Source organism: Peromyscus eremicus, chromosome 7 (assembly GCF_949786415.1).
Source record: "Peromyscus eremicus chromosome 7, PerEre_H2_v1, whole genome shotgun sequence".
NCBI classification, from domain to species: domain Eukaryota; kingdom Metazoa; phylum Chordata; class Mammalia; order Rodentia; family Cricetidae; genus Peromyscus; species Peromyscus eremicus.
The window spans coordinates 39,593,951-39,665,233 of NC_081422.1; the positions used below are offsets into that span (position 1 = coordinate 39,593,951).

A 71,283-nucleotide genomic window follows, 5' to 3' on the forward strand; every position below is an offset into this window, starting at 1 on the left:
CACACCTCTTAATAGTGCCACTCCCTTTGGGGGCCATTTTCTTTCAAACCACCACAGCCATCTAGAGGGTTCCAGCAGTATATTTGTACCATCATATTTTTTTTGTACACACACACCCCCAACACCACTTCAAGGTATATAAGCTTCAGTGGCTGAAGAGATGCCTTGGTGAAGAGTACACACCAGTTTTGCAGAGGACCTGAGTTTAGTTCTTAGCACCCATGTGGGGCAGCCCACAACCACCTGTGCTTCCGGCCTCCATGGGATCCTGCATGTGTACCTTCAACTAGATATGGGTGAGGACTCACATCTTTAATCCCAGCACTTGGGAGGCAGAGGTAGGCAGATTTCTCTGACTTTGAGGGCAGCCTGGTCTATATAGCAAGTCCCAGGACAGCCTGAGCTACACAGTGAGAATCTATCTCAAGGAAACAAAAAATAGCAATAAAAGTAAACTTTGCATGTGTGTATGTATGTATGTGTGTGTGTGTATGTATGTATGTATGTATATATGTATGTATATATGTATCTATGCTTCAGGTTTCACATAACCTGTATCATCTTTGGCCAAGAGCATGGCCCTTGGTAGCCTGGAGTCCTTACCACCTAATCTCAATCACTTCTTGTGACTGTGGGCATTTTGTTTAATTCTGAGTTCTAGCCTCTTCATCTAGATCATCACAGGGATCATGAAGGACTGGCCCCATAAGCTTGTTATGGAAGTTAAATGAGACGATCCAGGTGATGTATCTGCTCCCTGAAAGAGAACTGGTGAATGGAGCTGTTATCCCTGTTCCTGGGAATACAGCTCCTTCGCTAAGTGCAGGGCTGGGGGAGGAGCATCAGGCCTGAGCGCACCTGCCTTGGTCTGTTGCAGGAGATAGGACACACTCATAAATCGTGCTAAGTTTAATTCCAGATGACCTGAGAACTCCGTGGGGATACAGAGACTCTTTCTCAGCTTCCATTATCCACTCCCTCTCTGCATTTCTCTTTCCATCCTTACCCTCTGCCTTCCTTCCCCACGCCTTTGTTCTGCCCCAGTTTATAGAACTACATCTTATTTGATAATTGTTTCCGCCTGTGCATTTGAGTCTTAATATCAGCTGTCACCCATCCTTCCATCCATCCATACTCAACTATCAGTCCATTTATACTCATTTACCCACCCACCCAAGAGATGTTTCCTATGGTGTTATCAGTGTGGTTAGACATTGTGGTTGGGGAACATAGAAAGGATCTCTCTCAAAGAGCTTAGTCAGCCCTCATCCTATGCTTCCCCCGTTAAAACAGGACCTTCAAACACCCTGTTAGAGCAAGGCTTCCAGGCTCTCTGCTCAAGGCATAACCAAGCTGTGCCCTTGAGAGTTTGGCAGAAACGTAGAATCTTGCACTCCATCCCCCCACCTACTCACCTCCCACCTACTCACCCTCCACCTACTCACCCCCCCACAGACTCACCCCCCCCCACCTATCCACCTCCTATAGATGGAAATTTTTCTGGTCCTGCCTTGCCCAGCAGTCCGGAAGAATCTCTCCCACCTACTGTCCCACAGCTGCTTATAAAATAATTACTCAGAGGCTTATATTAATTATAAACTGTATGGCCTACGGCTTCAGCTTCTTGCTAGCTAGCTCTTTCATCTTAAACCAACCCATTCCTATTAATCTGTATGTTGCCACGTGGCTGTGGTGTTACCAGTCTGCTGGCATCCTGTTGCTCCTTTCGAAGTGGGATGGTGTCTCCTCTCCACCCTCCTTCCCTCTGTATCTCTACTTGGATTTCCCACCTGGCTGTAAGCTTTCTTGCCATAGGTCAAAACAGCTTTCTTTATTATCCAATGGGAACCACACATATTCACAGCACACAGAAAGACATCCCATAGCACCTCCCATCTACTCACCCCCCACCTACTCACCCGAGTCCACCTTTCAAGCCCTCTGGGTGAGGAATTACCTGCCCCTGAGAGCTTGCCGCTGCTGGTCCATTTTCAGGCTCAGGGACAGAAAGCTGCTGTTGGTGGTGGAGTAAACTGAAATCAGAGTTGGAACTTCATCTGCCCTCTGACCCGAAGTCATTTGATATCAGTTCAGTGACAGATCTGTTTGTCTGACCTTATTTGCGAAGTCAGGTGGGGAAATGCAGTGGGTGGGCAGGACCAACAGTTCCCATGGCCCTCATACCCACTCATACCCACAGTGTGTGATGCCTCGAGCAGGGAGTAAGTGCACGTCCATCCTATGGGATAGCAAGACGAACCTACGCCATGGAAAGGGGGTGCAAGTGAGGCTCTCCCTTGACTCCCTGACTTTCTAAGAAATTGTCACTCCAGAACTTGAGGTTCCGGAGACATGGAACCTCAGGCATCTGGCCCAAAGATTCTCTAGTCACCTCTGTTGGTGAGGAGCCGAACTTTCTCTAGTGGCCCTTGCTGATGGAGCAGCCACTCCTGTCCACACATGTCCAATTTGAGGCTGTGGTCAGGAGTAGGGTGAAGACAAGGAGGGGCCTGTCAGAATGACAGGAAGCACAGCTGCCTCAGCTGAGCTACGGAGAGTAAAATATGGTCAATGCATCATATGTGTTCCCGCACGCCATGTCCTTAGGCCTCCTCATGATGTCACATTGATTCACTCAATGACGTGGATGGATGGTACTGCTGTCTCCATCTTACAAAAGAGCAAGCCGAAGCTTAGACTCCAGGTCAGTGTGACCTAGGAGGCCCAGGCTTTTCTACTCCACCATGCACGGTTCGTGAAGAGGTCTACAGTGGCCTCTGCAGCCCCTCAGGAACCTCTGAGAAGCCCCTCAGACCCCGGAGTACCAGAACTCCATGTGAGAATCTCAGGGAAAATGTTTCTGTCATGCCCATGTAACTTGGTACCAGGCTTAGTGAGAGATCTTTCCCCTAGTCGGCCATCTTCCCCTAAACTAGGCAAAGAACAAATTTCAGATTGCTTCTGAGTCCAATCCCTCTCTTTTCATTTGTCTTTTGAGAATACTTTCTGACTTAGGGTTTCTATTGCTGTGGTGAAACACCATGACCAAAAAGCAAGTTGGGGAGGAAAGGGTTTATTTGGCTTACACTTCCATATTGCTGTTTATTATTGAAGGGAGTCAGGACAGGAACTCAAACATGGCAGGAACTTGGAGGCAGGAGCTGATGTAGAGGCCATGGAGGGATGCTGCTTATGGGCTTTCTCAGTTTGCCTTTTTATAGCACCAAGGACCACCAGCCCAGGAATGACATCACCCACCACAGGCTGGACCTTCTTCTATTAATTACCAATTAAGAAAATGTGCTACAGACTTGCCTACAGCCAGACCTTATGGGAGCATTTTTTTTTTTTTTTTTTTTTTGGTTTTCCAAGACAGGATTTTTCTGTGTAACCCTGCCTGTCCTAGAACTTGCTCTGAGGACTAGGCTGGCCTCTAACTCACAGAGATCTGCCTGCTTCTGCTTCCTGAGTCCTGGGATTAAAGGTGTGTGCCACAACCACCCATTCAGAGGAATCATCATCATCTTCTTCTTCTCCTTCTCCTCCTCCTCCTCCTCCTCCTCCTCCTCCTCCTCCTCCTCCTTCTTCTTCTTCTTTTGGTTTTTCAAGACAGGGTTTCTCTGTGTAGCTTTGCGCCTTTCCTGGAACTCGCTTTGGAGACCAGGCTGGCCTCGAACTCACAGAGATCTGCCTGCCTCTGCCTCCTGAGTGCTGGGATTAAAGGCATGCGCCACCACCGCCCAGCCAGAGGAATCTTCTTAATGGAGGTCTCCTCCTCTCAGATGAATTTTTATGTCAAGTTGACATAAAATTATCCAGGATACTCTCTTTCTTTTCTTCGTTTCTTTCTTTCTCATTGAGACAGAGTTTTGCTATATACTTCAGAGTAGTTTCAAACTTACTATATAGCTGAGGCCGACCTTAAACTTGTAATCCTCCTGTCTCAGCCTTCAGAGTGCTGAAATTACAGGCTTGTTCCACCATTCCTGGCTCGTGTTGCTCAATCTTATCTTGGGCAGCCCAGCACATATGAGACATGGTGGACCACCGGATTGGGAGATTTCACTTTCATGTGTGTTAGTGTGCATGTGTGCAGATGTGAGTGCACATATGTGTGCATGCCTGTGAAGGCCAGAGTGCAAAACTGAGTTCTCCCTTAACCATCTTCCCCCTTATTTTTTTGAAATAGGGTCTCTTACTGAACCTGGAGCTTAGTGATTCAGCTAGGCTGGCCGGATAGAGAGCCACTGGGCTCTCCCTGTCTCTGCTGCTCCAGTCCTGGGATTACAGGCGAGCGCTGCCGGGCCTTGCTTTTATGCGGGTTTTGGGGACTGAACTCAGGTCTTCACGCTATTCCTGCAGCTTACCGACTGAACCATCTCCCAAGTCTCAGTTTCTACTTTTTGTTCCACCGTGTTGAGTATTTGAGACTGCAAACAGGAAGGACATTGTGATTTTTTTAAAAATCTGGTTAGAAAGAAAATTATTTTATTCAGCTTATTTCCTCATGACCCACACATGTACAGTACATACATGGAATAACCTTCATGCACAGCTTAAATCTGGGCCATCACAGACGGCTCCATTTGTCTGCCAGCTACTGCACCTTGGGTAAGCTACTTCATCTCTCTGTACCCCTCTTTTTTCCTCTGTAATGTGGGGACAGGAGTAGGTCCTACCTACGGGACTGTTGTGATAAAATGCCGACAGAGACACCTAGAACATATTAAATATAGGCAGCGAGATGAAAATGAGCGTTAAATGGCTCTTTCCCATCAAAATGGACTTTGATTTGACATGTCATTGCAATCTGTTTCTTATGTATCTTTGATTCTTGGTTCCTTCAGTAGTCATGACTTTTACCCAAGTTCCAGCCCCTTGGCCAGTTGTGTGGATAGGGACAGGGTGTGTCTTTTTTTTTTTTTTTTTTTTTTTGGCTTCAGTTACCTGGGTGGTTCAGTAGCTCCACAGCTCAACCTGCTGTGGGATTGTATGATGTAACATCCCCACAGGAAGGCAGACAGGAGGAGAGAGTGACACATGGGGCGCTGTCCACTGAGTAGAAGGATCTGACTTCTTTCTTATTTGTGACAGGGGAGAACTGAGAAGACCCTGGTAAGACTCACTGCCCTAGTCTCTGCGGAGCTGCTTCCGCTGCCGCTGTGGCCTCTCCACGTAGTCAGCTCATCATACGTGTTCCTGGGAGCTATGCCTTTAAACCTGTGTGAGCTCTGTTTGGCTCAGTTGTGTGCTCCTTTTATTTTGCAGAGAGGTCCCACCCTGGCATTTTGCTTTTGCAGGAGGTGGGGGTCAGTTTTCTGTTCCAACTCTGCTGGAGGGAAACTGGGTGCAAGCAGGGGCCTGAACCCAGGGAGTGGATGGTCCAGGTGAAGAGGGACTAACAGGACAACTTACTGGGTTCTTTCTAGCCCTGCCCCTTATGATGTCAGCAAATCCAGAGTCCCCTTTTTCAGAGGGACTTTGGAAATGTGTTCTGAGGACATGTGCTCCCTATCTCACCCAGGTAGCCAACATGCTGCTAGGGGACACAGCCTTGCAGAAGCCATGGGGTTGGAATGAGGGAGGCTAAGGATATTGGCGTTTTATCTGTTGTGTGGAGGGGAGAAATAGCCCACTGGTGAAGAAACACTTAATTGCTTTACAGCCCCAAAGCACTTTCTCAACTTTGACTTTCTAAGCAACCCCAAATCATCAATGAGAGAATAAAGGCTCAGAGAAATTAAGTCACTTGTCCAGGGTTCCACAGCCGGAACTGACCCTTTCACATGGCACTTGCTCTATCTTCTATTGGCAGCTCAGGACATCCTTCTCCAGGGTTGTAGATGCCTGGAGTGGATTGAGTAGTGTCCTGTAAAAATTCATGTCCACGCAGCTCCTCAGAATGTGACCTTGTTTTGAAGTAGTCCGTTTGGACATGGTGACTTGAGATGAGGTCGGGTTGAAGCAGGATGAACTTGCTGTCCAACATGTCTGGTTTCCTGTCAGAAAAGAAAGGACACAGACAGGCATGGGGGGAGGGTATATGAAGACACTCAGGAGCTGAAGAGAGTGACATCATAACAAACCCGGGAGCATCTGTGGCTACCAGAAGCTGGGAGAGTCAAGGGAAGATCCTCCTATGCTTCGAGGTACCCCGAGAGTTCATGTGTTAGAACAGTGTGGAGGTGGGTACCCCCAGAGTTCATGTGTTAGAACAGTGTGGAGGTAAGTACCCCCAGAGTTCATGTGTTAAAACAGTGTGGATGTGGGCCTTTAGGAGATGATCAGCCCAAGAGAGCTTATGAATGAATTAACACTGGTAATGTGGGAATGAGTTGATGGGCTCCTGGCAAGGTAAGTTTGGTTCTGCCCTCTCTGTCTCACCTGCATACTTACTTGCCCTTTGTCTTAGTTAGGGTTTCTGTTGCTTTGAAGAGAGTCCATGACTACGGCAACTCTTATAAAGGAAAACATATAACTGGGTGGCTTACAGTTCAGAGGGTTAGTCCATTATCATCATGGTGGGGCATGGCGGTGTGAAAGCAGACATGGTGCTGGAGAAGTAGCTGAGAGTGGAGAAGAACCTACATCTTGATCCGCAGGCAATAGGAAGTGAACTGAGACACTGGGCATGGCTTGAGCATGTATGAGACCTCAAAGCCTGCCTTCACGGTGACACATTCTTCCAACAAGACCATACCTACTCCAACAAAGCCACACCTCCTAATAGTGCCACTCCCTGTGAGCTTATGGAGCCCAATTACATTCACACTACCACACTCTTCCACTGTGTTCGGATGTAGTTCTGGAGGCCCTTGCCAGATGCTGGCAATGTGCTCCAGGACTTCCTGACATCCAGAGCTGTGACACAAGTGTCTATATAAGGACTACCCAGTGCTATCCGAGCCCGTGACACTGTCAGGAGGAGGTAGAGCCTATAAAGAGGTGGGGCTCAGTTGGAAGTCTTCCTGTCCAAAGGGGAAAACTCTTGAAGAGGATATTAGGATCCTAGTCCCTTCCCTTTTCCTCCTTCTTTACTTTCTGGACACCATGCAGAGACATTCATGCCATTATACTGCTTTGTCACAGGCAACAGGACCCATCCAGCACGCACATAAGCTCCTGAGATCATGAACTGAAACAGGCCTTTCTATTTTGTAGTTTGGGCATGGCAGTTCTTTTGTTACAGTAATGGGAAGTAGACCGGCATGCCTGGTTTCAGCAGCGCAAAATGGACGGAGAGAGATTCTCCGTTAGACAATGTGGGAAGTGCAGCCCTGGACACTGGATGCCACATATCTGGCCTCCAGATTTGTGAGACAGCTCATTCCTGTCAGTTTAAGCCACTCAGCTGTGGTGCTGTGAGCCTGTAGTTCTAGGAAGTGAAAGCAGAATCAATGTGTCTCCTTGTTTCCTTCAGGGTCACTATGTTCTATTTCCGCCATGACTGTACACACAGAGCATCTGAACCCTGGGAGCCTGTGCTCTGTGCAGACCAGGGTTTCCATCTTTGCCCTGACTATATTTATCATAGCAAACTCACCTGTCTGATCCTGTTTAACTCTGGCTTTTATTCAGTGTAACTTCTACTACCTCAGATGCACCAAGAGAGTGCTTTGTTTGTGTGAGCACATGTGTGCACATGTGTGTGAGAGCAAGCCTGGGCACAGGCTTTGGGTTTTCAGGCTCCTCAGAGAATCTCTTGAGTCCATCTGCAGGGGGCTGGTGGTCTCTGGTGGGGGTAAGGGGTAGTCCCAGGTCTTACTCTTGACCTTCAATAGCAGGTTAGAACTTGAGCCCTGAAGTCACCGAGCTTTCATGGGGCAAAGGTATTGGTTTTTCTGCTTTTGTGTGAGGACACCGTTTTGGATGAGGATCTTATCTTGCCCAGTCTGCCACCTATAGGAAAAACCTGGGCAAATAAGCAACCTGCCATCCTTCTAGGTACACACTCCCTCATTACTGTAGTTTCATAGACTATTTTCAAGAATATTAGAAAAGGCTGAAACATCCAGCAACAGCTGTGTGCATGCTGGAGCGCCCCAGAAGCCATGTTGCTCAGTCTAAGAAGCTGAAAGCTTCAGAAAGAGGACCATGATGAAACTCTGGAGAGCTTCTGGAGGCAAGCGTACATTAAAAGGCTGCAGAAGGCTGATGCACACAGATGAGGGCAGCTTCTGTAGACACACGCACTCAGGGAAAGCGAGGCTTGCATATGCTGGCTGGCTCCCTTCTCCATTCCCCACTTCTCCTGTCCAGGTTCCTGCCTCCTGAGTAGTGTCAGCTGCATTCGGAGACAGTCTTTCCTGCCTCGGTTGCTGTGCTAGCTGTTTCTGCAGATCTCACAGACTCACCTAAAGTGGGCTTTACGAATAATCTAAGCGTTTCTCAGTCCAATCAAATTGGCAATCAAGACTGACCAGCACGCCAGTTTATCGTTTGTGCCGTTGGGCCCAGACAGTCTGCACCAGGGTTCCTTGTTGTTTGTCCATGCCCTGAAAGTGGGTGGAGGTGTGCACAGTGCACAGGACAGGTAAGAAGTGGGTGGAGCCGAAAGTGTGAGAGGGAAGAACACGTATTCAGCTCAAGTGCCAGGCTAGTGGTTCTCTTTGTCAGTTTTGTGCTACTGCAACAGAACACCCGAGGCTGGCTCATTTTAGAAAGAACAGAAAGAGATCGGCATCTGGAGGCTGAGAACTCCAATCTCTAGGTATCTGGTGAAAGCCTTTTTTTGCTGTGTCATTCTGTGGTGGAAAGGGTGTGTACATTAGTTACTTTTCTCAACACTGTGACCAAGACACCCAAGAGCACAATTTGAAGGAAGGAAGAATTTTTTTTCTCATCATTCTAGAGAGCTCAGTGCATGGTAGCTTGGCTCTGTGCATCTGGGACCATGGTGGCCAGAGCCTTTGGAGGATGAGTCTGTTCATTTCACAGAGACAGAAGCAGAGAGTGAGGAAGGACCTGGGACCAGGTATAACCTTCCAAGGCATGTCCCCAGTGACACAATTTCTCCAGCCAGGCCACATCTCCTAAAGTCTCCACTACTTCCCCAAAGGGCACCCCAGCTGGGGGCCAGACTTTCAACATGTGAGCTTGTGGGGGCACATTTCTTATTCAAACTATAACAAAGTGGAAGATATGGGGAGGAGAGGGAAGAAGAGGAGGAGAAACTCCTTGTCTGAGAAGAGTCTTGTTTAGGGAACCCATTTCCTCCACAAGAAATCCATTCCATTATCATGACATTAATCCATTTTCTCCACCATCACAGGCTAGTCATTTCTCATCAGGCCTTGCCTCCCAGTGCTGATTAAGGATTATAGTCCCAGGACATATTTCTTTTTTGGGGGGGACACTTGGGAACCATAGCAGTGTGTGGCTAAACCTGTCAAATAATTTCAGGGACCCTCTGCAAGCCTCCCCAGAAGAGACCAGTACCTGGCCCTAAATGGTGCTTCAGCAGTGACTATAAAAATTTGATTTCAAGTGTAGCTCCTGCCATAGAGAAACACAGTTAGTAATACAAGGAACACAGTTGGCAATGAGACAGCGAGACCAGGTACGAGGCGGTTGCATCAGTCCAGGTGGAAGATGGAAAAGGATGAAGATGATGGCAGAGCCAGGCCCCCAGCTTCCCTCTCTGCAGCCTGGTCCTGTTCTACGTGCTCAGTCTGCCTGGTTTCGTCTTAAGGACCTTGCACATGAAGTCTGTACGTTCCCATTTTCTAGACATGGGGACTGAGGGATCTGTCCTAACACCACCAGCCTGTGCTTGGCAGGACAACTCACGACACTGGCTTGGGGCAGTACGCTAGACTGGCGGGAGATTGAGATTTTGCTGATGTCAGCCATGGGGATGACTCAGGCTTCCATCTGGGTGATGGAGTCTGGACCATTAACAGATGAGTTCAGTGGTTGACCCCATTGGAGAGGAGAAGCTTTTAGATGGTCTGCGTCCAGGCCTTGGCCCGTCCTACAGATGATCATTTATTGATAGTGCTGGTGCCTCTGTCTTGACTGAGTGCTTTTGGCCACATAGTGATGCTTGGGGTGGGAGGGTGGTGGCTGCTGGCTTCTGGATGCCCCTTGGCCTCCACAGGGCTGCCAGAAGCACAGACACAGTGGTGCCAGGCAAAGGGGGACTCATTTCTCTGCCCTAGGTCCTCTGAGTAGGCTTCATCTCCAGCCTGAAAGGCCGTCAGTGAACACCACTCTATGAGGTCGATAGGCAGAGCCACTCTGGGTACTTCTCACATCACCTCCCTTCCCCCACCTTTTCCTTCTGTCTTACCTAGCCGGCTGCAGAACAGTAGGCATAGGGCCAGAATGGAAGATCTTGAGCCTGACATCATCCAGATGTCCCTGGCCCTGCACCCTGGCTCTGGGAGAGTTTTCCATTCAGCAAAAGTGTGCTGAGTGCCCAGAGTGTGGTGGCTGCTGAAGACTGAAGACTGAAGGCACTTTCCCCACCTCTGAGGCTCTTCCACAGGAAGGAGAGGGACCTAACAGAGACGTCACAGGGTGATCCGCTGGTAAATGCCAGGCTGAGAACAAACAGAGGCAGACACCCAGGCAGCTGCCCCGGGAGGGAACATTTGAACTGAGCTTATCAGCATGCGTTGTTGGACTTTGTCAGGTGGGAAACTGGACATAGTGGAGAGAAACACCCTCAGCCCAGACAGGGGGCTATGTATGTTTGGAGAATTTATGATTAATTCCAAAAGCACCAATTGAGCAACCTCTCTGGGGAAGCTTGTGCTAAGATTAGATAAATAGGGCCGGGAAACCGCTCAGTAGGTAAGAGCACTGGCTGCTTTTTCTGAGGTCCTGGATTCGATCACAAGCACCCACATGGTAGCCCACAACCATCAGTAACTCCAGTTCCTGGGGGGATTTCGTCTGCAGGGATCTGATACCCTCCTTTGGCCTCCGAGGGCACCAGGCACACAAGTTGTCACGGTGCACCATGTAGTGTGGGGTTGAGGAAAGAAGGCATTCCCAAGATGAAATTTTAAGGCCTAAGTGGCAGCAGGAAGGTCCAGCCTCTTCTGATGGAATGAACCCTGAACAGTCGTACAAAGGTGTATTTATTGAAAGTTACACAAAGTATTTCCTCATACCAACGTCCCTAATCTCAATTTACTGTCTTACTGAAGGAGAGCATCACATGCCTCCATGACTCTAGTCCTTTATTTTGTATCGTGTGCAATACACAATAATACAAGAGCCTCAGGTATGCCTAAGGCATCTTGTGACCAAAGCCACAGGATGGCTGCAAAGTCCCTTCAGCAAAGCAATCACTGTTTTCCACAAGGATTCTTTAAGGTCAAAGTATTTCTAAAAAAAACAGCCGGTTTTTCTAATATCTACCTCACACAGTGATTCTGCTAAATTCCCACAGGATTCCCCCTTTTGTTTAAGCTAATTTAACAATGTTGGAGATTCTGCAGCTGCACAGTGGAGAAGCCTTTTCTCTTTTGTGCTCTTACACACTCTTATTACATAAGTCAGAATATATTTGAGAGCCAATAAAATTATTATAACAAAAACAAGTATACCAATTGCTAGAATAAGAAACTTATCAAAATGATTCACAGGATTAAATGAAGCTATGGTATCTGCAAGGTGTTCCATGACATCCATTCCAGACACTTCAGGTGACTTCACTGAAAAGGTTTCCTAGATTTCTTGTTATAAATCATAAATCATTTGAGAAGCATTAGGGTGACTCAACAAATGCATTTTAACCATTTCCCAATCATACTTGCTTTCATTAAACTTTAAAGGTGTAATTCAATAAGCTGTAACATTCTGATCACATTTTAACTTAATTTGCTCCTTTAAGGTCTCTAACTGACCTCCCAAAAGCAACACAGCTCATGTCAAGTCAGCTATTTCATTAACTGTGTCACCGTCTATCTTATTCTGTGGAGCCCAGAGTCTGCAGAATGCTGCTGTCAGTCTCTAACAAACTCAGCAGTCTGAATTTCTTTATGAAGGCCACTCCGGCTGTTGCAGCAGGAGCCGTCAATGCAATAATTCCCATAACTATAATCGATCCAATCGTCTGACATGTCCTTTTTAATATTCTCCCAGTGAGTTTCTGTGCCGCGGACTGGGTCTCAGCTGGAACACCAGACCGAGGGAGAACGGGGTGAAGGCACTCAGGATAAGTGAGATTCGGCGAATGACAGACAGACACAGACACCAGAGTATGCTGTGAAACTGCTGCAATTTTACTCAGATCAAGCAGTGTTTTTTATACATTCATTTGAGGAAACATGGCAATCGGCCAGTGTTGCGATAGACATAGAATTAACAATGTGGTCACACAATTTTCTCAGAATGACTAACAGATCTCATGCGTACAGGTGTTATTTCCTCTTTTGTGGTCCCTCATCCGGACAGAGAACATTACGACCCTAGCTGAAGTTTTCCTTCTACATAATTATTAAACCTTTGTTTTGTATCAAAGTTAAACCCTTCCCACCATCGTTCTCACCATGGTTTCATTTGTGTGAAAATATTTAACCTTTGCCTGCAGGTGAGAAGGCACCAGGGGGGTCGGGACCTAGCTATTCTTTCCATGAACTGTAACTTATGCCATTCTGTTTTCATACTATTATGATTCACCCATTGGTTCCCATGTTTGTCATAAGCTCCCGTAAAGGGCAATGGCTCCAAATAATTATTATATCTAGGATTAAAGTTAGGGGGTTGCCACCACCGGCCCTTGATGAGAAACTCTATTTGTCCCTGGATAATTCTTGTAGCAATGGCTAATTTCTGTAACTGTTTCCTTGTAGCTGCTGTTGGCTGTGCGTGTGGATTGTTTATGAGTTCCTGGACTTTTACTTTTATTCTCTCTTTGTTAGAATCTTTGTCCCTTTGAGTCATAAGTTCTTTTTGCTCTAAATCATTCATAAATTCCCCCAAACTTCTAGGACCCTCTTTAACTGTTTGCCTAAAAGCTTGAATTATAGGTGGGGGTATTGAGACCACTTTTGAGGAATCATTATTCTCTTTATGAGGCACATCAGGAACATTGAGAGTTAACTTCCTGAAATCGATACACAAGGAAACAGCAATAGTCACAGCTGCAAAGAGAAAAGGGCAGAGTGTCAGCCAGCCTCTGCAAGCAGATTTTGCGTGGTTCCGTGTAGCCTGGCACCATGATTCGGGCAGATTGATAAGGGGTCGCTGGGGGCATAGACCCAAGGGCTGCGAGCCCCCCTTTCCCACGTAACCACCTCATCCAAGGCATTTGTCACGCGGGCGACACCGTCGTGGGCATGGCATTTCTGGACTAGAATCAGCACAGGTGAGGCTTGCCATGGCCTCGACAACTTCACTGGACTCCAGCTTGTTGACCTTGCTCTAAGAATACATAAACTTTCATAAGTGACATCCAATAGCATACTGGCATTAATACAGGCATGGAGAGTACAATGTTCACAAGTGATACTATAGTTATCAGGGTGCCAATTGTATAGGCCCTTTCAATAATATATAAGGTAATGGTACACATGCTACAAAGGTGTGACTTTGATTTAATCTAAAGTACAAAGTATACTTACGATCACAAACATTTAACTTGCCTTTCCAAAGTTTAAGAGGGCATAAGGCACTTGTCAGTTTCCACAAATTAGTCTGAACTGAGTTGACAAATTGTAATGTAGAACCTGACATTCCAACTCCATGCCACTGGATAGGTTCATCAAAAATTATACCACTGCCATCTTAACTCTGAGTGAGAACATTTTCCTTGAGGGAAGCCTTAAGGGCTCCAATCAATGACGTCTCCATTGGAGATATTAACAAGCACTCAAAGTTTCTCACCTTTACATTGTTGCCAATGTACCCAGTTAGATTCCTTGTTGGCAACCCACATCTCACAAAATGGTAGATTTATGGAACTAGTAGAATTGATCTCCTATCCTCTAAAACTAGATGCATGAAACATATAAAATTCATTATGAAAATTCTGGGCAGCACTATGATTAACTAAAGATAGCCCAAATTGAAAAGTTATCTTTAGACAGTGAGTTCCATTACCTATTGTTGTTTGTTTTTGCTCTTTTGAGGGGCCCACTACCCAGTTCCCAAATAAATCATACATGGAGGCTTATTCTTAATTATGAATGCCCGGCCTTAGCTTGGCTTGTTTCTTGCCAGCTCTTCTTAACTTTAAATTTACCTGTCTGTCCTTTGCCTCTCAGCTTTTACCTTTCTATTTTTGTCCACCTTTCTTTCTTACTCTGTTGCTGGTTGTGTAACTGGGTAGCTGGCCCCTGATGTCCTCCTTCTTCTCTTGATCCTGGATCTCTCCTCTCCTGGATTTCTCCTTCTATTAATTCTTTCTGCCTGCCAGCCCTGCCTATCCTTTCTCCTGCTCTGATATTGTCCATTCAGTTCTTTATTAAACTATTAGGTGTTTTACACAGGCACAGTAACACAGCTTCACAGAGTTAAACAAATGCAACATAAACAAAAGTAACACACCTTAAAATAATATTCCCCAACAATTACCCATACAAATAGGAATTCCTTGCACTGCCACAATGTAGTTTGTGATCTCCTTACCCTCTTCCTCAGGTTTAGCGGGTCCTCCGTGGTCATAAGGACCAGGTAGCCAAGAAGATTCATTGACCACAACAGTAATATCCATATCTGCCCAACTTACTCCTTTGTTAATTGGAGGATTGGGAACATAAGCCTAGTAAATATGATCAGTTCCTGTTACCTATACAGTTACCATAGACAGCACAGTAAGGGACAAAGTTGTAGCATTCAAAGGTTTCTTGGCCAGCCAAACTATTATTTCCCCTTCAGTCAATTTCTTAAGCTGTCCTCAGGTAGGAGGATCAGCTGTCTTGCTTCAAAGGCTTTCTGTATCTCTTTCTCTCCAGAGCTGTATTATCCATATCAGCACCAAGGCATCTTGGCTCATGTCTCTTGTTCATGTCTAAGTTTTATTAATTTTGATGGTATCCATTACTTCTTGTCTCCTGCAGAAACATAAGCATAACCTCATGGTACACCTTCCCCATTTTCCATACTGATGTCAAGGCATCCTTGTACTACATAGGCTGATTGATTTAATTCAGCAGTTTTTCCTATGGTCCAATGCCTTTCAGCAGCTGTTGTCCTTGTTTTATTAGCATTTAAAGAATTTAAAGTTAGTAAAACATTATGTAATCTATCTCTGTGAGTCCTCATATTCCCCTTCTGTTTAACAAGCATCTCCTTTAGAGTGAGATCAGATCTTTTAGCAACTGTTTGTCCTGTAGGGTTATATGGTATCCCTGTAATGTGTTTTATGTTGTAACATGCAAAAGTTGTTTTATTTTACTGGAAACATAAGCTGGGGCACTATCAGTTTTAATTTGTATCAGTATGTCCATTATAGCCATTGTCTCTAATAAATATGCAATTACAGAATCAGCCTTTTAAGAACTTAAGGCAGATGCCCATTGAAATCTAGAGTATGTATCAATAGTATGATTAACATATTTTAATTTTCCAAATTCTGCTAAATGAAATACATCCACTTGCCAAATTTTATGTCTTTGAGTGCCCTTAGGATTACTTTCTGCAGGTAAAGGAATTTGATCATATAAAGAACAATTAGGACAATTTTTATAATCTCTTTATCTTGTTGCAGGCTATGGAAAATTTATTCTTTGAGCCTTTGCTATTAACATGATAATTTCAATGAAATTGTGAAACCTCTAATACAGTTCCTATTAAGACTTGATCAATTTCTTCATTTCCTTTTATTAATTGCCTAGGCAATCCAGTAATATAAAGCAGGCAAATTCCTTTCTCGGATTGCTTGTTGTAGTTGTATAAATAATAAAGTTATTTTTGAATTATCAGGAATAAGTTCAGCAGTTTCAATATGTAATACAACTCCTTCTGCATATTGAGAATCAGTAATTATATTAAGATATTCATTAAAGTCTAATAAAACCATCAGAATGGCTCTGATTTTTGAACTGAAGCAGATGGACTTCGAATTACTTTACTTATGTTTCCTGCTTTATAACCAGCCATTCCTAGTTTATTTGTGTCAGTATAGAATATAAGAGCCCCAGAAATAGGTATTCTTTTCATTATACTGGGAAGAATCCATTCAGATTCTTTTTATGATCTGAAGTATTTTACTTTTGGGGTGTTTATTGTTGATTTCTCCTAAATAATTACTACAGGCTTTTTGCCAGCCATCAATTACCCATAATTGCATAATTTCAACATTAGTATAAGGTACTAAAAATCTCAGTTGGATCTATTCTTGACAACTGATGAAGTCTTATTCTTCCTTTTATAATTAATTCAGAAACTTTTTCTATCTAGGTTTTTAACTTTTTACTCTGTTTATGTGCTAAAAATATCCATTTTAAAGTATTATCTTCCCTTTGTATAATAAGTCCAGTAGGGGAATGGGTAGAAGGTAAAATTACCCAAATACACTCAGTTGTGAGATCTAATCGATCTGTATAGGCATTTGGTCTTTTTTGTTTTACTTGGGTCAGCTCTTTTTCAGCCCCAACTGTTACATGTCTTGGACTGTTTATATCTGAGCACTTGTAAAATCTGAAACAAAGCACTTAATTCTTGAGTAGACAATCCAATGGTAGGCTGCAACCAATTAATATCTCCCAATAATTTTTGAAAATCATTAAGTGTGTGCAGTTGATCTCTTCTTATCTGTACCTTTGTGGCTGAATTCTTTGTTTACTCAATTTAAATTCTGGATAATTAAGAGAATTCCCTTTTTGAAATTTTTAGGAACAATTTGCAATCCCCATTGAGGTAAAGTAAGATCTGCTTCACCTCAGCAAACACTCTTTAAGGATGTCCATATTAAGCTATTAAGATATTATCCATATAATGACAAATAACAGACTGAGGAAATTGTTAATGTACCATTTCCAGTGGTTGATTTACAAAATATTGACATAGGGTTGGACTATTTAGCATTCCCTGAGGGAGGATATTTCAATGGTATCATTTCACTGGCTGAACATTATTACAAGTAGGAACCGTAAAAGCAATTTTTTCCTATCCTGTTCTTGTAAAGGAATAGTAAAGAAACAATCTTTTAAATCAACAACTATTGTAGGCCATGCTTTAGGTAATAAAGAACAAAGGAACTCCAGGCTATAAAGAACCCATGGGTTCGATTACTGTGTTTACAGCTCTCAAATCAGTTAACATTTGCCATTTTTTTCAGATTTCTTTCTTTCTTTGTTTTTCCTTTCTTTCTTTTTTTTTTTTACAGATATAGGAGAACTCCAAGGACTTGAAGTTTCCTCAATGTGTTTAGCTCTAACTGTTTCTGTACCAGTTGCTCAAGCACCTGCAATTTTTTTTTTTTTTTTAGTTAAGGGCCACTGCTCTACCCATACAGGTTTTACTAGTCAACCATTTTAAAGGCAGGGCTGTCAGGTCTCCTGCGGCGGCGGCCCTTATTCTAAGTTTGAATAGCCAATTTCTGTCCTATCTTGCTTTTGTGCAACCTGTATAGCCTGTGACTTTCCCTTATAATTCTTCCCGATGCCCCTTTTAGGAGTATATCCTGTTTTAAACACCATTTTATGTGCTGTTTTTGAAATTGTAGGAATAATAATTTGAACTCCCCATTGTTGAAGCAAATCTCTCCCCTATAAATTCATGGCTATATCTGCTACATAAGGCTTTAACATCCCTATCTGTCCTTTAGGTCCTATACGTTTAATGCGTTCCACATTTTTTTTTTCCTCCAGAGCTGAGGACCGAACCCAGGGCCTTGCGCTTGCTAGGCAAGCGCTCTACCACTGAGCTAAATCCCCAACCCCTCCACATTTTGTTTTATATTAGATAATGTTCCAATTCCTGAAAACCGAATAGAAACTGCCTGTAAAGGCCAACTGGGATTCCATGATTTCAGAGAAATTATAGATACATCAGCACCAGAATCCAATAATACTTTAATCTCAATCCCATTCAGTTTTATTTTTAATTTAGGCCTTTCATCATTGATGACTGCTTTTCAGAATACCTTTTTTAGTGCTTTCACAATTTCCTGCCCTACTATTGGAGCTGTTTTGCCTTTAAAATCTGGGATTAGTAACAACTGAGCAACTTTACCACCAGCATTTATTCGCACGGCCCTTTTTACATAAGAAATCTATAAAAATCTATAAAAACCATCTCTGTAGGATTTTAAGAGGTAATTTTAGGCAATACTCTGGAGTATTTTCATAAAATTGTAAAAAGAGGATCCTTTTAATAGATCCCAAGTAACATGTTAATGCAGCTCGTCAATTATTAACAGTGTGGAACAAACAATTTACCTGCATTTTATTTAGTGGAAAAATAATTTTTGTAGGCTCTTTATCAGTAAGAGATTATTTTTATGAACATTTACCTTAGTAAACATATTATTTAATAAGCTAACAAGCCAGGTGGTGGTGGCTCACATCTTTAATCCCAGCACTCGGGAGGCAGAGCCAGGTGGATCTCTGTGAGTTCGAGGCCAGCCTGGTCTACAGAGCGAGATCCAGGACAGGCACCAAAACTACACAGAGAAACCCTGTCTCAAAAGAAAAAAAAGCTACAAACCCTTTCTATTTTAGGTACTACATTTTCATAGAATTTAACCAAGAATTTCCAAAAAGCAACTTAAAGAGCTGAGCCAAATTCTCAGTAATAATAAACAGACAAGAGCATACCCAATAATATAGTTTAGAATCCCAAATTTTGTTTTTAGTTCATTTATTATTAAAATTAAACATTTATTTAAACATTATTTAGACAATCAAGAGAAGTGAACATCCTCCATACAATGAATGACTAATACTTCTGGAAATTTAAACAGCATTGACTTAGTACTTTATGTCTTGGAATTGTTTTTTACTAGAAGTTGGGCTTGTTTTAACTTTTTCTTTCTTCCATGAGGGGACCATTAATAAGTTATTTCCATTATTAGGGAAAACCAAAACACATTTCCCACAAAGGGGCCTTTAATATTGAGTTATTCCCACTGTGAGGGAAAAAAAATTAACCAAAAGAAACTCTCAGCTCTCAGGGTGCGGCAGTGAGGCCCTGCCTGCCATTCTTAGTGATTCGGATGTCACTGCTCTGTGTCGGCGGGCTGATCTCTGAAAGAGCTGACAGCCGGAGTGTAGCCAGAGAGCCGAGTTTCAGAAACCCATAATTTCTTTCTTTCTCTCTTTCTTTCTTTCTTTCTCTCTCTCTCTCTCTCTCTCTCTCTCTCTCTCTCTTTCTTTCTTTCTTTCTTTCTCTCTCTCTCTCTCTCTCTCTCTCTCTCTCTCTCTCTATCAGAAAGAGCCTTTTTAAAAAATTTTTTTTCTTCATAGAGCCTTTTTATTTCTAGGTCTTGATTCATCATTTTCTTTTGTTCTGCTGCGAAAATTCTCTTTTCTTGATTAATCATTTCTCTTTTTTCCATCGAGATTTTTTTTTTTTAAATTTCTTTTCCTTCATCTTTCTCTACTGTGAAGACACCTTTTAAAACTTTCTTTTCCATTTTTCTGCTGGGAAGATTTCTTTTTTTCCTTGATTTAGCCTCTATTCCAGGAGCCATTTTACTTGTTGCCACTCCTGAAATGGAGAATTTAAATTCTCCATGTTCCTGCCCTGTCCTTGAGTCTTGCCTACTACTATGGGTGTACGTTACCTCCAGGCTCGTGCTGTGGAATCCTTTTTTAACACTATAAATATGTATTACTCCCACTGGTTAATAAAAAGCTGATGGGTCAGTAGCTGGGCAGGAAGTTAGGTGGGAAAGCCAAGCTGAGAATGCTGGGAAGAAGGAGGGCGGAGTCAGGAGAGGTGCCAGTGAGCTAACCAGGAAGCAAGATGTGCCCGAGCACCTGCAAAGCCACAGCCACGTGGCAAAACATAGATTAATAAAAATGGGTTAATTTAAATGTGAGAGCTAGTTAGTAATAAGCCTGAGCTATCGACCGAGCACTTACAAATAATAAGTCTCTGTGTGGTAATTTGGAAGCAGTTACTGGGATGGAGAGAGGATAGTCGGGGATAGGAAACATCCATCTACCAGTCTTGGGGTATCTGGACCCTTCTTTCTTGCCCTACATTGGGCACCAAATGGCAGGGTGCATTGTGTAGCATGGGGTTGAAGAAAGAAGGCACTCCCAAGATGAAATTTTAAGGCCTAAGTGGCAGCAGGAAGGTCCAGCCTCTTCTGATGGAATGAACCCTGAACAGCCGTACAAAGGTGTATTTATTGAAAGTTACACAAAGTATTTCCTCATACCAAGGTCCCTAATCTCAATTTACTGTCTTACTGAAGGAGAGCATCACATGCCTTCATGATTCTAGTCCTTTATTATGTATCGTGTGCAATACACAATAATACAAGAGCCTCAGGTGTGCCTGAGGTGTCTTGTGACCAAAGTCATAGGATGGCTGCAAAGCCCCTTCAGCAAAGCAATCATTGTTTTCCACAAGGATTCTTCAAGGTCAAAGTACCTCTACAAAACAGCTGTCCTTTCTCAGATCTACCCTATATAGTGATTCTGCTAAGCCAGACAGGAGGCTATGTATGTTTGGAGAATTTATGATTAATTCCAAAAGCACCAATTGAGCAACCTCTCTGGGGCAGCTTGTGCTAAGATTAGATAAATAGAGCTGGGAAACAGCCCAGCAGTTAAGAGCACTGGCTGCTGTTTCTGAGGTCCTGGGTTCGACCACCAGTACCCACATGGTAGCTCACAACCATCAGTAACTCCAGCTCCTGGAGGATCTGACACCCTCTTTTGGCCTCTGAGGGCACCAGGCACGTAAGTGGTGCACAGGCATATAACAGGCAAGACAGCTGCCCCTCCCCCCAGGACTGGATAAATGGTGCATGGTTCTGTGATGGGAAATGCAGAGAAAGCAGCTTCATTTGCAGGCCTTGCGTACAACTATAGAACATGTACACAGACTTTATACGTGCCAGAAGTCTCTAGATTCGGGTTCTTGAATCTTGAGATTGTGCAAAACAATGCATTGGGGCAGAAGAGAAAACACTGAAATGTTTATGTATATCTCTTCCCTTAAAAAAAACAGAATCCCTTATAAATTATTACTATTATTATTATTATTTTGTGTGTGTGTGTGTGTGTGTGTGTGTGTGTGTGTGTGTGTGTGTGAGAGAGAGAGAGAGAGAGAGAGAGAGAGAGAGAGAGAGAGAAAGAGGTGTTTTCATATGGACACACATGCTACAGAGACAGGTTGAGATGGATAGACAACTTTGGAGTTTACTGTCTTTACCTACTGAACCGTCTTGCCAGCCTCTACTTGTATGTAGTTATTAATTGAAACCAAATAAAGCGTTGAATGATTTTGAATATTTACTATAGGGCTTGACCTATGCTTGTCTTCTTGTCAGGGACTGGTTTTTTTGTCCCTTGTCCCGAGTGTCCCAAGGAAGCAGAGCCTAGAAAGAGCTCTGCAGCGGTGCAGAGGCTTTCTTGTAACTTGGTTCACTTTCAGCGAACCATCCCATCTCTCTGTGCTCGGTGAAGTTGATTTTCTGTCGCCTCGTCTAGTTTTAGGTGACTTAATCCTTCCAGAGTGGACAAAACATTTAGAGAAATTTCTGAAAAGATTCCGGGGTTACAAACAGAGCAGTGATATGGGTGTAAGCAGAGCGCTCCACAGTAAGGGTGTACCCGTCCACTTTCAACCCCCTCTTCGTTGACTTCCCTGTGGAGTCCACAATTAAAATAACCTCATCATAACTGGTAGAAGCTATCCCCCAGTACTCCAACAGATTCAAATCTCCTGATATTAGGTACACTCGTATAGAGCTTTATTATCCCTGGGTATTGGCTAAGGATGATGGTGGGTGTATACACAACTTAGACATAAATAAACATATGTATGTTAGTGATGTATACTACACTGTGTGTGTGTGTGCATGTGTGCGTGCATGCATGTGTGTCTGTGTGTGTGGTTGCAGAGATCAAAGGAGTTTGGAAATCGCAACTGTAGGCGATGAGCAGCTGGCAGGAACTGTGTCAGCAAAAGGGTGACGTGGTTGTTTTTGTTTTGTTTTGAAAGAGCACTTGACTCTGTGAGGAGTGACTGAGGTGGAGGGTGGCAGGGTCCAGGACAGAATCCCAGTGAGGTTCTCCAGCCCAGGCTGGCAGCTCCCCAACTCTGGAGAATATGGGTAGCAGGGAGAAAGAAGGCTCAGTGGCAAAAGGTAGATGCCTTCAAGCCTGATGACCCGAGTTTAATCCCCGGAACCCAAATGGTGCAAGAGAACACTGACTTGCCCTGGTGACTAACTGGATTTGGAAAACAAGTGCGGTGGTAGGGGCTCCAGGCTGCCAGGGGGAGACTTCTGTGCTACTGGGAAATTTGGGGCACCATTTTATTTCCCAAGATGGTAAACAGAGGCCAAGGGTAGGTTTGGGGAGGAAGATGAGCAGGTTGGGTCATGCTGGGAGAACCTTGGGTAAAGTCATTCACTCCATCAGGCTTCTGGATGTCCTGTAGTTGGCTTGGAGCCGGGCCCTGGCAAGTGGTGGTGACGGAAGCTCTTGAGGAATGACAGAAACTAGGGGACAAAGATGGTGTCTGTCTAGCCCTCCAGACCCCAGCCAGAGCACTGGGATCAGTCCCTGGCCACTCCCCATATTCCACCAAGTGTAGGTACCCCACATCATTCTTCTCCTCCAAGTCATCAAGCCATTTTGGATATGATTCAAGCTACTTATCTTTGGGGCTCCAGGTCAATGTCATTGGGAAATCCTAATTGGGCTGGGAGTGTCTGTGCTGTCATTGTCAAAACTCAGATAGGCAAAGCGAACGGCAGAGGAGGAGATGGGTGGGGAAGGGTGCTGGTCTGCCCCACTGCCAAGGCTGGGCAGGGGAAGGCATTTGACCAAGGAGAAACACCCCATCTGGTTTTGGAGCAAACATTTCAGTTCTGGTGATTTCATTTTGGTTTTCTGAATGGGGCTCTCTGGATTGCAGTGTTCACTTGGGGCTTGGCCTAGAGAAGACCAACATTTAATATTGGTACTGAGGGACCAGTGAGATGGCTCAGTGGCAATGCCTTCAAGCCTGATGACCTGAGTTCCATCTCTGGAACTCACATGAAGTAAGGAGAAAAACCAATGCCTGAAAGTTGACCTCTGACCTCTGTACACACACCATGGCACACACTCACCATACACATGCAAAACAGGCAAATACAATAATAATAATTTAAAAGAATATGTTAGTCATGACTTCAAGGGTGGTACCCAGAGACACCCACTTGAACCTCTGTCCAGATGTGTGTGGGGTGGAAGGTATGTGAAATCAATGAAGGTTGGTGGTTATCTTGTTTCTCATTTAAAATTTTTTGTTGGGAAGGAAATGCAGAGTGATATCGATATGCAGAAAGGTTCAAATTAAGAAGGTAAAGGTTTAGAAATAAAGATAGGTAAGTAGGAGGGGAAGCAGTGGCTCACATCTTTAATCCCAGCACTAACTTTCTGGGAGTCTGAGGCCACTCTTGTCTACATAGCAAGTTCTAGGCAAACCAGGGCTATATAGTGAAGCCTGGGGTAGGGGTGGGGGAAGAGAAATCAACTAAAATAAACATAAAGAAGAATGGAATGAAGGCAGACAGAATGTGAAAGACAGAAAAACACAACAAAACAAACAAGCAAACAGATCCAGACTCAATCAATTTGGAACCACAAACTCAGCCACTCGGAGAAAAGCTTAGGAATTATGTGGAGAGAGAGAGAGAGAGAGAGAGAGAGAGAGAGAGAGAGAGAGAGAGAGAGAGAGAGAGAGAGAGAGAGAGAGAGAGCGCTTGGATGGATAAAGCCCTTGTCCTTCCTTTGCCCATTAGCCTGGTTCCCAGTTGCAAATCTAAGGAGCTAAGGCTTGAGTGAACTGCCTGCTGTCCTTGCGGGGACTGTGGGAGTTCCCGGCAGCAGCAGTGAGATCTGGCTGCTTAGAGTGACAGGCGTCTTTGAGGGGCAGGCCTATGACCTCACTGTTGCAACATGGCCTGAAGCCTGAGAGAACCAAGCAAACCCCAGCTCACGCCTTCCCAGGCCAATACGTCCTGCTTGGCGTTTTCATTAGAGAGTGGCTTTAACTAGCACCGGGCGTTGATTGCGAGACGGGGAGATGAGAGAGGGTCTCCACTCTCAGCATGGAAGCAAGGCTGGGACTCTCAGCGTGGAGAAGGCCTCAGCTCCCTTCACCATTCCTGTTCACCATGGAAGTTGGTACACAGGGAGTTGTTTGGGTTCCTACCGGTACCCCAGCGTTCCACGGGCACCCGGACTGAGGCAGGACTCAGGGAACCCAGTCTGGCTTCTCTAGGTGAAGTAGCAAAGTAGTAGAGATGGAGCCACACTGGAAGTCTTACTAAGACGGAAGGATCCCAGAAGGCCACCACACTGGGAGACCATATTCTGTGGCTTGTGTTTTTAACAGAAGATGGTGGCCCTGTAGCTGTGTAGCGTGTTGCTATGGAGACATCATTTCACGTAGTTTCTTACCGGGTTGAGTCTCATTCTCTCTACCCTGGTCCTGTTGTCTTTCCCATCCTGTTTGTGACTTGCCTTTTTTGCCCCCTTGTGGTCCTCACCCCTGCTTCCTTCCTAAGCGCTTTGTGTGGACGTTGGTCTCCCCTTCTACTTTGTTAGTTTCAGGGATCAAACGCAGGTCCTCAGGCTTGGTGGCAAGCACACTTACACGCTGAACCCTCCCCCAGTTTCTTCCTGGCCCCTACAGGCTACCCTGATTGCAGGACATACTTAGTGCTCCAGTTCTGGAGCTACAGGTGGGTCCAGGTACCCTGCCAAGCATGTGGGCGCTTGCCTTATCCGCTCGGCCCTTACTCTAGGAGAGAAAGATGCTCCTACCCCACGCTTCCTCATACTCTAGTTCTCAGATGTTCATAAAGTGTGTTTCTGACCAGGTAGACTGTATAAGCCCAGCCCTTGGCACAGGCCTCTCCCCTAGCTGGGCTCCTCCTATCTGGAATTCCAGCATTTCTCCATGTGTCCCCGCTGTGGCTGTCTGACCATCCAGATCTGCATACTCCCACTCCACCCAGGGCCCATCCCAACACAGGACTCTCCCATACACCTGGTCCTGGGTGAATACCAAGGCTGATATTGCTATAGAGAAACCTCAATGCAAGGTGGGGCAGACCCGGCACAAGGGGGCATGGGACAGTGGATCACCCGGGGACTACAAGAAGTGCCCAGAGCTGAGTAGCAGTCAAAAATGTACCAAAGAAAGTGACTCCCTGCTTCAGTAGAATAACCCCATGATAGAGTAACTGCTGCCATGTGCTTGAGATTATTTATTTACTTATTTACTGTTCTGGGTATTGAACCCAAGGCCTCTTCGATAGTCTTCTTACCACCGAGCTACAAACAGACTCAACCCATATATATTTTCTAGACAGGGTCTTATCAAGATGCCCAAGGCAGCCCATGCACTTGTAATTCTCCTGCCTCAGCTTCCCAAGTAGCTTGGATTACAGGCCTAGAAATTCTTTTTAATGATTGTAACCACGTTCTGCTTGGGTAGAACAGCTAATTAGCTATCCTAAGTAGTTGGCCTTCTGCCAGCCAGTCACAGGGTCAACAGAGTTTGGCGTCGTACCTGTGGTCAGCCTGATTCCAGAGCCCATTATTAAATTAGACATGCAGCTGAACTGAGGGTGAGCGGAATTATTTATTTTTATGATGTTTGTGTTTAATTTCACAGAACGGCCCTATGGCCTCACAAAACTCAGTGCTCAGTGGTCCATTGTCCAGTTCTACTTTTTTGGTCTCTCCTTTGTTACAACCATTTTTCCTCCTCTGAAGGAATTGAGTGTCCTGACTTCTCGGGTCTCTTTAACTTCAGCCCCTTCCTGGTTTTGCTTTCAGGCCCCTGGAGAAACTCCATCATTTCCTTGCAAAGTGTCTGTCCCAGCTGAGCAACAGAACTCTGACCCTGGAGCAGCCACAGCAGCCCCTGCATCTGGATGCCGAACTGTCACCCAGTTATGTAGATGTGCCGTAGCAATAACGTTACCTCTGTCCCCAGGGAGCCCTTTTGGTGGTACCCCAAAATCTGGGTTCCTTGCAGAGTTCTCAGAACCTCTCCCCCCAACTTATGCCTTGTAGCATCGTGTCACACTTCTCTGGAAAGGACACTCCCTTCATTGGTCCCCTCCACCAGAGACCTGTCTGTAGTGACTCTTGGACCCACCCTCATTCTCTAGTGTGGCAAAACAACAGTGTGTAGCAATTGAATAACTACACAACCAAGGAAGACTTACCAGAAGAGGCAACTATAGAGGCTGTACACACACAGTTTAGGCTTCCAAGTAAGAGCCCTTCCCTTCTTGGGGTAGGAACCAATTCTGTCACTAGGGGACGCACAGATCACAGGAATGTCTCAGATGTGAAATGCAGTGAAAGGATGTGGATGGCTTATTTACAGTGAGGGTCTGACTCGGGTTCCTTCAAGAGCTGGAGGAGGGGTGCAAAGGGAAATGACTAGGTGTGTGTTATTGGTGGAGGGGGGCAAGAGGAACTCTTAGAAGGTCAGGCCTGCAGAAAAACATCGCCTTCAAGTAGGAATGTGGAATTGTCCAGATCGAATTAAGCACAATGTCTTTCTCTAACCAGAGACAGCATGGCTGGAATGGTCGTAGTGTATGGCAGAGTAAGGCTGCTGGTGTAGTCTCCTTGGTAAGCCAGGATCAGGGAACAACTAGCACCCAGGGAACCAGCTGTGGTGATCCCCTGCAGCACTGGATCTGTAAGCGCATCCTAGCTCTAGCACATGTCCAGGGGCTTAAAGGCACGGGGACCAAAGGCTGCCACACTGGCCTTGGAAGCCACAGGCAGGAATGTCAAACCCAGGAATCATGGATGGCTTTCCCTTTTCTTCTCTGAGAGCCCATAGGCAGGTATGGAGACCACTCTGTCTGGGGAACAAGACCCAGGATAGAGGTCTCAGGGGCCCCGGGTAAGATACGTTTTCATCGTTTCATGGGATTTTAGAAGCTGTACAACTTAGGCTTCTGAGCATGTAAGACGTTCTGTTTTCCTCATTTCTGTTGCTGTGATAAAACACTCTGATGGAAAGTGTCTTCTTAGGACTTAGGAGAAGGAATGGTTTATTTTATCTTACATGTCACAGTCCATCACTGAGAGAAGTCAGGGCAGGAATTCAAGCAGCAGGAACTTGGAGCAGAAACCACAGGAGACTGTTGCTTGCTGGTTCACTCACTGACTAATGCTTGGTTCTTTATATAGCCTAGGCCCACCTGCCCAGGGAATGGCGCTGCCCACGGTGGTCTGGGCCTTCCTACATCATTTAGCCAATGCCCTACAGATATGCCCAAAGGCCGATCTGATGTGGACAATCATTCAATTGAGACTCTCTTCTCAGGTAACTCTAGACTGCCAAGCTGAGAATTAACGCTAACTAGGACAAAACCCCAAAGATGGGGCTTTGCCTGTTGGCTTCCATTTCTTGGAGGAAGGAATCATTTCAGCCTCTAGGGGGCGCACGGATCACAGGAATGGTTTTGTAGGGAGCCTGGCCACAGTATGACAGCCACTCTGGTGTGATCCTAGGACCGCACTCTGGCCTTTTCAGTCGTGGTCTCCAGAACTAGCCCTGTTCACGGACTTATGCATTCAAGAAACATTCACCCTTCGCCTGGGAGGGTCCTTGAGCTGGGGATACAGATTCTGGGCGCACAGACATGGGTAAATCCATCTGGACCCTGCAGCAACCAGAGAAGGCAGTGACGGAGGGACATCCTGAATGTGGCAGTGTCGACTCTTTCTGGGGCTTGAATGGTGGCTTCCTGCTGAAGGCAGGGTGCGCTGTGGCCTTGAAAGGTGAGTCGGATTAAACGAAAGGCAGACAGGACAAGACCCTAAGCCAAGGCCTTGAAGCAGGAACTTATTGGGCCCATCCGCTCTGGGTTTGACAGGACAATGGCAGGCAGGAGTCATGGGATGAGGCTGCAAGGTGGAGGGTGCTGGTTATGGGGTTAGGAGTATATTAGTTTTCTGGTTGTTGGGACAACTGATGCAAAAGCAATTTAAGGAAGAAAGCCTTTATTCCAGCTCATAGTCTGAGAATGTCGTCCATCGTAGTGGAGAAGTCACCGTGGCAGGAGGATGAGGTGGCTGGTCACGTTACATCTACAGTCGAGAGACAGAGAGAGGTGAATGCTGGTGCTAAGCTTGTTTTCTCCTTAAAAAACAAAACGTGTGTGTGTGTGTGTGTGTGTGTGTGTGTGTGTGTGTACCAGTACACACAGGCTGGTGCCAGAGGTCAACATCTGGCATCTCCCTCTGTTGTTCTCTTCCTTACTTTACTGGGGTGCTGGGAATCTGAACCCGTCCTCAGGTGTGCACAGCAAACATTTTACCCACTCAGCCGTCTCCTGGCCCTGTTTTCTCCTCTTTATTCAATCTAGGCTCCAAGTCCATGAGATGTGTTGGCCACATTCAGAGTCTTCCGATATCAATTAACCTAATTTACAGACACTTGTCTCATCGGTAGTTCTAGATCATGTCAGATCAGCCATCGATATTAACCATCACAGGGAAAGATGGTTTTCTTTCTCAGTGGAGAGGGGAGGCTACTTAAGAGTTGAGATAGACCCAGCTTTTCTGAGGCGTGAGGTTTCTGTGATTTTGGAGGCTGTTTCACTTTTAAAAATTTTAAGATTTGTTTATATTTTATGTATGTATTTGTGCTGCCTCCATGTTTGTGTACCACACGTGTGTGGTGCCCAAGGAGTCAGAACTAGAGTTATGGGTGGTTGTAAAGCCACTATGTGGGTGCTGGGGACTGAACCCAGGTTTTCTTCAAGAGCAACAAGTGCTCTCAACAGCTTAACTGTCTCTCTAGCCCTAGCCTTTCAATTTTGGAGCTAGACGTTTGTTCTGTAGTCCAGGCTGGCCTGGGAGCTCACTACAAGCCCGGGCTGGTCTCAAACTCAAGATCTTCCTGTTTTCTGCCTCTGGAATGCTGAGATGACAGGCGTTCATCATCACCATGTTGACCCAGTCATCTTTTAGAGGCTTTCTTAGAACAAGAATAAATATTTAATTAGGTAGAGGAGCTTAAACGTTCACACAAGTGAGGGGCCTGCAGCCTAGCTTGGCTCACGGTGAGCATTGCTCCGTGTCGGAGTCACGACTTCCACACTCTCCCTACTGTCCCCAAGGGCTCTGGCCTGACTTTAGCATCTCCTCTGCTTGCCACAAGCTTGACTCCTTTGTGGCTCCCATTTGCTTCCCTTCCTGAGTTTCCTGGAACCTGGAGCAGCTGTCGAAGGCAAGTGTCATGAAGTTGGTGTCTGGGATTCTGTCCGGATGAAGAGGGACAGAGGGACGGTGGGAGGTGCGTGCCAATGATTTTTTACATGGAGTCCAGAAGGATAGTAACCTTCTGTTGTTCAAGGGAGTCTGGATCTGACCAAGACTCCCTGCAAACATTTACACCAGCACACAGGTGATGAGAATATTCCTGTCTGTCAACCACTTTCACACCTCACATCCCAGTGAGCAGCTACACTATATTGTTCTTTCCATAGGTTTAGAATTGGCTCTGGAATGAACACCTAGCCGGTGCAGGGTAAGCGTGTACTCTACCACTAAGCGACACCATAGCCTCCCCATACTTCCTAGGGCTGGGGATCAAATCCAGACCTTACTTATGACAGGTGGGTGCTTTACCACCATACCATCTTCCCAGATACCCTGCTTTCTATTCACAGATTGCCTGGCCTGGGCACCCACATAGGGAAATGTGTCACCTAGGGGTGAAACCACAGACGACCTGGTTTTGGTATTCTCGTAGAAAACGCATGCACAGATAGGGCGAAGCTGGCCCTTACAGTGTTGTCTGTCTCTCATTTCACTTACCTCTTCCTGGGACCCAGAGTGAACTCTCACTTGGTAAAAGCTACATTTCAAGTAGGCACTGTGGACTAGGTCTCTGAGGCTCAACACTGGCTTTTAGGACCTTCTAGGTGTTCATTTTGGGGGTGTCATGGGGGGGACAGGAGCGAGATGTCTGTTAGTCAAGGGGGAGCACTGAGTATCCAGTTGTGTTAGACACTGCTGAGTTTGATGTGGCTTGTCCTAAGGTCTTATTTCAGTATCCGGGAATGGCTCTGTGTGCCGTGAACCAAACTGGGCTCTAGGAGACATGGAATGGAGTGAATGATCCATGTGCCCAAGCACAAGATGCCTCCAGTTCAGGAAGGTGTGTTCACTTTGAATCCACGAGGAACAGTAAGAGGCACAACCTAGCCCCACAGAAGCAGCTGGGTCATCTTCTCTGTGGTTTGTGCAGTGGCACAGGGGACAGATGCCTCTGACCCACACTGATCTTTTTTTTTTGGCCCTGGATTCAGGGAAAGACAAGCTTGTCTCACTCTCCTTCATCCTCACAAAACCCTGGAGCAAACTGTTCTCTTGCTTTGCAGGGGCATGAGCTCTTTTGGCCCCTTTGGGATTAACACATGAGTCAAGGTTCTCTGGCAGTACTTAAGAGGAAACAGATCAAGAGGGAATAGCTGAAGGAGACCAGCTGGGAGCCTTGGCCTGGGGTTGTGTATGCATCAAAGTGACAGAGGTGACAGGAAGTGTAAAGGCTAGGGGGTGTTTTAAGTATTCAAGTATTTCCAGATGTTTCAGAGTTAGATCCAGAAGTCCCAAGGCCTCTGACCCTGTGGCCAGGCAAAGCAACCTTGGCTTGTCCTATTTCCTTCATGGATCCACGCCTGGGTCCAAGATGAGGAAACAAGGGGTGGGAGTCAGCATTTGCCTGCCAGGTGGAGGATCTTGGGGTGCCACGAAGGAGTGCCTGTCTCTATGTGCATGTTATCTTCCCTGAGATCTGGTGGGGACCCACAAGAAGAATCTAAGAGTGAAAGTGCCCTTTGAACTTTCCTAGCAGATGCCGGCATCTGAGGATGGTAGGAGTGACTGATGGCTGAGGTGAGGGGCTGGGTGCCAGTGTGGGGTAGAAATGCGTGAGATGGGGGGGGTAGGCTGATATGAGGGGCTGGGTGCAAGAATGGGGTAGAAATGCATGAGATGGGGGGTGGGCTGATGTGAGGGGCTGGGTGCCAGCGTGAGGTGGAAATGTGTGAGATGGGGGGTGGGCTGATGTGAGGGGCTGGGTGCCAGTGTGGGGTGAAAATGTGTGAGATGGGGGGGTGGGCTGATGTGAGGGGCTGGATGCCAGCGTGGGGTGGAAATGCATGAGGCAGATTGAATGAGGTCCGTTATTGTCTATGGCCAAGCCAACATGAGATTTGCAGAGGTCAGCGGTTTCTGCTTTCTCCAGCTGCTGGCACAGGGAGTAGAGTAGGTACCTTGGCCACTTTCATGTGTGTAACTTTTGGTCCACCTAAGTGGGAGCCTGGCTTGGTGTGGGCAGGTCCCTCAGCATGGGGTTCAGCAGACTGTCAAGCCCTCCTTAGGCCTGGATGCTGATGCTTGTGGGGCTTTCCTAACCCAGTTGCCTGCCTGGTGAAGGAAGAGGCTTCACAATCCCTCAAAACCCATGTCTTCCTTTAGCTCACACGATCTTCGCCACAATGCCACGGGGAGCGTCTCCCTCATTTAGGGAAGATGAACTTGAAGTTCAGAGTTGCTCTCTCAAACTGGTGCAGCTGGTGCAAGATGCAGCTGGGACTCTAGAGAAGGGTCTTCTTAAGACTCCGTCCTGGGGCTGGAGAGATGGCTCAGCAGTTAAGAGCACTGACTGCTCTTACAGATGGACCCCGGTTCGATTCCCAGTACCCACATGGCAGCTCACACCTGTCTGTAACTCCAGTTCCAGGGGATCTGACACCCTCACACAGACGTACATGTGGGCAAAACACCTATGTGCATAAAATACAAATAAATAAATTATAAAAAATAAAAAAGATAAAAAAAGATTCTGTCCTTACAGAGCCTCTCTGGATCTACTCCCAAGAAGCCTGGGACTCCCAGAGATCTCACCACAGCAGCCTGGGGTGGATTGAACTCAGTGGCAAGGGATCTCCAGTAGCTCCCAATACCCTCTCTCAGCATTCGGTGTGAGAGGCCTGATAGACCCAGGAAAGGGCTGACAGCCTTCCAAGCAGGTGCAAGTAACAAGGACCGCAGTGTTACCATCAGGCTTTTGGGATCATGTCTCCCACCAGTAAATAACATTGACTATGTATTGTAATGTTTGTGTATTTGCAAGTTACATTTGTACTTATACACTGATATTGGCAACCATTATAAAACACACATGCAAAATGTAAATTAAAACGACAATGATCAGAGCTTCCCTTCATGTTACTGCCCGGCAATGTACCAGGCTCACACTTCAGAGCAGCCCTCTGGACCACCTTTGACTGGGGGTTTCTGTGACATTGCTTCAAGATCTACCAGGCTAAGGCTTGACCATCCTGCTAAGCCTCTCCCTGCCAACTGGGTAGGTGGCATCCAGAGGCTGCTGTTGGCATCTCTGATTGTTGCCAGATCTTGTGCTTATAGCTGAATGGGGCATTTACTGGGGCAGCATTATCTAGCTTAAGAAAATATTTAGTTGTCAAAGCACTTTATGACTACTGACAAAATTATTTCATTTTTTCCCCTTTGTGTATGTGTGTGTATATGTATTCATGTATGTGTGCATACACATGTGCGTGTGTGTGCTTGCACATGCGTCTGGAGGTGACAGGTTAGTGTTGAGTGCCTTCCTTAAGCACCCCCAGCCTTACACTTTGTGACAGGGTCTCTCATGGAACTTGGAGCTTGCTAATTTGTCTATCCAGGTTGGCCAGTCTCCTGTCTCTGGGGATGTCTTTCTGTATGCTGTGAATGTGTTGTTCTGATTGATTGATAAATAAAACGCTGATTGGTCAGTAGCCAGGAAGAATAGTATAGGTGGGACAGGAGAGAGGAGAATTCTGGGAATGGAAGGCTGAGTCAGGAGATGCCGCCAACTGCCACCATGAGAAGCAAGATGTACAGATACTGGTAAACCATGTGGCAAGGTATAGATTTATAGAAATGGGTTAATTTAAGATGTAAGATCTAGCCAGGCGGTGGTGGTGCACGCCTTTAATCCCAGCACTCGGGAGGCAGAGCCAGGCGGATCTCTGTGAGTTCGAGGCCAGCCTGGGCTACCAAGTGAGTTCCAGGAAAGGTGCAAAGCTACTCAGAGAAACCCTGTCTCAAAAAACCAAAAAAAAAAAAAAAGAAAAAAAAGAAAAAAAAAGATGTAAGATCTAGCTAGCAAGAAGCCTGCCACAGCCACACAGTTTATAAGTAATATAAGTCTCTGTGTGTTTACTTGGGTCTGAGGAGCTGCAGGAGCCAAGTGGACACAGGAAAACTACAACTACATGTTTCCATTTCCCCAGAGCTGGGACTGCAGATACATACTGTGGCACCCAGCTTTTATGTGGGTGCTGGGGTTCTGAATTCTTGTCCTCATGTCTATGCAACAAGAACTTTACAAACAGAGCTATCTCACCAGCCCCCATTTTCCCCCCAGATCTCAGCCTCAGGTTGAGGTTGTTGGTGAAAAGGAATAATGAGAAGCTGGCCTCTCTCTCATCTTGACCCAGGATATGTGGTACTTCATTCATTACAAGAGTGTCTTTTTCACAGGTTGTCCATCTTTCCTGAGATGGGCTGGTGTTGGGTGTTCCTCGTGTGTTTAATCTAGAGCCCTGACTCTCCATCACTTTGTGACTTCTTGCCCCCAAGTTACCTGTACCACTATTTATTTGACAGCTCTCTTCAGTAGGATGCTGTTTAAAACATACACCCTTGTCCTAATTGATAAACTCCACAACATTCAGATTTACTGTGCTGCTGGCATTTCTCCTGAAGTTCATTAAAGCAGATGCACAAAGTTGTCAAACAAAAGAGAGACCTCTCTATTTGTCTGCACTACTGCACTGATGTAGAGAGATGGCGTGAGCTCTTGGCCAGGCACCATTTGAGCCCAAAGACCATGTCCCAGAAGCTTTTAATAAGCCACTTAAAACATCTGAGTCTGAGCTGGACGTGGTGGCACAAGCCTTTAAACCCAGAACTCGGGAGGCAGAGGCAGGCTGATCTCTGTGAGTTCAAGGTCAGCCTACTTTACAGATCAAGTTCCAGGACAGGCTCCAAAGCTACACAGAGAAACCCTGTCTCTATAAAAACAAAACCAAAACAACAACAACAACAACAACAACAACAACAACAACAACAAAATCTGAGTCTGCTTTCAGCATCCCACCCTCCCCAAGGCACAGAGCGAGCTCAGCCCACTATTGGCACCAAACCTGGTGCCCTGGGTTGGAGGTGAAGGGTGACAGTGATTCCAGGGCATAGAAGTCCTTTGCTTGGTCTGATGTAAAGGGACCCTGGCTGTGACAACTCTTAGGTGAGAAATTGCAGCTTATATTTCAACCTGGGACTGGCCTCTCAGTTTGGTTTTGGCACCTGAAATACTTTACTTGCTGCTTCTACCTATGGAGTCAGACCATGTCGGCAGACCTAACACCGTCTCCATGGTTTCCCAACCCTCCGTCTCTGGGTAGGCTAGTCTAAGGTCTAGGGTCCTCTGAGATAGCAGTGGCCAGAGGTGTGTGGACAAACAACACATGTCTGCTCCTGGGTGACATTTTGGCTTCACATGGATACCACCAAACATTATCTGGCACAAGGGTGAAAGCTGATCCTGGTGTAAGAACCAAGATGCGCAGAAACAGTCACTTGACCAACCATAACTTCTCCACCATGACACACAACAAGGCAGTGTTGGGTCCTTTCCTTTTCAAGAATGCCATATTATCAAGAAGGGTTCAAAGGCTACAGCTCATTTATGAAAAACTTCTACTCTACTGTTGTAGAAAATTATAGTCTAAGTTAAAAAAGCAGCATATTCCCCATCCTACTGGATGGTGCCACCCACACTCAGGGTTTTACCCTCTTATTTGTATTCCAACATGCCAATCATCTCGGGAAATACCCTTATGGAAAGAAGTGGGCTTTACTAATCCCCCAGGTATCACTGAATCCAATCAAGATGTCACCAATGTCCTAGAATACCAGTGCCAGCAGCCCTGGCTGGGGCCTGAGCTCAGCCTTTGAGAGGTCTCTCTGGCCCTGTTCTCATCCACCTTCCAATTATGTCCCCAGGATCACATTAGCAGTTAACGATGACACTCAATAACTTACTCATGAAGTTCACTTATTAGAAGGGCTCCTCGCTTTGAGTTGACTTGTGGATTTTATCACACTCCAGAAGTAGTGAGCCAAGTATTCTTGGGAGGGCATCTACCAAAAAAATCCAAAATATTTATTTATCTTAAATCCTTTTACTCAAAACAATACTTCCCCAAACCTAAGCATCCTTTTGTCTGAGCTTAAGTACATTCACAATGACTCTCCCCTGCTTCCTCTTCAAGGTGATACCATCAGAGCAGTTTATTTGGGGGAATTCCCTACACTGACTCTCATCTAAGCGGAACTTGGTGAACCCATCCCTCTGTCCTTCACCTTTAGACCCACAGGCTCTATGGGTCTAGCCGTAATTACCTGGTTGAGGGCTTTCTGAAAACTGCAGATTCCTGGATCACCTGTAAGGAGTCGGACTGGACAGCTTTGGAGATCCATGGAGAACTCTGAAGCACATGGGAACATCTGCCTCTGACTTGCCTAGATTTTAGGAAAAAGCTGGCTCAGACTTGGGGCCCTTGATACGTAGGGCTGAGGTGAAGCTCAGGGCTGAATGGCAGAGAAACAATTCATATTGAAATTATATTTCTAGTAGTCAGCCAGCAGGATTCATACTTTGTGTGTGTGTGTGTGTGTGTGTGTGTGTGTGTGTTCATACATGTGCATACCTGTTGTGTGGAGGCTAGAGGACAGCCTTGGGTGTTGTTCTTTGTCCACTCCCCACCACACCCCTTTAGACAGGGTTTCTGACTGACCTGGACTCATCAAATGACGTAGGCTGACTGGCCTAAGGAATTTGCACCCTAGGGATATGCTTTATGCCTGTCTCTTCTTACCAGTGGAATTATAAGCATGTGCCACCACACTCAGCTTGTTTATCTGTGGATTCTGGAGACTGAATTCAGGTCCTCACTCTTGCAAGGCAAGCGTTTACCAAGTGAGTTATCTCCCCACCCAGAGAGTCTTGAGGCTCCCTCCTTGTCTTTCATAAACCCTATCATCAGCATAAAGGTTGATGTTAACCTCCCGGTTGCTTGGAAGGGAACCACACATCCTGCTCACTACCACTGGTATTATAGACACCACTGTGACATTGCTAAGGAGGAAGGGACCTGACACTGAGCCTTGTTCTGTGTCATGGCAAGTTATGATCAGTGAGGTGACTATTTCCGTCCAAACTTGTTCTTGCATTAGGGATCACAGGCAGACTTCTGAGCGTCAGTGGGTGAAGATCTGCACAGGCTCACATGATTAGCCTGCTTTTCATGTGTTTGGTGTTTCTGAAAACCTTCTGGGGCCGTTCTGTTGTCACCAGCACTACCATTTTGGGGCCCACTTTGGACCTAACAAGCCTGCACTGTTTAGCTTCCTGCCTGAATTGGTTGGCTCTGGTCTCTTATTGCCTTACTTATATGGTGTAGTAATGCTGAGAGAGGCCTAGAGGATCCCCTGCACTTCCGGTGTGGAGTGGTAACTCACCTCCACCTTCAGTAGTCTGGGTCGGCCATACCTTCCAGCTCTGTAACACCTTTCTCGACCTGTTGTGTTGGAGGCCTGAAGAGCCTAAAGCAGCTCCAGGGGTGGGACTGGTTACTTTCCAGTTCCATGGAAGAGATACACCTCTGCTTAGAAGCATGCCCTGGAGAGACAGATCCAAGATAGCAGTGGCCACTGGTCACTTTTGCAGCTCTTTGGCTGCTCCAAGGAGCCTGAGAGACCCATCGAGGGTTTGAGGGGAGCCTTGGTGGCAGAGGGTGAGCCCACAGAGTACCCACTATCTCTGGAACAACTAAAAAGGGCAGCACTTATGGGAAGATGCTTTTAAAAACTGGCCTCATGGAATTGGAAAAGAAGATGGCAGAATGAGGTGGCGCATATGGTGGAGAAAAGCAGAACTAGAGAGTGGTGTCAGGCGTGGGACACCATGGCAGACAACGAAGCATGTCACTGCCAAGTGGGGCCAGTTCTCGGGCCACCACCCGGCTGGCCTCACCCTGTCATAGCCTGCTAGGCTAGCGCCCCCACTTGACCCTCTCCAAGCACGATGCCTGGGGTGCTGGTGGGACAGCTAATACTGAGGGCAGGGAGGTGTGCAACTGCCTGGAACTCCCATGGGTTCTGCCCCGGGATAAGATGCCCAGCCGCATGGTCACTTACCCTGACTCTGGGCAACCACGGGATGCCCAGGATGAGTCTCAGTGATTCCTGCATTTATGATGCTTCAGAAACCTTGAACCAGGTCAATGACTCATTCCAAGAAGTATTGGCATGTGCGGCTATTCAGGCAAAATAATATACGGTGTGACACACAGCAGATTACAGTGCCAGCCTAATGAATGAGTGGGCAACAGAGGTGGGAAAGACGGTGGAACGGGGCACGAGCTCACCCTGACTGAGCAGCAGCAGGATGAAGGGTGGTTCGTTTTCTGGACTGACTCTCGTGGAGGAATTTCCAGGGTCTGTGCTGTCGCCATGCTGATGTCTGTGATGCCTTCAGAAACCATGTTGATGTCCACGATCCATGCTGGCAGCAGGAAAACGTGTTAATGTCGGAGATCTCTAACGGAGAAGGAGAGACACTGAAGGCTTCTGTGCCAACCTGTCCCTCCTCTCTTGATAGAAAAAAAAAATCCAGACAGGAAGCTATTGAAGAGTCCTTAAAAATTGTGATAGGGAGCCAGTCGGTGGTGTCAAATGCCTTTAATCCCAGCACTCAGGAGGCTGAGGCTGGTGGAGCTCTATTAGTTCGAGGGCAGCTGTAGAATGAGTTCCAGGACAGCCAAGGCTACACAGAGAAACCTTATCTAGAAAAAGCAAAATAATAAATAAACAAAAAAGAAACCAAAAACCAAAAAACCCAAAACCGCCTGAAAAACAAAATTTGTGATCGGGATGCTGAAGTGTGAGTCTTCACAGTGGATGTCTTCTGGTGGGGATGGGGATGGGGAAGGACTCAGTTTTCTTTAAGAGGCTGGCCACTGGGAGCTGGACCGTGCTCCAGTGAGTATATGGGCAACATAATTGGAGTTGGTGGTGTTTTGGGTTTTTTGGGCAGGGGTAGGGGAGGATGCAAAGGGGGGAGGGTGGACCTGGGATGAATGGGAATACATTGCATGACATTCTGAAATAACTAATAACCATATTATGCTGGGGGGAAAAAGAAGCGTGCTCTCTTCCCCATAGAACAGTGGAGCCTGAGGTCACATGAATGGGAAGCACACTCCTTCTGAGTCACCTTTGGTAGTTTGTCTAGAAAGCTGACAACTCCACTTGAGTTATCCGCTTTGTCGGGGCCAGTCGCTCCTGGATTTCCTTCGGAATCCTTTGTTTACAGTCAGTGGAATTTCCCTCATTAATTTATGAATGGTCATTTGAGTGGTGGTGGTGGTCTGCTTATGATCAAGCTTAAGGATTGTCAGCTTTGCAACCCTCTCAAAGAACTGATCTTCGGTTTTTACGGATAGTCTCTTTTGTTTTTATGTTTAATTAACCAATTAACTTCTACTCTGATAATGGTTTTCATTCTTTGTGCTTGTTGAGAATCAGTGGTTCTCAACCTGTGGGTTGCAACCCCTTTGGGGGTGGAAGGACCCTTTCACAGGGGCCATGTATCAGATCCCCTGCATGTCAGATCTTTACATCATGATTTGTAACAGTAGCAAAATTACAGTTATGAAGTAGCAACAAAAATAATTTTATGGTTGGGAGTCACCACAACGTGAGGAACTGTATTAAAGGGTCCGAGCATTGGGAAGGTTGAGAACCACTGAGCAAGAGTAATTTGTTCTTTTTCTAGTGACCCTCTAGAAATGGTGGTCTTCCTTCCTTCCTTCCTTCCTTCCTTCCTTCCTTCCTTCCTTCCTTCCTTCCTTCCTTCCTTCCTTCCTTCCTCCTCTCTCTCTCTCTCTCTCTCTCTCTCTCTCTCTCTCTCTCTCTCTCTCTCTCTTTCTTCCTGAGACAAGGTCTCTCATTGAATCTGCTATGATTATTTTTTCAGCTGTGATCACAGTTGGCTCTACACTACTTTGCAGCCACCCACTTCCTTTGTGCTATCCACTGACAAATGTGTTTCCACTGTTAGAGCCCCAGAATTATATCATATATAATGTTTCATGCAGTTGCTTTCTACACCTGTGAAGAACAGAGAAATATACATCTATACAAAAGTTACAGAATTATCTTTATTGGTGCTCATAGGGGGTGTGTGTGTGTGTGTGTGTGTGTGTGTGTGTGTGTGTGTGTGTGCATGCTGCTACACACAAGTGCTCAACCAGTGGGTTGTACTCTGAATCCAAGACTAATAGACCAGCACCTGATTCTACTGAGGCTTGAACCCAGGGCCTTCTGCATGTCAAGCAGAGGTAATAACCACTGTACTGTGGAGCGCTTTGTGTGTATTCAAATGATCATGCAGGATCATTTGCTCTCAGAGCCTGAAGAAATCCTTTCATTAACTTGTATATAGTAGACCAGCTAGCAACAAATTTAGTATATTTTTTTAATCTTGAAAGATTTTGTTGCCGGGCAGTGGTGGTGCATGCCTTTAATCCCAGCACTCGGGAGGCAGAGCCAGGAGGATCTCTGTGAGTTCGAGGCCAGCCTGGGCTACCAAGCAAGTTCCAGGAAAGGCGCAAAGCTACACAGGGAAACCCTGTCTCGAAACCCCCCCCCCCCCAAAAAAAAAGAAAGGTTTTGTCTTTATTTGTCTTCATTATTGAAAGACAGCTCTGCTGAATGTAGAGTTCTTGCTGATGGGTTTTCCTTCAGGCACCATATCTCTGATCGCTGCTCTTTCCACCCAGAAGCAGCTGCTTGTCACATGGGCCCTGCTCCCGTGTGAGTCCCCGGTTATCATCTTCTCCCTGCTTTTCTTTGTCCCTCATCTTTGATTTTTAGCATTGTTTTACAAGTATTTGTCTATTTGTAAATCTCTTATTGGAGTTTCTAGGTGTGTAACTTGCTAGGTTTTTTTAAAAATAAATTTCAGAAGTTTTATGCAACTTTCTGAGTATTTTCCTTTGGTCTTTTCTCTCTTCTTCCGTCTAACACCACGGCTCCACTTGACCGTGTACCGTGTACCTCAGTTTCTCTGCTGTTCCCCTCATGTTCTCCCTCCTGTCCTTTGGCTTGCTCCAAACTTTCTTATTCTCCTGGCTCAGGTCTGTTGTAGAGCCTTTCCAGCGAATGTGTTAGCTTTACCTACTGTCATCTTCAAGACAGGATTTTATTTCTCCTCTCTCTCTCTCTCTCTCTCTCTCTCTCTCTCTCTCTCTCTCTCTCTCTCTCTCTCTCTGGCTTTTATGAGACAGGGTTTCTCTGTGTAACAGTCCTGGCTGTCTTGGAATTCACTCTGTAGACCAGGCTGGCATCGAACTCACAGAGATCTGCTGGCCTCTGTCTCCCAAGTGTTGGGATTAAGGGATATGCCACCACTGCCCAGCCAGAATTTTATTTCTTTAGACAGGGTCTGGTTATGTTGCTGAGGGTATCCTCAAACTCCTGCACACAAGGCTCCTCCTGCCTCAGCCTTCACAGTTCTCCCATAGCACCGAGACTGCAGTGTCTACCACACCCAGTGTCCTCTGCTGCTTTAATCATATTTTACTTTAGCTCTGGAAACGTAATTATGGTGGCCATTTAATAAATTTTTTTTTTATTAAATCCAACATTTGGTCATTCTTTTAGTCTGGTTGCCCATCTTTTGAGTATATTGCTTTAGTCCTCTTTCTCCTCTGACTAGAGGCAGAACGTTCTTAATGCTGTGTTGCAGAGGCCCTGGTCCAGGCTCCCTCCCTTCCCCGGCCTGCAGCTGTCAGAGCACACAGCATGTTCTGTGTTTTTGGCTGAGCAGTCTGGGTGAAGTCTCCACTTTGTTGAGCTGAGATGGAGGTTGGAGATTCTTGCCTTTCTTACCAAATTCCCACAGATCTTCTAGAATGGATGTTTTCCCTTTGCTGATTGCCTGTAGGCTTTAAATGGTTGTTAAAAATACTAGGTCTCATCTGTTTCACTGAGAACAAAAAATCTTCATGTTTTTTGTGTCAGAATCTTATCTCTCCTCCTCTTCTCCCTCTTCCCCCTTCTTCTCCCTCTCCTCTTCCTCCTCCCCCTCCTCCTCTCCTCTTCTTCCTCCTCTTTCTCCTCTTCCTTTTCCTCTTCCTCTTTCTCTACCTCCTCTTCCTCCCCCTTCCTCCTACCCCCTTTCTCCTCATCCCTCCTCCCCCTCTTTCTCCTCCTCTTCCTCTTATCCTTCTTTTATCTTTTAGAATTTTGAATTATGTTTAGTTCTTTCCTTTTCTTTCCCCCTTCCATCCCCTTCCTTTCTTCTCCTTCCCCTCCCCCTCCCCCCTTCCTCCTTTTTTTTATAATTTAATTTAATTTTACATATCAGCCACGGATTCCCCTGTCCTCCCTCCTCCCGCCCCCTGTCCTCCCTCCTCCCGCCCCCCTCCCCCCAACCCACCCCACATTCCCATCTCCTCCAGGGCAAGGACCCCCCTGGGGATTCAGCTCAGCCTGGTAGATTCAGTCCAGGCAGGTCCAGTCCCCTCCTCCCTTCACCCAGGCTGAGCAAAGTGTCCCTGCATAGGCCCCAGGCTCCAAACAGCCAGCTCATACACTAAGGACAGGTCCCGGTCCCACTGCCCGGGGGCAAAAGAGGAGGGATTGTATGAGCGAGAATTGTTGAGACCAAGATTGGAAAAAGTACAGGGACAAATAGCCAAACACATGAACTATGAACCAATAGCTGAGGAGTCCCCAGCTGGATCAGGCCCTCTGGATAAGTGAGACAGTCGATTAGCTTGAACTGTTTGGGAGGCCCCCTTCCTCCTTCTTAAGCTGTAAGATTCTCTGGACTGACCCTGCTTCCTAGCTACCTGATTACAAGTCTTAAGGTGGACTCCTCCCACTAAAGCCATCTGCCAGATGTCTGGTCATTTGACAAATGATCCGTATATCCTGTGGCAAGATAACCACCCAAGATCAATGTACCATTTCCTCTTTCCTTCTAAAGGGACCCCTCACTCTTTTCTGCCAGAATTTATTCTACACACAGCAGCTAGGGTAGATTTTAGAAAGGTCGTATTTGGTCATGGCATTGTACTCCTACTTGCTTAGGTGGCTTTCCACAAAGTAGAACTCCTTCACTTAGACCACAGGACTGGCTGAGAGAATCTCTTCATCTTGTTCTCATTCCTCTTTCTCTGTGCCCTACTCCACACCTGGCCCTAATCAACACCCAGCCCCACTCCACAGCCAGCCCCACCCTACACCCAACCCCACTCCACACCCAGCCCAATCCCACACCCAGCCCTATTGCACACCAGCCCAAGCCCATACCCATCCCTACTCCATACCCCAACCCCACACTGGTGTATGCTCCAGCCTCACACCCTGTCCTTTCAATATTTTTAATTGCCCACTGTTTCTATTCTCTATTGCAAGCTATTTGCCCATGCTGTTTTCTGATCTAAAATGCTGCTCTACACTGTTTTTTTAAACTCACATTATCCCCTGGGCCTTGCCTGTGTATCACACTCAAGGGGGCCTTTTCTGGCATCTTAGACTAGTCCTGTTCTGCCGGGACTCTGATCCCCTGTACTTCTTCAGCTGACAGACATGATCCAGAGTGATTAACTAACTGGCTTCCCATGGACCATGCTCCATGAAGTCAGGTCTCCTCTGCCATGACCACTCTATGCCTACTGGGCACAGGGCTTGGCACATAAATGCTCCATACAAACCTTTTGAGTATGAGGATTAATGCTCCCTGGGTGCAGAATGTCAGGGTTGGTGCTAAAGGTATCCACGGGTTTTGCTGAGAGCTTAGGTGGATCCAGAACACAATAATCTGAGTCTCAGAGGAGAGCTCCTCACTTCTAGCCATAGTCACAGTCTGATTTATCAGCTGACAGCGCAATGGACACATATTCCAAGGGACATTCCCTGAGTGTTCTGTCCTTGGGGCTGTGCCTTCATAAGGTGGCTGACTCCCTCCTACTTCTGCTTGTCATAAGTAACCAGGTAATTATAAAGTCTCCATTTCCCACTTACATTTACTTTTGACATTGTGACCCTTGAGCTTGTCTTAACTTATGTGGAAATCGTAAGACAGGAAATAAAGATTGAGATGGTGACAATTAAGAATAATGACTGCGGGGGCTGGGGAAATGGTTCATTTCACAAAATGTTTGCCTTGCAAGTATGAGGACCTGAGTGCCATCTCTGAGGCCCGTGCCAAAGGAGCTGGGCACGGTGGTCGGCACTTGTAATCCCAGCGCTGGGGAGGGAGGCGAAGACAGATAGATCCCTGAATCTTACTGGCCAGCCGGCCTAGATGACTTAGTGTGCTTCAGGACAGCAAGAACCTGTCTCAGATAGCAACAAACAACAGTGGGAGGTTGACCACACCTCTGAAATGACACCCAAGGATGTTTTCTGGTCTCCACACTCACACTTACACACACACACACACACACACACACACACACACACACACAGAGAGAGAGAGAGAGAGAGAGAGAGAGAGACAGAGACAGAGACAGAGAGAGACAGAGACAGAGAGACAGAGAGACAGAGAGATACACACACACACACACACACACACACACACACACACACACAGAGACAGAGACAGAAAGAGACAGACAGATTTCCCACAGGCCACAGGCTGAGGTTCCCGTAAAAATAGAAACAAAGAAACACATCTAAGTTAATAAACTTTCTCAGATCTGTATTCCTGACATAGCTGCCTCAAAGACTGTATAAAGTTAAAACTGTATAAAGTTAAAAAGTTTAAGTTAAAACCCCTAAATTAGGGTTGCTGTAATGACCTGGCAGGTAAAGGCATCTACCTGCTGCCAAGCCCAATGACCCAAGTCCGATTCCCAGACCTACACTGTGGAAGGAAGAAAACCAACTCCCGAAAGTTGCCTTTTGATCTCTATATGTGTACTGTGGAATGGGTGGGCACACACACTCAAGTGTAATAAAAATACTAAAGAGAGCCTAAATTAATAAAACATCAAGCAAAGGCCTTCTGCCGTTAAAATTGTTCAAAATCTGACTTGGTGAGAGTTGACCTTGGTAAGTTTTTTGAACGTAGAAAAATAAAAATGGTGCTTAATTCTACTTTCCAGAAAACTCTTCATTTTTTCTGTCCTTAAAGTAATATGTGCACCTGCTACAAAATGTAGAGCTTGCAGGAAGATGTTTTTATACAATTTATGTAAAAACTATGCTTTTAAAATATGCAGCGGAAAGATAAATACCAAATTTGGGAGAAGGATTACTTAGAGGGAAAAAGAAGGAAGAATTATTCTAAAAGTGAGATCTCAAGATAAATTATTCTTTGTAAATTTCTTGCATGTATAGAATGAAATATGATTTATTGATCTCCCATTTCCCCCTCCAAGTTTCCCTGGTATTCCCCCATCACATCCACCTCTCAACTTCATGTCCCCTTTTTTCTTTTAATAACTCACTAAGTCTAGTTAGTGCGGCCCTTCTGTACATACCCACGTGTGGGCCATCCCTTGATGCATGGGCAACCTACCACCTTGTCCATATCCCCACAGAAGAATGAATCTTCCTTCTCCAGCAACTGCCAACAGCTCCTCAGTTTTGGATGGGACCTGGTGAGCCCCTTCCCAACCCACGCTAGGACTTGGCTGATTTGGTCTTGTGCAGGTCACCACAGCTGCTGTGAGTTTGTGAGAACAGTAGCCACATCATATCCAGCATTCCTCAGGACTCGTCCCGATTCTTGGACTCTTCCATGCTTCCTGCTTCCTCTTCAGCAATGCTGGCTGACTGAGGGGGCTGATAAAGATGTCCCACTGAGAACGGAGCACTCACAGTCACTTGCTCTTGGCACACGAACCAGTTATGATCTCTGTTTGAGCTCTTTAATAAGCAAGAACGGCACAATTTTATACTCCTTGGAGATTAGAAGTAAGCACATTGTTGCTTACCATGCTATTCTATATGGCTACAGCAGGGATATTTTATGGTAAAAATTTAAGGGTATAAAGAAGAGACTAAGTAAGGAATGTCTATTAAAGGAGCACACTGGAAAAACTGAGAGGTAAGTCAGAGTAATCGGTGTTCCTGCAAGCAATCTCAGAAGGCACAGACAGGGGTGGGGCCAAGGACAGACAGACAGACAGAGATGGCGCCTCCTTCCCTCACCTCTGGATCTCAGGCCAGTGACTGTTAGTGCTTCCTTCTGGTGTCTTCTTTTTCTGGCCACATCTCTTTGATAAAACCCTTCAAAATCCCAGCTTTCGCAGTCACTGCTAGTGCTACTGACATGTGAAGGCTAGTCCTGCCCTCGCTCTTGGTCACCACCCCTTTAGTTGTTGAAGAGCTTCTGGAATCTCTGTCCTCCCTCTCATAGATGACTCTGCTAGTTAGTAGTTAGCTTCAGCGAATCAACCTGATAACAGCCCAGAGTCATCTGTGGGAGACTCAACCGGGGACTTCCCAGATCAGATTGGCTTGTGGCCCGTATCGATGAGAGATTGTCTGGATTGGCGACTGATGTGGGTGGGACGAGCCCACTGTGGGCAGAAACATCCCTAGACCTGGGATGTCTAAGAAAGCTAAGCAAAACCTGAGCCCATAAACAGCATTCCTTCATGGTTTCTGTTTGAGTTCCTGCCCCAGCTTTCCTCAGTGATGAGCCGGGACCTGGAAGTGTAAATCAAATACCTTTATTCACCTAACATGCTTTTGGTCAGAGGATTTTATCACAGTAGCAGACAGGAGACTAGGGTAAGGACCTTGCTTTTGTGTTGACCTTGGCTCCTAGTTTGTGTTTCCTCGGATGCTCATCTCTCGCCCGAGCGTTTGCAGAGGCCTCCTGACGGTCCTTCTCCACTGTCGTCCTTTCTATCTTTCCTAACAGTCGGGGCTCGCCTTCCATCAATCATGTCCCTCTATCATGTGATACAGTGTCTAGAAAGGCCAGTGATGTGAGTGATAAAAATAATTTACCCAGTATGTGAAAAGATAGTGAGTGAGAACTTATTGGAATATACTGGTAGAAGGCAGTGTGTGAGTTCCTGGGGGTGGGGGGTGGAGGCACATATTGCCCAAAGGGAGAAGATTTCTTCTATAGCAGCTCAGGGAGGGGTGATTATCTGCTCTTATTTCATAGGCCATTTGTGAACCGTCTATATCTGCTTAGATAGGTGGGCATCTCACTAGCTTGTTAAGCAGTACAGTGTAAAGTGAATGTTGTCTTTCTTTTTGTTTGTTTGTTTGTTTTTGTTTTTTTTTAAGATTTATTTATTATGTACACAGAAGAGGGCACCAGATCTCATTACAGATGGTTGTGAGCCACCATGTGGGTGCTGGGAATTGAACTCAGGACCTCTGGAAGAGCAGTCGGTGCTCTTAACCTCTGAGCCATCTCTCCAGCACTACAAATGTTGTCTTTCTTAAGACTGGCCCTTTCTGTAGTATACCATGGGTATTTTAGGATTAGGCTCCAAACATTTAAGACACCATATGTCACTGGGACCAGGTTCCAAGTAGTTATGTCCTGGATGCTAAAATGTAGGAATTTTGTTTTTACTTTTGGTCTTTCGTCTTTAGATGTTCTCTGCTCAGAGCCCTGTACTGACTACCCAGCTTGCTCAGAGAAAATGCTAGGCTCCCCTCTTTGTCTCTGAAGCCCTATAACATGGCTCCCACCACCCACTCCATTCCCGCACTCCTCATCAAACAGGGTGCCACAGTTCTCTTGGAACTTGTTGCTTCCTCTGTCGAGGACATTCTTTGTTTGTTTGTTTGTTTGTTTGTTTTTTCAAGACAGGGTTTCTCTGTGTAGTTTTGGTGCCTGTCCTGGTTCTCACTCTGTAGCCCAGGCTGACCTCAAACTCTGAGGTCTGCCTGGCTCTGCCTCCAGAGTGCTGGGATTAAAGGTGTGAGCCACCACCGCCCGGCTTGTTGAGGACATTTTTTACTCTTGATGTCTACCTGGCATTTTCTCCTGTGGGTGTCTGCTAGTCTACTCCTCTTTCACGAGGCTTCCCTGGGCACTTTATTTAGACTCTCCTCTCTACACTCACAGGACATTTTAGCTGTTCTGCTCTATGTGTTTTCCCTGGCGCATACCACTGTCTCATGCATCATTTAAATTTCTTTCTTTCTTTCTTTCTTTCTTTCTTTCTTTCTTTCTTTCTTTCTTTCTTTCTTTCTTTCTTTCCTTCTTTCCTTCTTCTTCTTCTTCTTCTTCTTCTTTTTTTTTTTTTTTTTTTTTTTTTAGCTCATGGCTATCTCCTTCTACTGGAGAGTATTTTCCACAAGGGCAAGGATTTCTGTCTTTTCTATTTATTTCTATAAAGCTGTGCCTGTGCAGAAAAGATGTCATCCACTACTTGTGGGATGCCTGGAAGTGTCTTGTGAAAGAATGAAAAGTGGTGCTGGTTACCGGCGGAAAGGTCACGGTCACAACAGAACCCAGTGTCAGTATTCAGAGCTTTATTAGGAGGAAACGGGGGAGGAGAGGAGAGCCAGGCCTGGAGAGGAAAGAGAGAGAAAGATGGTGGGATGGGGGAGAGGGAGCAGGGCAGAGCAGAGAGAGAGGGTGGGGTCTGCATCTGGCTTTTAAGGGCTCCCACTACGGAGCTACACCATGCATGTGCTGATTGTGTGACCATGGTAGTCACCAGTGCACACTGATGACGTAAGATGCAAGACCTTTTGCTTAACTCCTGAACTGCACATGTGCGGTCACACAGCTGGAATAAGGGCAGAATTCTAACATTCCAGACCTTTTACTTATTATAAAAAAGTGAGTGAATAGGAATAGGGGCGTCGTTTCTCCTGGAAAAACTGCTTTCAGCTGACTTGGTGGGCATCGGTTGGCTCTTAGGGCGGTAGGGAAGGGGGGCTTTTGAGGTAGACAGGCATCCTGGGATGGTGGGCTGTCCTGCTGCCTTGGAGCTGTCCATCCTTTCTGGCTCGAAACCCTTTGGCTGACAAGATACTGGTGAGACAGAAAAGGCTTAGAGAAAAAGGAATCATTACTGTTTTTATTTTTTATTTTTGGAGTGTTCCCAGACCAGGAGAGTTTGTGTTTGGCATTCATCTGAAGTAGATCCAACCTGTCCAGGTGGATTTAAGCTGGTTTCTGGAGCTTGGGAAAAATTTTGAACATGTTGAGAAGCAGCCATGAGAAAATTAGTGACCATTGTAGTGTTCAGTACTCTGCTTAATTTTTACCTGAGATAAGCTTTATTAGAGGTAGATTATTTAAGGCACCTGTTTCCTTCACTAGTTTAGCTCCAGGAGACACAGGTGATCAATTGTTGAGAGCATTTAACAGTAATAGATGGTTATATTAAAGTCTGTTTTTGTAGAACCCAGACACTTTTGGGTCTGGGGGTGTCAATACCTTTTAGCTGTTATAGTTTCTTACTTGATGATCCCTGGACTCCAGTTCTGTGTTGGTCCAAAGCAGCCATTAGCTGAGCAGTTAATTGGAAGAGGGAACTGGGAAGAGAAAAGCTTGTGGGGTGAGAACTCATTCTTTTGGAATTAGGGACAAGGCAGAGAGCAGGGCCCTGTCTGTGTCCCTATGCATGAGGAGGAGAAGCACTGCTGACAGGTCTGGAGTGAGGCACATGGAGGGAGCAATGAAATGAAAGCTCCTACCTTAGCTGCAAAATCTTTTCCCATTAAATAACCCTGAAAGTACAATTAAGTCTGGTGAGGTGGGTAAGGCTGTCCTCCCTACCCCGACAAGAGGGAAACGAGGAGAGGTGAGTCCCCAAAACTCCCAGGACTGGGTGAGTGGCTCTGATGTCCAAAAGGAAAGAAATGGATTGCTTCCATGCTGCGTTCTGGGTTCCCTGCAAGCAAGCCTGTGGCTAAGCCTCGGTCTGCTGGAGGTCTCAGCTTGATGCTCCTATGCCCCTTGGTGCCTGGGTGCAGTCAGCTGACCAGTTGTCTTTCTAGGTGGCACTTTGAACAAGGCTCAATTGATGGCCTGGCAGGGCACGCACTAGCCCGGCAGTGTGTGCCAGCACTTGGCAATTCTGTTCTTGGGCTTTTTTCATCTCTCCCCTGGTACACCTTAAGCGTCACAGCTGAAACTTTCGCCTGTGGGGTCAGGAGCCTTGCTCTCCAGATGCTTAAGTTTTAGCCCTTATGTCAGAGAGGTCTGGGAGACAAGAGATGGCTTTTGTTCCATGTCTTGAATTTTTTTTCCCTGATGTCTGTTGGCTTGAGGACAGCTTTAGGAAGACCCGCCAGGAGGCAGGGTGTAAACTGATCTCTGGCTAAAGAGCCATCCTGATTACTGTGATCTCCATGTGGGTCCTGATGGTAAACTTGTTTGCATGGATCCTAGCCTGCTTTCAGACCCGTCTGTGCTTCTCACTGCAGCTTGAGAATGAGTGGGAGGAGTTAAGGTGAGTTAAGGTGAGAGCCAGGGTTGGGCAGAAGTGGCCCATCTGATACTGTAGAGCCTGCCCAGTACGAGAGGGCAGAGAGTGGAGCGTGGAGCACAGAGTGAAGAACAGATAAGATAAGGTTCTTTGAAGTCAGAGATTCCTTAGGTTTAGGAATGCACGTGGTCAGGAGAAAGAGAGAGTCAGAAAGGGAGAGGGGCTTTAGAGCTTGGGTAAAAGCGTGGGGATAAGGAAACTCTTTTCATTTGCCTGTTTGCTGGCAGAAGTTAGATAATTCCCATGAAATATTGGGGTTCAAGCAGCCAAATTTAATGGTATCTGGGGATATTTAGGAAGTCCCTATGTCCCATGGCTGCAGCGCAGAGAGAGAAAAATAAAAAATTAAAATAAAGAAACGGGATCAGACTCCAAGAATCAGCACAGGTTACTCCCCGCTTCGTCAAGAGAGGAGTAAGGGCTGGGAGCATACGCAGCACAAGGACCCCCGGGGGTCCAACAGAATTGACCTCTTTGTCAAGAGAGAGAATGAGTTGGTTACTGTGCAGCCCGAGGACCCCCCGGGGGTCTGGTGTAAGAAATATAGCTCAGGCTGCAGTTGTGGGAAACGGCGGGGGTCGGAAAGGGGAAAAACTCACCAATCTGGTTGGCGGGTGTGGTGTGTGGGTGTGGGTCTGGTGGCTGGGCAAATGAAAAAGTGGAGTGGGCAGTTGCAGGCAGTACACGGCACCAATAAAAGAGTGATAAGCGGCACTGGTTATGGTGCTGGTTACTGGCAGAAATACCCAGTATCAGTATTCAGAGCTTTATTAGGAGGAAAGGGGGGAGGAGAGGAGAGAGGAAAGTCAGGCCTAGAGAGGAAAGAGAGAGAAAGATGGTGGGGTCAGGGGAGAGGGAGCAGAGCAGAGCAGAGAGAGAGGGTGGGGTCTGCATCAGGCTTTTAAGGGCCCCCGGTATGGAGCTACACCATGCATGCACTGATTGTGTGACCATGGTAGTCGCCAGCTCACACTGATGATGTAAGACGCAAGACCTTTTGCTTAACTCCTGGACTATACATGTGTGGTCACACAGCCAGAGTAAAGGCAGAATTCTAACATCTTGGGCTAGCACAAGGTTACTCACAGTTCTCCTATCCTGTTCTTGTCCCCACTGAGACAACTTTTAGTTCAATGCCTTTCAACACGTTTTTTCTGCCTGCTCTAGTCCTTTGGTATCTGACACAGGCTAATTTTTTAGAGTGAGAGTTTGTTGCTTATGGTTTTGAAGGCTGGGATATTCAAGGTAAGGTTCCAGAAGGTTTGGTGTCTGAAAGGGCTGTTCTCTGCTTCAAGAGGTACTGAAGAGAACAAATCCATTCCACCAAGCCTTTCTGTATGGTTGCTAATCCCTTTGAGACACTGGTAATCCTTACTGTCATGCTGTTAGTAGCAGACACAAATGTCAGTTGACAAACTCAAGTGTGCCAGAAATGTGACTCTGTTGTTCCTCGAATCTAATGTCTAGTTTTAGTCTTAATTTGCTCAGATGACAGACTCTTCAGCAGTGTTGGAAATCCCTGTTCCTCCTTTGTTCTAAGGGAGTTAAAGAGTCTGGAGGAGTAATGAAGAGTTCCTGGCGTCACCAGCTCACACCAACACCCACGGTGATCTACATGGTGATGGGTTTGAGCATCAGTTAGGCGAGGTACTACAGAGGGGTTCTGGGGCCCCTCCACATGGCTTCTTCGGGTCTGCAGGGGCTCCATGACTTCTCTGCCTCTCTTGGTGATGAGCTGTTGATTGTCCCAGGCTGTGACACGGCATAGCAGCTCTCTAGGCGATCTGAGACTCCATTTACCCAGGTGCTGTTCTTAAGTGGGCTCTGTCTTTCTGGGGCTCTGCTTAGCTCTGGGTTCCCACAATTCTATCTGAGAATCCTGCTATCTCTTTTGGGCTCAATTTTTGGGTAAAGAGCATGGATTCTCTCTCTGAGATTCACTGACATCATTGTAAACTACTTGTCCTTCATCTCCTGATTTTTCCCTAGGCTGGGGATTCTTTTCTAATTTATTCAGGAGGGCCAGTCTTATTCTTTCTTCCTGCCCAAGCTGTGAATGTCTTCCCTTTCTCTATGGGTCTGAGTTTCTGAAACTTATGACTAGAAAGAGAGACCCTCTCCTTTCTACATTTGACAGTCATCAAATTTTGTCTTCAGGAGTGGAGAACAATAACCTTCTTTTTCTTGTTTTGACAGGTTCTCATTATGTACCCCTGGCTGGTCTAGAACTCAGTTTATAGACCAGTATTGCCTTAAACCCACAGAGACCCACCTGTCTCTGCCTCCCAAGTGCCGCCATGGCTGACTTTAACCTTGCTCTTTTACCGGGAAGGAAGATCAGGAGCTTGGGAGAATGGTTTGGGTGAAGCAAACAGTGATGTACTTAATAACACGCTTGCAGTATTTGATGAATCTGGTGTTGATAATGATGACACAGTAATGATATCATTAACATCTGTTGAGTACATAGTGTGTGCCAGGTCTGATCCCAAGTGCCCTCTTTTCCTGACATCTCCATCAATTGTCCCAGTAACTGTGCATTTTGTATTAGTCTCAAGAATCCCCCAGAACTGTTGAAATCTAGAAGCGTGAAGGGACTGATGGCTCCCACCATACGCAAATGATGGGGCTGGACTTCATGCACTAACCTACTCCATTCAATGTCTGTGCTCAACCAACACACCTCTCAGACTTGTGGTAATATCCCTCAGGCCATGGACACAGGGAGTCATTCTATTTCTCTATCATACTTCAAAAGCGTCCCCTTCCTCACCTGCACAGGTGAGCTGCCATGGTGTGCCCAGCATCAGCCTCAGAGCCTGGTCACTCTCTGTGTTTCTGTTCTGTCCTCTCACCGCCCCCGCCTGGCCCTGCACACACTTCCAAACGCTCTTTGTCTCCTGCTCTTGGCTAAGCCTTAAAAATAACATTCGTTCAGCCGAGAGCTCAGCCCACAAAAGGGAAGAAGGAGCAAGAGCAAAGAGCAGGCAGAGTGCTCTTTGGGTAGACTGGGCACACGGGCTCTGCAAAAAGGGGAAGAGACCTGAGATCCTACAGTCTGCGTCCTTGAGGGTGTCCAGGCTGCCCTTCCTGGCCACTGTGATTATACTGAGGCTAGGCCTTCCAGGCTCTTCTTCAAGTAGGCAGAGCATCTTCTATTAAGTAAAGCGCCCATGACTTCAGAAATCTCCCCAGTCCTGAAGTATCTGTTGCTAGAGGGGTGCTGTGCCTTTGGATTAACATGCTGAAGATACCACATGAATACAGTTTCAAAATTCAGGTGTCAGACATTCCCACGACAGCACAGTAGGGCTGAATGAGCCAGTTTAGCGTGGCAGGCTTCCGGAGGACTGTGGTGGGTGGTGGTGGGAGGAAGAGAAGGGGAGTTGTAAGGTGGTGCAGGGCTTTGGTACGGTGGATGTGAGGACTCATGGCTTCTCTGCAGGTGAGGACTCCATCAGCACACTGGGCATGATCCTTGGAGTGGGACTGTCCCTGCTGCTTGTGTCCATCCTCGGCTACAGCTTAGCCAAGTGGTACCAGCGCGGGTACTGCTGGGACGGTGAGTGAGCCCCATGCCAACCAGCCCCAAACTCTGCTCTGTCCTTCCTCATCAGTAGAGCTGGCAAGGCTGGGCGGGGTGGCAAGCCTTTCAGCCCAGCGGGATGCAAAAACATTTCCTCTGGTGGTTGCAGTGGTTGAAGATTTGAGTGGATGGCTGAGCAGTTGAAGCGCACACAGGGGTGGGGATAGGGGTAGGGGTGGGATGGGGTGTGGGGGGTGTGGGGTGTGATCAGATGGGGAGGTGGGGCGGGGTTCAGATGGGGAGGTGGGGCCTTTATTGAGGAAATAGAGGCTCCTCCCACTCGAAGAAGCAGCCAGCTTCTATTTTTTTTTTGAACTCCCCAAGACCAAGAGCAGTGCCTGGCAGGCCAGGGCGGCAGGCTGGCTTCTTAGGTGTCAGTCTGTCTGTGGGTCTACTCGTGTCTCCTGCACACACCCCCAAACCCTTGATGTGTCTTCCGGAATTTACTGTGGTCTTTTCAACTGGGGAAGCATGCTGGGACACTGACAGAGGAAACCTCCCAGGGGTGCATTTACAAGGATCTATTGGGCATCTACCGTGTACCAATGTACTTTTCCTCGGCGTGTGTTTTCAAAATTCCACACAATGAAAAAGTTATTATATTTTTTGCCCTGTTTTTATACATGGCCTTGATATGGATACAAGGCTGACCTCAAACTCTCCATCTCTCTGCCTCAGCCTAGTGAGTTCTGGGAATATAGCCAAGCATCATCATGTTCAGCTACAGCCTACGGTTTTGTTTTTTTTGTTTTTGTTTTTTTGTTTTTTTTGAGACAGCCTCTAGCCCAGGCTGGCCTTGAATTATCTATGCAGCTAAGGAGACCTTGAACTTCTGATCTTCTTGCCTCCACCTCTCAAGTGCTAGGATTACAGCTGCACACTACCACGCCTAGTTTATGCTGTGTTTGGGAAGGAACCCAGGGCTTCGCACATGCTAGATAAGTACTCTACCAACTGAGTGGCGTCTTCATCCCTCAGCTTCCATTATTGAAGTAGACGGGTATGCGGTAAAAATCATAGGGTTGGAACATAAAGCTGGAGTGAAGCCTAGGTCTGGTTCTTTGCGGGGGCGGGGGGGGGGGGATGATCAGGGCTCCTGTTAGAAGGACCCTGAAGGGTCTTGAGAACCCCACACCACAGCCCAAGGCCAGCCTGTTTACACTATGGGCAGGCGAGGGAAGCACCACATGTTCCCAGAGAGATGATAGTCACCTCCCCTGGAGATCTTCACTCTTGTTTCTGGTTGTCTTCCCAGGGCCTAATTTTGTCTTCAACTTATACCAGATCCGGTGAGTAGATCCAAGACAGATCTGGGTGGGCTGGCATTGGGGGCTGAATATAATGAAAAAGGAATCAGAGACAGAAATGGAACTTATTTGCTTCCCTTTCCTGGCTTTCTCCATGCTTCCTAAGCAAACCAGAAATACTCCATTTAAGGAAGTTCTCAGGGTAAAACATGCCTATAAAGGGCACCATGGGAGGCTCTGATGACAGCAGTCATCTTAGTATTCACTCTCAGGCAGAGAACATGTCACCCAGGCATCCATCCATCTACCCACTCCTCCACTCATGTACAAACTTGTCTACTCATTCATCCATCCATCCATCCCATAACACCCACCAATCATCTATCCATCCATCAACCCACCCACCCACCCACTTATTCATCAATCTACCCATCCACCCATCCCACTACTCACCAACTCGTCTATGCACCACCCACCTGCTCTACTCATCTACCCATTAACCCTCATTACTCATCCATGAGTCCATACATTCATCCATGTACTCATCCATTCATAGATGCACATACACATTCATGCACTCATCCACGCATGCATGTATCATCCTTCTATTCACCTGTGCACTATTCATCTATCCATGCATCCATCCACTCACTTACCTGTCCACCTATTCATTATTTTTTAAGAAAAGTTTTATTATAGCCAGTTTATGGTATTTATTTCTAAGAACACAAAGATGGCTTGGCATATTCTCTGTCCCTAAGTGTCTCACTGTCAATGCTGGAGACAAGTCTGATTGCAAATAGTACAACCTTGGGCACAGTGTAGGATTCAAAAAAGAAGAGCAATCAAAGAAAGTCATGCATTTGAGGAACAGAAGTCAGGGAGACCTCTCGGGGTACATCGTCTCACTATTTCCTGCCACTGGGCAGACCTGCTTCTCCTCTGGCCCTGAGAGATGAGATGAATCTTCTTCTGGAAGATAAGTCAGTGAGTCAGTGATCTAGAGATTGTCCCTATTTCTAGGAACCACTTTGTAGGTTCTAGTTTAGGGAGACAGGCCCCAGGGAGAGGCTGGATTCTCAGTTTCAACGGCTTTTTTGGAAATCTGTCTCAGGAACCTGAAAGACTTGGAAGTGGGGCCACCCTTCACCATCAGTGGCCACATGAGCAGTCCTGATGCCGGCTACATGAAGTTCTCCAATGAAAGAGTCTGATGGAGATGCATCTAGCCTCTGGAGGTCAGGAGAGGTGAGTAGGAAAACTCCTGAGTGGGTCTGATGTCTGAGTAAGGTCTTATGAGGGCCCAGGTTGTCAAGCCTAGCACCAAGGATCACTCACAACACAAATACATTACTCAATCCTTCTGCTCTTTCTTGGGAGAGTCAGGCAAGATTGATGGCATAGCAAAGCCCTTCCCAAGCCATTTTCTCTTTTTAGCATCTCTTTATACAGGGAAAAGGCTCCTGGGTCATCATGAGCTCCTTCAGCCTTCCTGGACCCTGAAAGCCTGGCCTGGCCCTGAGTATGGAGAATGAGGAGCCTTCTCTGGGTCCTCTTCCAGCTCTCATAGAGTCGGACCTCTGTGAATGGGCCTGACCAGCCTTAGCAGTTTTCTTATGGGACTCAGAGAAGCAACCATTCCCTGGGGTTAGAAATGTATTCCAGGAGAGAAAGTCTCAGGAAGCATAGCCAGGCCAGCCCGCCTTCTCCTGTCTCAGACAGCCCAGAGTGGAAAGGGCCCCAGACTCCACAGGGTAGGTTGTCGTGTGGAATCTCCTGCCATTTCATTTTATAAAGTTGATAGCAGGGGCTGGAGAACCAGTCATCTTCATCTGGGAGTTACGTGGTTAGAGTGGTGATTTCAGACATGGTTTTTAACCTTTCCACCAGTGGCCAGCTTCCTTGAGGGCTGAACTTGGGTCTTTACCTTGTCCTTTCCACCTCCGTGTTTGGTTTGGCCATTTTCCACCCTTCCCCATGGGTGCTGGCGCCCTCTGACCAGTTCTCCATTTAGTGACAGGCCTCAGTGCCCACCATATATGACCACAACAATTAGAAACCATGTCCCTGTTTAAGCTCCTGAACTGGGGCGAGCACGGGGCACAGGGTGGGTTCTATCCCCTAGTCTCTACTGTCCCATGCAAGGCCCTCCCCATGTGGCAGAAAGCAGCTGGAGGCGTGGAGCAGTGGGGGAGCCCCTGGTGGAGCAGTGGGGAGCCCCTGGCTGAGGCTGAACAAAGCAGCTAAGGACAAGGACTGTAGAGGACATTACCTCCCTCTACCTCATCACTTCTTCCTCTGCATGTGACCTACTGGATGGAGGCGGAGCTGGTACTAAGAGATGTAGCTCAGTGGGTATTTGGTATAAAGTGGTTCCATCCAGAGAGGCTGAATTCCTGGATCAACTATGGCTGAAGGAAGGCATAAGAGGCCTGGGCTGTTCAAGCCAGCCACTGCATCAACCAGCCCCAAGCTCAAGGCTGAAGGATGCTGAGGCCAGAGCAGAGACAGAAAGGGGGGGGGGGGTGGCTGTTATTTGCTCTCCTTATCCTCACTGTTGCTGAGGCCCCTGTGCTTTTTTGTGTTTTTGTTTTTCTTCTCTCTCACTGGCCTACAGCAGGCTGCAAAGGAAGGAATGAGCCAGACCTAGCAGGTTCTTCCTGCTTCCTGCCAGGGCTGGGGGCCCTTTTATTCCCAGCTCAGATAGGCTTGAACACCAAAGTCTATGGAGAGAGACCCTTCGTGGCTTTGGACCCTCTCCCTTCCTCACAGAACTCCTGTGAGAGATGCCTTTGGCTTTCTTCTTCCTTGGGTGCCAGCCAGCTCTGCAGGCTGGACCCCGCTTTTGAACTCACAGGTTATGCAGCCCCAATAACACTTTCAACTCTGCCATGGTCAGCATGGTCCGTGGGGTCTATCAGGTCCCTTGGAAGTGCCTGGGACTCAGCAAACCTTTTGGGAACTTGAAAGGAGGGTGAGACTGGAGCCCCAGGTAGTCCTGGGCCAGGCTGGTGGCTTCAGGTGAGGACAAGGACATCTGCTGAGGACTGGGAGAACAGTGGGTATTTCCCATGTCCAGAAGCAGAAGCGAGAGAGAATTGCTTCCTCTTTCTGAGCCCACTGACGTGCTCTGTGTTCCCTTTATGCACCCCCCCACTTGTTTTCCTTACTTCCGCTGGCCCATGGTATAGCAGTTTTCTTTGCCCTGGACGGTGGCTCCACCCTAGGAGTCCTCTGTTGAAGGCTGTGAAGGGGCAGATTCTAGCTTTCTCAGAAATGGACTAGACACCAAGCAACAGGTCTGTGAGGCTGGACACTGATTGGACACTCAGATCCTTCCCCATGCCAGGGCCTCCCCAGTCCTCCTCCCTGCTCCCTTTTCCTTCTTGACCCCACTGGAGAGCCTGCTGTGCTGAGGGCTACAGACTGCAGTCTCTCTGATGCCCTGCTCCTCTTTAGTGTCCTTCCTAGGGCTGTGCTCAGCCTAGAACGTCCTCTTCTCCTGCACCCCAACCCTCCAGACTTTGTGGACCTCAACTCTCGTCTTTCCTGAGACTCACCTCAGGACTCAAAACTAGACACCATTCATTTGGGGTTCTATTGTAGATGGCCAGGTTTCCTCCCATGTCCTGTTTCCCAACCCTTTGTGGTCAGGGGTCTCTAGCAACCCTTCAAATGAAGGACGGTACACAAGCTTACTATGGATTAGAATTGACTGGAGAAGAAACAGAGGGCAGCCTCATTCTGGAAAAGAATGCCTAGCTGCCTGAGGAGAACTGGTCAGCTTACACATTTTCATGCATGCTTCTGCATTTTGAGCCTTGTGGCCACCCTGTGACACAGAGATTATTATTGTCCCATTTTACACATAGGAAGACTGAGGGAGTCAGAGAGGTAGCATGCTTTGTCCAGGACTGTCCAGCACTTACCAGCTATACTGGAGCCTGAGCGGAATCTGTGGCCTCAGGGACATAGTCTCACCTCAGGGCTTATCAGGGTAAAGACTGGTCATTATATAAAAGGATCTAGTTTTATATAATCTCATTCTGTCCCATGGTGCTGTGTGGCCATCACGCTGGTCATGCCATTTATTTGACATCTATTTTAGCATTGGGAAAGCAAAAGACAAGATTATTTCTTGAAGGTTCCTCTCGACTCATACCTTGTCTATCAGAAAATAACTAATCTCTTATATCAGTGGCCTGGGCACACTCCAGCTGTTCAGTAAATAGTTAAAAGATGCAAGCACGATACGAAGTGTCAACTCCGATTTAGGAGCTGGCTGTTAAAAGGTGGCTGCTGAGGTCCCCTAGATGCCAGGAGTCTGGGACTCTAACTACTATTCAGTTTTTTTCACATCTTACAGAGATCTAGCGGGGACTGAAAACCAGACCACTCCTAAACTAGTCAGTGTCGAAAGGGAAAATCTCACATTTGTTGGAGACAGACTGATCAGGGCAGGGGCTTCAGGTACCCAGTCTCACTTTAGCCTCACAGGTAGGGAAACAGAGGCTGGGGAAATAGACACTCAGGTGGAGTGAGAATTTACCTTCCTTAAATCCTGGGTTGCTGGCTTGGATCATCAGGCCAAGGGGCAGTTATTCTCTGATGTCTAGCTTCCAAGAAACTGGCTTCTCCCTCCAGTGAGATACTAACCCTTCACAATGATGGGTGGGCCTTTCAGGGTTCAGGCCTCCTTGTCTTGATCTCAGCTCTGAGCTTCTCACTCACCTACTTCCTGGTCTTCCTTTTACTTTTTATTCTCTCTTTGATTTCCAAATTGCCACATCCTGGCTTACGTATCACATCGCCAAGGAGCCTTCTTTAAGACTCATGGATCTTGTTCTTTTCTGATTTTTACTTATAAATACTCTCTGGCTCTTTTAAGTTCATGATTTCAATGCATTCATTCATTCATTCATTCATTCATTCACTCATTCATTCATTTAGTTTCTCTACTCCTCCAGTTACTAGGCTGGCCCTATGGGGAATCCAGTCTCTCTGGAGATTAACCTGATCTCTCCCACTTCACAAGCACTCCCTGCAGGCAGAGTTAGGCTTTACATCTCTTCCAGTCCCCTGTTGTGCCTTGTGTGCTTTTGGTCACAGGCAGGAACTTCTTAGGAAACAAGTGAAAGGGTTCCTCAGTCTCTTGGGGGGCATCTTGCACATTGCCCTAAGCCTGGTCCATGCCTGGTGCTCTTAACACTCACACTGGTCATGTCTTCTCCTTCCCTGTCCTCAACCACATCCCATGCTGTGTGTGTGATCACATGCCTTTCTAGAGAATGGCGCACACAGATGGAGAGCTTTTCTACCAAGGGACAACCTCAGGGATGCTCAAAGCCATAGCATCTCCTTCGAGTCTGCATGGCCTTGCTCCAAGCCAGTGTCAGTGTGTAGGTTCAGGTGACAGGACCAAGAAGACCACAATCTATGGTGCTCCTTTTAGTGCTCCAGGGGTTTGAGAAGGTCAAAACAGGAGCAGATGGAAGTATCATTTTATTTTTAAAAACTGCTTAGTGAGCAAAACCCAGGTAGAAGTGGCAATGTTTGAGCAAAAGCTGATACAAAACAGGAAGCCAGTGGCCTGGTGAATTCTCACACTTGGGGACCAGAAGTGAAAATGTTCTGTCTGCCCAGAGGAACAGCAAACCGACAAAACAATAAGTGGGGCTGTGCTGGAGGCCATAGTGGACCCCGCCCTTCCCGCCCTCCCATACATCCCTACCCTCCTTTCTGCAGAGTCCTGGGCTTGGCTTCCCGTCCTCAAAGCCTTGGGTAGGATTTCTCATGCACAAGCAGAGGACTGCTGGGAAGAAAGGTGGGTGGAAAGTGGAAGAAGTCTCTCATCTTCTAGTCTAAGCCCAGTCCTTCTCCTTATAGACTGTGGGCTGAGATCCTCTGGGTCCCAGGGACCTTGTTTATGTAAGGTTGCCATTGGAAACTTTGAGGCTTCTTCCAGCTGTGAGACCATTTCCCAGTGGGTAACTTCATTTCCACCATGCTGGGGTGAGGGTGGGGGAGAGGTGAATGGACACTGTGTGTGTGCATACACATACATACAGAATTGAGCCAGCCAGCAGGATCATGCCTAGTTGCCTGTCACAGTCTCAGGAGGTTTGGCATGCTGGGTACCCAATGAATGTTTGCCCCAAGGGTGGATGAATGCATGAGGAATGTTTTCAGGCCCCTTTGCCTTGTCTCCTGGATGTATTCTCTTGCCTTATGTATCCTGTTTGGTCTGCAGCCCTGTCCTACAGCACATAGGAACTGTAGGGTGAAGAAAGAGGGAAGAGAATGATCATAGAATCATGTGACTAAGAGGAGAGGATGGCCGACTGCAGTCAAGCTTTCACTCAGAGTTACCTCTAGCTCTCTCTCTCTGTTTTAGGTCCAGGCTAATGTCTCCCAAGCACCTGCTTTGCTCAGTCTTCCACGACCATCATAATCATCTCGATGCTTCCTGAACTGCTTTCACCTGCATTCAAACATTTCTTTGACATGAATGGAAAAGTTCTACTCATTCATGCGTTCATCAAGTTTGTTGAGTGCTCATTACTATGCACTACCAGTGACTGGGTGTAGAGGGCACAGACTTCAATCAAGAGGAGTTCCTGCTGTCAATGAGCTGGAAGGAGTGTTGGCTAAAGGACCTTCCGTGGAAGCAGTACACCCAGAGAACCAATGACATGGTCAGCTTCAACACTGTCTCCATCTGACAGATCAGAAGACTGAGGTCCAGACAGACTCATTTGCAAAGAACTGATCATGCCTAGAACCCACAGAAACAGTCTTTCCAGTCCCTGGGCATGCCCCTGGGGCCTCTCCATCCCAATAGCCTTGTTGTGGTAGTTGATTATTAGTCCTAGTGGACCTTGCTGTGGTAGTTGGTTAGCCTGAATGAACAGATACCATGAGCTCACCCTGCCTCCCCACGCTCCACCCCATACCAGGGTATACAGCACTGGCTCTATTACCTATGCTGACTCTTTGCTAGGTTTGAATCCTGGGTTCAGATCTTCTATGGCCTGTCACGGACTCCATATCTGAGTCTTCCCACCTCCACTTAGCATAGTTAATATATCACACACTTTACTTCTTTCCAATGAGTCCTGCAGGAGTGTACCTAGCACCTACAATGTTTTTCACACCATTGCAGGTGCAGAGGGCACCCAGAGCGACACTTCACACTTCCCATTTCATTTTCACAGGACGGCCACCTAGTGACAAGTCCTACGTTGGAAGCACACTCAGGGTCTGAGTGGCCACGGGTAGGGGGCTTTGCTGAGGACACGTGGGTGGCCTTGAAACAGCAAGGTGGAAGAAGAGCTTTTGGGGATGAGGAGCAGTGAGGATGTGAAAGGGACGAAATGAGAAGGGGCAGGAGCCAGGATGGGGGTTTTAGAGAACCTTCTGAGCAGAGACTTTGAGTGTTGTCTTACAAGTTGTCGGTAGAATTCAAAGCTCGAATTTGCATTTCAGCCCTTCTGCTGGGTCGACAGTAGGGAAGATTATTCAGTGGCGAGGGATGCTGAGGCATATGAGAAATGGTAGAGACAGTGAAAATTAAGGAGAAAATGCTGGCCCCGACTTGGAGACATGAAGGGGTGAGCCACTTCACCTCTTCAAAGGCACCGAGAAATGAATGTGGATTGGCAGTTGTGGAAGCAGGAGTTGTTGGGGCCCTCCATGAGTACATTTTTGGGGGGAGTTGGGCCATGGGCTAAAGGAGGGAGCTGGTGTGTTGAGGAGTGGTAAGTTCCGGCAGAGGCTGCGGTGCTTCAGGATGCTGCTCACACGTGCATCATGCATATCATGTATAGAGTGTAGCAGTCTATAAATGGGACTGCTCTTCTAAAGAGCTGATTATGAGGGAAGGAAGGACGGGGTACTGTGTCTAACCTTCCCTGCTCATGTCTACTCCAGAGTCCGTGACTCTGCAGGTGGGGTGATTCACTAAAGGGAACACTTGGCTGTTACATCACCCCCTGGTTTGGGGCTGTGGCTGTCTGGAGATCCCTGAGGCTACTGGCTGGGGTCTGCAGTGCACATGTCCAGCTCAGGCATGGTTCTGGACACTCTAGGCCAATAGGATGGCTGCCTTCTCCTCCTAGAGATAATGAGTCTGGTGAATATCCCTAGTTTACGGGCTGTAGATGGCCAGGGACCCTCTCCAGACCTGTCTTTTCATCTCTATGCCATGATGACAAATCCACCCATGATGCAAGTCTCACAGAGAACACAGAGCACTTGCCTCAAAATCCCCAGCCCCGAGCCCTAACCCAGTACCACTCCCATCCTGAGAGCTACCTAAATATCTTTCCTCTGCATGAAATACCACCATTGAGCCAAAGCTCAGCTTCTCCCGGGTCCCCAACACCTCCACCCCGCCACACCGTGTTTTCCCTTCCATAACCATATCATGCACTGCTCTCCATCAGGTTCAAGTGGCAGTTAACGCTTGACCCTTTCTTTGTCCCCAGCCTGCTGTCCTGTCTGGCTTTCTTTGAAGTGTCCTTTGAATTTGTTCATTCTTCTCTAGTCCCATTGCCCTTGCTCAATGTATGCGTATAAGCATCTCTATGGACTGAAGGTTGGTGCCCCTCACTCCCACCCCTCAGTGTTGAAGTTCTAACCCCTAATATGATAGTGGGCCTTTTGGAAGCTATTGGATGAGGTCATGGGGATGAAGCCTCATGATGAGATTAGAGTCTTCATACAAGGAAGAGACTTTCCATTATGGGTGGTGTAGCTCCAAGTTACCTATAAACAAGGAAGAGGCCACCCGTGGGAGCTGGATGAGCTAGAACTGTGATCCTTGACTTCCCAGCCATCTGCAAGCTTCTGGTTAAAGCCCCGCCCCTGGCTGTGTGCTCCTACAGCCAGAGGGAAGGCAGCTTCCTACCCTGCTTATCTACTTCCTGTCTCATTCCGAGTGCAGGATACTAGTTTCTTTCACGGCACTTATTAACACTTGTTAATACTCAACTGCTTGATCTTTATAACCAGACATGAAGCCTTTATAACCATGAAGCCAAGGCTGAATATCACATCTGGCATGTGGTAGGTAACTGCTGAAGAAATGAAATGCTGGGCTGGCGAGGTGGGTCAATGGGTAGAGGCCCTTGCTGCCAGGCCTGATCATTTGAGTTCCGTCCCTGGAATCCATATGGTAGAAGGAAAGATCAACACAGCAGGTTGTCCTCTGACTTCCACATACATCTCTCACACACACACACACACACACACACACACACACACACACACACACACACAACAAAGCAACAACAACAACAACAAAAATCAGAAAAAAAACTCAAATTAAATGGCTGGCTTCAATAAAGGTCTCCCTGTTTTCTGCCCAGTTCCTTTTGTTGAATGACTTAAGCCTTGGCCAGAGTCACCTTTTAAAAACCTGAATTGTTATCATCCTACCCAGTCCTTCCTCGTCAGTGTTTACAGAGTCCCAGCACCCTGTTTGGAGATTTACGGGAAATCCAGTGAACTTGAGATCACTCTGACAATGAGAGGCACCATGGGCCTTCTCATTAATAGCAATACACTTAATTTTAAGTTGTGGGTTTGTTTCAAAAGAAACCCTCAAACCCATGAGCACTGCAGGAAACGAGTGAGTCAGGCTTCTCAGTATCTGGTGTCCTATCAGTGGGGGTGATAGCATCGGTACTCAGCTGCCTGGACATGCCCATCAAGGTTTCTGTGTATCCCCGGACAGACAACAGCCCAGGTTCTCTTCCCTTCACATGAGGGGCTCTGAGAATTTTCACCCTGTGAATCAGGTGTTATGTGGGCTCTGTGGGTGGTATCCAGCCTCTGGGGGTGCTGAGTGTTGTGTAGGTGCAGGCTAGGCTCCGTGTGTGTGACCTGACCTCTCAGAGGGCTGCATGTTTTGCTGCTGTGTGTATGGGGTGGGCATAGAGGTATGGGGGGGGGGGGCGGCGTAAGGCAATCTCTCCACTATAGTTATTTACACATTTGGGAAAACACAGTTGACAGAATTTCCTCCTGACAGTGAGAGCCCATTTCCCCTCTCTCTTTGCTAAGAGGAAGTTCCATTAGCTCACAGAAACCCAGAACCACACATTCCTCAGTCTGGAAAAGCCCTTGAAGGAGGTGCTCAGCTGAAGACCAACTGTGGCCTTCTGTTGGGGACTTTAATCTGAATTCCAGAGAAGCCAGAATGAAGTGTTCTACCAGCTGCTGCCTGGAAGAGTCCTCTAGGCTCCCCACAAGGCCTAGCTGCACCGAGGAACCAGCTGACTCTCACTCCTACAGACAGGTCTAGGCCTACCGAGAGCCACAGCCCACCTCTGCCTCCATTCTGTCCCGCAGGCCCGCTTCTCACATTTTCTCTCCCAACCGAACTGACTCTCTTTCGTTCTACAAAGGCGATTTCTCTTCTCTTTCATACATCCAATGTTCAGGCTCCATCCCACCTGCCTCAGGGGCTTTTCCACAGGGAAGAAGCCATCCCCAACACCATTTCCAGGAAAGAATGGTCATTGCACCTCTCTTTTCAGATCCAGCCAGGAGTTCCCCAGGGTGGAAGTATGCCCATGTCGCACGCACGCACGCACGCACGCATGTACACAGTGCTGTTCAAGTTCTCTGCAGGGGGAAGGGTTGGTGTCTCTCCAGAAGGTCTCCTTTCTCAGTGAATAGGGAAGAAACATAGGAAGGGACAAGGTATCCCAGTGATCTCCTCAGACACATAGACACCTAGGACTCAGGGCCAGGTCCTAGGTTTGCTACATCCACACAGCTGAGCTCAGGGAGATGTACGAACCCATACCCTGATCATTGTAGAAAATGCCTTTAGAAGAGAACTCTGGAGGCTTCTGGCCTATGGGAACCACCCAGGCACATCTTCAGGGTAAGGTGAGCAGGCACAGAGTCTGCAGGTCTGGCTCACTTACTTCCTGGGAGGGTCTTGCTAGTTCCACACTGTCAGAACTCACATCCCAAACACTGGGGTGCACTTTGTACCTTTCAGTCTTCTGAAAGAACACCCCAGACACCTCTCTTTCATTTTCACCTGTTTCCGAGAAAAAGTCTATTTCCCTTTCTGGCCCTAACAGCTCTTGACAGCTGTTCACACATGGGATGCCAGATGTGGGGCAGCCCAGTAAGCTCTTTTCATCCATGATCTCATTCCAGCCTCATGACATCTCACCAATGACAACTGTCACTTTCATGTCACCTTTGGGGAATCAGAAACTGTGAGAGAACATGTGCCTTCCCCAAAGTCACAGTTAACGTTGAAGCTGGGCCTGTCTGTGTGGGCCCAGGTCCTCAGACACATATCCTTAAAGCACATCTTGTTTATAACCATCACCAATTATCCACAGTTACCATGAAAATCGGATTGCTTTCCCAAAGTACCTGACTATTTATTGGAATGAAAACACACGCCACTCACTCGCTGTTTCAGGCACAGCCATGTCCATTTTCCCGTGTCCATTTTCTCAACGGGACTCCACACTCCTAGGGACTGGGAGTGTCAGGGACTTTTCAAGCTTTTCATACAGACAGGAAAACTGAGGCTCAAAGAGGAAATGTGACTTGCCCAAGGTCACACAGCTAGAAACAGTGCAGTCAAAACTAGACCTCCTGAGAGACCCCGAGCCCTGCCCCTGTGCTCTGCTGCCTCTTCAATAAATAAGTGAGCAAAATAAATAAATAAAGGTTCCAAGGCAATCCCAAGGAGTCCTCCCAACTTCAGAAGGAGCTCTGGTACCAGACTGGCATCATGACCTTCTTGGCAGGGTGGCAAGGCTCATGGCTGGCTTTCCTGGGTCACATAGTCTGTTTTTGGAAAGCTTCTGGGCTCGCCAGGGGGCCAGCAGCCCTGCTGTGTCTCCTTACTCCAGCATCCTTACTCAGGGGCTGCAAACTGCCTTTGTTTGAAGACAGATCTCAAATGCAGTAGAGGGAAGCAGGGACCAGCCCTGGGCCCCAGTGACTAGTAGCCATCTTGGCACAAGGACCTAGACTCCTGCAAGATCTCTGAGACCTTGGCATGAGGCAGAAGCCACCTGTGGGCAGATGGGTTCCACAGTCTACTTCCTGCCAGCCCAGAGGTAGGCAAGACCTAAAGTATCACCCCAGGGCCAACTTGGCTAGCTAACATTCAGCGTGAGGGATCTTCCTCACGATTCATTGTTTATTTTAGTCCCCTGAAGAAGCTGCTGGTCCACGGTCATGCAGCTGAACACAGAGATGCCAGCCCAGGCCCCTGTTCTCTGGGTCTGTAGTTAAAAATTAGCAGCAAATGCAGATATGTAAGTCCTAAGGCTGGGCCAGTGTCTATGCCCAAAGGCTACCTAAAGGGTAGTGTGCTAACACAGACAACCATAGTTTGTCTGGCCTGTCAGCACACTAGTGAGCAGCAAGGAGCAATGGCTTGGCCACTGCAGATAGCCCAGGGGACACAGATGTGTTTGTCAAGAAGAGGGAGGTGTCTGCTGATGGATAGCAGAGGCACCCCACAGGAGGTGCAGATTCAGTGTCTCAGTCCCTTTTGCCCCATGGTTCTGAATTAGTTGGTGATCATTCAGGGTGGTATGTACCTCAAGATCTACCCTGTCCAAATTGGGGAGCATCTCTACATGACAACATTAAACCTGGCTCCCGCTCCCTCCTTTCTTTCTTGGGCCCTCCCTGTTCTCTGCATGAGGCTAGCCTCTCCCCCTGGACATCCAGGCTGCTTAGACATCAGCCTGGCAACCTTACCACATCCAGAAAACCCTGAAGTTCTCCCAAACACAGGTCCTTCCGGTCCAGGACCCAGGCCTGAGGAGTAAGGCCTCTGTCTACCCTCCAGCCCGGCTGGAATCTTCAGGGCCCCTCTCAGAGGAACCAATCACAACCTCCCACATACTGGACACTAGCCCAGCAAGATGGCCTTTTCCTGTCCTGCAGGGCCTGGCTAGCCGGCCACAGTGGGTTTGTAGAAAAAGGCCCACACATTTCTTTGGCTCCTGGGCCCTCCTGGTGCAGACAGGAGAGCAGGCATGCTGGAATACGAAGAACCCTTAGCCTGGGTCATTCCTCTACCTGCAGGCTGGAGATCAGCGGCAGAGTGGCCAGCTTAGAGTCAAAGCTAGCCAGGAGGCCACCAGGGGCTGCCCCATAGTCCTGAGGGGCAAGTTCCTGGGCAAAATTCCAATTCTCTGTGCCTAGATCTCCACAGCTAACCACACCCAGGAGTGACCATCCTTCAGCCAGCTGACTCCATTGCCTACTTAGGGGCCCTGCTGGTGCTGGGGTCATCCCTTGGGACTCCTGTTTCAAATAACCCTTGGCCAGAGCTGGTGGAGGCCAAGCTAACTCAGCCTGTAGGCACACCCCAAGTTTAGGGTCAGAGTCATCTGCCAAGGGAATCTCTTTGTCCAAGTGTCCGGCTGGGTCTACTGCCTCTTCCTTCCATCTGGCCTGTTTCTGGTAGCCCTGGGACGTCACCACGACTTGGTCTTTCTCCTCCAGGACTCCAGGTTCTAGGAGATGGACATGGCCCAAGGCAGAGCCACTCTGTGTGTCCTCAGCCTGCTCCGGAGAGCTCTGGACTAAGTGAACGTCGCTGTCATCCTGGCCCTGACTGGTGTATCCAAGCTGCTGCTTCCACCCGGGCCCCATGCTGGAATGTAAGCTGGGTTCCTGCAGGCAGATCCCGCTGTCTGTGTTGTCGGCACAGCTGTCCCGTAGCTCAGGAGGCTCTTCCTTCCCCAGTGTCCCTTGTCCCTGGGGGAGGGAGCCAGGGAGGAGAAACTGGGACTCCTCAGTCTGCAGTGATGGCTTGCCGCTGCCGAAGCCACTGTCCGTGCTGCCGTGCAGGTCCGAGTCTTTCAGCTCTGGTGACACCTTCCGGAAGGCCTCCAAGTCCAGGATGTGAACAGTGTTGAGAGTTTCTGGGCAGAGAGGGTGGACCGGGAAGAAGTTGTGGGACTTCTCAAGGACCTGGGAGGAGAGAGAGGTAGGGTGAGTGCGATGACTGTCGTGATCAATGTGACTATATTGAGAACCACCATGTGGTTTCATAAAGTATGTCTATAAGAAGGATGTTTTGAGAAAGGTTAAACCGAGCTTGGGAGACTTACCCTGAATATGACACTATCCCATGGGCTGGAGTCCTGGGATGAATAAAGACAAGAACGTGAGCTGAGCACCGGCCTTGACCTCTCTGCGGCCCGACTGTAGCAAAGCGACCAGCTGCCGCGTGCTCCTTCTGCGGAGCTTTCCCTGCCATGGTGGCCTTGCACCCTCGAACCGTGAGCCACAACAAAACCTGCCCTCCCTCAAGTGGCTTCTGCCAGGCACTGGCTTTTGTCACAGACTAATACAGTGAGAGGTGTGGCCGACGGCAAGGGCCCTCCTCGGGTGCCAGGTGAGGAACTGTGGGGGAGGTGTAGAGTGGGTGCAGAGCCCAGGCAGCCTGCACGGTGCTCTCCAGCTCCGTGCTGGCATTAGAATTTTCTCCCAAGGGTACTTCGTGGTTTGGCCCAGGCAGGTGTATAGGAAGCTAGTGTTCCCGGGGCCAGATGTCATGGGGTCTTGCCGAAACTGGAGAAAGCTCTCAGATGCTCCGCTCATGAAGCTCTCTGCCATCGGGGTGAGGCTTGAAAAGCCAAGCCCATGCAGAAGTGTATTTCAAACTATTTTTTGACAATGACCCCAAGTAAGAAGTAGATGCTAAGTAAGCACCTGTGTGTGTAGCGCATGGGAGTGACTGAAGCTAGAGTCACAGAGAATCAGTATCTGTGTACTACAGTGCGTTCTCATTTTATCCCACCCCACCCCATCCCATCTTTCTATCCTGCTGTCCTTTGAATTTTGTAGCTTGCAGCCAAGGGCCTGCTCTCCTTAGTTGCTAAGGGTCCTGGGGAAGTCACCTGACACTTTTCAGTTCGTTCCTCTGCTCTGTCCACGGTGGTGTCCTTCCTGTCCTGAACATGGCAAGAGCAGCCCTGTCACAGGACCTTTGCACATGCTAACTACTCTGCTAGGAATACTCTTAGCACTCCATATGTCTGTGTCCTCCTCCTTGTCCAGCTCAGACACCACCTCTTCAGAGAGACTTTGCCAGCACCCAGGCCAAACCAACTCTGCAGCCATTTTCTCCATGCTTCCTTCCATCCTTCTTCCTAAACTTAGTTTCTATATGTGCTGGCTGGTCTTATGCTGACTGGACACCCAAACTAGAGTTATCTGAAAGGAGGGAGCCTTAATTGAGAAAATGCCTCCATAAGATCTAGCTGTAAGGTATTTTCTTTATTAGTAATTGATAGGGGGAGGGCCCAGTCCATCGTGGGTGGTGCCGTCCCTGGGCTGGTGGTCCTGGGTACTATAAGAAAGCAGACTGAGCAAGCCAGGGGAGCAAGCCAGTAAGCTGTGTTTCTCCATGGCCTCTGCATCAGCTCCTGCCTCTGGGATCCTGCCCTGTTTGAGTTAGTGTCCTGGCTTCCTTTGATGATGAATAGCAGTATGGAAGGCCAAATGAACCCTTTCCTTCCCAAATTGCATTTTGGTCATGGCCTTCCACTGCAGCCATAGAAACTCTAACTAAGACACTATAATATGAACTCTAGAGGCAGGAACCATCCAGTCTTATTCATCACTCTAAGAGCCTAAGTTGAGCTGGCACTAGTCAGGTTTGTTGACTGACTGACTGACTGACTCTGCCGCACCTCATTTCCTCGATGCTTAATGACTCCGATGCAATTCCTGTTGGTTGTGTTCCTGTTACTATGTCCACCGTGGCCAACCAGGTCCCTAGCAGCCACAGTGATTAGTGATGAAGGATGTATCTTTTAGCAGCTTGACACTAAGCCAATATCCTTTTTCTAAGCTTTAGTTTCTCAAGCATAGCTGGACTTCATGACAGCATGTGACTTCTCATGGTGAAGCATGTACAGTGCTTGGACCATTCGGGTTACGTGGAGGACACTCGACAGGTATATGCTGAGTTGAACTGTGCTCCCTGGTGAGCCTATAGGAATATCATTACCCCTATGTCCTAGAGGAGAAACCCGAAGCTCAGAGAGGTTAGATGATACCCCTGGAGTCACCAGCAACAAAGGACAAACCTGGAGTCATACACAGCTATCTGGATTTGAGGTCCCCAGCTTGCTTAATAGAACCAACTTCAATGGCCTGCTGGATGCTCAGCTCAAATCAGCAGACGGTTCAGAGTAAACTCAGGAACGGGCCAGGGCTCTCACACACGAGTTAGCCCCACAGACAGGAGCACTGCTAAGAGGAACTGTGCTATTTAAATCCGAGGGGAAAAGCTCTCAAGAGAACAGCAAGGCTGTGACTCACAGATTCAGAAGGAATCAACAAGCAGCCGCCTGTCATTTCTGGGCATTTGGTAATCTCTAATCTCTGCCTATTTCATGGCTTTACATTAAAGTGGCCTTTCACACCAGGCTGGCACTGGCTCCCATCAAGTCCCAGGAACCCCTCGAGGCCACATTAGTCAGTTTCCTCCCTGACAGAACTTGCAGGCAGGGAGGATGTTCTGTAGCTAGCTCAAACACCGCTCCTCCCTGACCCTCTCCAGGCACAGGGCTACCTTCTCCCACTTCCACAGGGCCGGGCTCAGTAGTGTGGTTCACTCATCCCCAAGCCACCAGCATGGGGACGGCTGGCCCTGCACAGAGTATGAGCTAAAGTGCCCGTGGAACACGGGAGCACAGAGAAAGACAATGAGGACAAACTTCAGCTAGACAGAG

General features: G+C 47.3%; 2 protein-coding genes across 2 annotated transcripts in view; one reads left to right on the forward strand and one right to left on the reverse strand.

Annotated features, from left to right (window-relative positions):
• The first annotated feature begins 27,754 nt into the window (after positions 1 to 27,754).
• Positions 27,755 to 55,772, forward strand: Smim35 (small integral membrane protein 35). The gene is made up of 4 exons (XM_059269025.1): positions 27,755 to 27,893; positions 53,145 to 53,261; positions 54,541 to 54,574; positions 55,647 to 55,772. Exons 1-4 carry the CDS (start codon positions 27,755 to 27,757, stop codon positions 55,744 to 55,746), a joined length of 390 nt encoding a protein of 129 aa, XP_059125008.1. The 3' UTR covers positions 55,747 to 55,772.
• A 10,617-nt stretch (positions 55,773 to 66,389) lies between these two features.
• Il10ra (interleukin 10 receptor subunit alpha) overlaps positions 66,390 to 71,283 on the reverse strand; it is a 14,477-nt gene continuing 9,583 nt past the window's right edge. Inside the window, exon 7 of the mRNA XM_059266881.1 lies at positions 66,390 to 68,509. Coding sequence (XP_059122864.1) covers positions 67,598 to 68,509 — 912 coding nt within the window. The 3' untranslated portion in view covers positions 66,390 to 67,597. The remainder of the gene's footprint in view (positions 68,510 to 71,283) is intronic.

Excerpts from the sequence above, each read along its gene's own strand:
- Smim35 (XM_059269025.1), top strand. The coding sequence starts at position 27,755 with ATGGGTAAATCCATCTGGACCCTGCAGCAACCAGAGAAGGCAGTGACG. Across the intron at positions 27,894-53,144 it reads GTGCGCTGTGGCCTTGAAAG|GTGAGGACTCCATCAGCACA; the intron begins GTGAGTCGGATT and ends GCTTCTCTGCAG. Across the intron at positions 53,262-54,540 it reads GCGCGGGTACTGCTGGGACG|GGCCTAATTTTGTCTTCAAC; the intron begins GTGAGTGAGCCC and ends TTGTCTTCCCAG.